The following is a 65,455-nucleotide window of genomic DNA, read 5'->3' as shown; positions in this document are numbered from 1 at the left end:
CTTTCTTTGTTACTGTTTGTTTATACTGGAGCACTTTAACCAAAAATAATTTCCCCTAGAGATCAATAAAGTATTCTGATTAACCATTCTAACAAAATCCACAAAAATGTTTTTGCTGTATGTATATTTTTGTTTTTGTTTCTTTTATTTTTGTATTGCACTTGATACATTGGGCATTTTTGGCACGTTTTGTTAACAATAATGTTAATTCTAGACAAAAAAGGAGTTTTTGAAATTATGGCAAGTATTTATCATGTTGATGAGATAGCGGTCTCAGAAACTCATGCATCAAAAATAGGATACAAAGGGCATTGTAGGATTAAGGAAATAGAAGCGATGTAGCAGTATAAGCCAAGAGAAGGCAGTAGTACAACTGTATTGAATGCAAGCTGCCATTAAAAACGAAAGAAGAAGACGACACCGGAAACTACCCAATCTGCAGTAACCAGACCTTCATGTGTTGCTAGGTTTTTCCTCTGGATTAAAATGGCGTGGATTGGTGTCTGTAAAGGCTCTCGTTTTACACATATTTAATTTCCCAATAAAGATGTTTGATTTTAGTTATTACACATTTTAAATCCTATTTGTTACGGTGAAGCGTTTTAATTTGAAGGAGGTCACCGGAACACCGCCTCATTGTAAGAAGTCTCCAGTAACGATCACCGGTTTCATCCTTCGTTCTCTCAGCTCTTCTTCTACTTCCGTCATGGCGCCCACTTTGGGCTTTTTTCCTGTTGTCACGTTGGTGGTGCTGTCTGGTTTTCCCGCCGCTGTGTCCTCGCGAAGGGACGTGCTCGAGCTCGGGGACGCGGACTTCGATTACCTGGCAACAGAGCACGAGACCATGCTGGTGAAATTCTACGCTCCTTGGTAAAGAATCGGCGTTAGTTTAGCGCGGCCTGCGGCGGGAGATTTTTCCTGAGTTTTTTTTTATTTTTTAAATGAAATCATTCCATCTTTATTGGTTTTCTGCTGTTTTTAAATCGTGTCTCTGCTGTTAGGGAGGCACTAACAACCTGCTTGTCCTCTTCCATCTCTCGTTCCATTCCTCCACCTCTTTCCTACGTCATTTCCCTTGATTTAATTATTTTGTATTTATTATACTGTGGCTCTTATTTCCTTCATTCCTTGCCTTCCCTCCCCTTCCGTCTTTTCCGCATTACTTCTTTGCGTTCCAACTTCCTTCCTTCCTTCCCTGTTTCTTTACACCCTTCCTTTGTTTATTTCTCCTTCCTTTCCTTCATCCCTTTATTTTTCCCTTCCTTCAGGTGTGGTCATTGTAAGAAATTGGCCCCAGAGTTTGAGAAAGCTGCTAGTCGACTGAAAGGAAGTGTTCAATTAGCAAAGGTAATGTGTCCATCGTGTTCATTACTGTTGTGAACACCTGTTTCACAACAGTCTTATCTGTTTGTCTCACCTGTGCGGCAGGTGGACTGTACGACAAACTCTGAGACGTGCAGTCGTTTTGGGGTCTCAGGTTATCCCACCTTGAGAATTTTTAGGTACGGCAAAGATTCCGCCCCCTATGATGGTCCTCGCACTGCAGGTAGGAAACACTATGAGCATCCCAATCCTGCTCTGTTACTTGACTCTGTGATGTAACCTCTGTCTGTGTGTGTGTTTGTGTTCAGAGGGGATCTACGAGACTATGAGGAGGCAGACTGGTCCAGACTCGATGCACCTGAAGACCAAAGACGATCTGAAGGCCTTTGTCAATAACCATGACGCCAGCATTGTAGGTACGAGGTCACGTGTTGCCAGTGGCGGTCCTAGCCTATTTGGCGCCCTGGGTGAACACTCCCTCTGCACCCCCCCCCCACACACACACACACACACACACACACACACACACACAAAACATATTAAGGATTGTACATTAACATAAAACTGTTGTACACACACACACACACACACACAGAGTATGCATTGTATGCAAACAGCTACCAAACAGCCACCATAATTCGTCATACAATGAGAACAGGACAAATCAACAATTGACGATGACTAATTAATATTAAAATCTGTAACATAATGTATTGTTTGGAGTTTAGTCTGTTACTGCTACTATTTCTTCTTGGAGCAACTGTAACACACATAATTTCCTTAGGGATTAATAAAGTATTCTGATTGTTTCAGGATGACCTGCCATTATCCAATGACACATCTGCTTACCTGTATCTTTTGCTCGTTTCTCCTCCTCTTTTCTCTTTTTTCTAAACTGAGGAGCTGATGGCTTTGAACTTTTCTTGTCCATCTTCCATTGGTTTTAATTTTGCACTCCAGTATGAACACAAATCCTCGAGGACTCAAGGATCACCACAACATAACCTAACAGACCTACACCTTAGTTCACAGATTCACTTTGTCTAAGGTTTATTTCTGAGATTTCACACAACCCAGGATTCAAATCATGAATACATAAGGGGCTTGGATTTACAACATTCTAAATGAAATGTGCTCTATTTGGAAGCAGCAGGCCCCCCTCCCCTTTCGACGGCTTGTGTGTGAGACTTTAAATCATCAAACTGTAAATTTTGCTCCAGCCGGTCAGAAAACCTGCCTCCGCCCCGCCCTCTCCTCTCTGCGCCGCAAGCAGCAGGCGCACCTCACAAACGAAGGGCGCCCTTACTCCCAGCAAATGAGCGATAGAAAACCGATCGGTGCTTATGCCATTCCCAATATGCGCTGGCTGATGTCGGGGCAGCACGAGTACGAGCTTCTTTTTTTTTTTTTGCCGATGCCCGTGATGCCGCCCCGAGCAACTGCCCGTGTCGCCTGTATCTAAAACCTCTACTGCGTGTTGCTGTATGCTGCATCATGCTTTAGGCTGAGTGCTTCTTATTTGTCAAAGTCAAGTTATACAGACATTAAAGAATAAAATCAGTATAAACAAAACAGCAGAAGACGAAACAAACGATGAGGAAATGTAGCTGTTGCTTGGTCACAGGTGAAAGTTCCAGGCTCTTGTTGCCTAGGTAACCCTCAGTTCAGCTTAATTCAGTTTTATTTATATATTGCTAAATCACAACAACAGTTGCTTCAAGGTGTTCAAGTTGCTTTATATTGTAAAGATCCTACAATAATACAAAGAAAACAGAAAACCCCAACAATCCGATGACCCCTATGAGCAAGTGCTTTAGCGACAGTAGGAAGGACAACCTCCCTTTTAACAGATAGAAACCTCCAGCTGAACCAGGCTCCTGGAGGGGTGGCTAGAAAAAAGAGGGATGTAGTCTTAATCTAATCTTTAAGTATTTATTCACCTTAAACAGTTCAAACAAAACATGTACTCCTTCAATCAGAAAACCATAGTCTGCAAGCAGCTAGCTGTAGCCAATTTCCTGAAACAGAATAAGCCTAACTTAGCATTACACAGGATTATATATTGAGTTGTGCTTCTATCTGTTTGGTTAAAACTGTGGGGGAGAGGCCGTGGTTTAGACTTGGCATTCCCTCGTTGGTGGACAGGATGATCACAACCTCTTGGCAGTCCTCTTCCCCTCCGGAGGCCATAGCACTCGTCTTTCCACTGTACAGACGAGGTCACATCTAGGTTAGCAACCTGCCTCTCCTATTTTTTATGTAATGACTTTTACCCTGGTTACGTGTCTCTGTGCTGGCTTACGCTCTGGTTTGCACAGACGACTTCTAAATGTACTCGGGCATAGTGCAGCCTTTACACTCCTAACCTAGACAGAATCATAAGATGCATGATCCTCAGTTAGATTTCACACATAGGTACATCTGCAGGTACATCTCTATGTGTACCTGCAGAATTAAACTGAGAGCAATGGTAACAATGGCCTGCACGCCCACTCCGGGCTTCATCACTGCTCACCAAGCTGCATGCAAAATCTGAAGGATGTGCATAAAACAAAATGTATAAAAATGCTCGACCTCACATACCAGGACATATCCTGGTTAAAGACTCCACGATTCCTCAGTGTTACTGGAGGCCAAGGTAATGCTATCCAGAGTAAGCATCTGGTTAGATGCAGTGTTTCTAAGAATTTTAGGGCCAAGTACAATTACCTCAGTTTTATCTTTATGTCTCTTTAGGTCTTTGTCTTTAAAACATTCACGCAGTTCAAATAGTTGTTGTGTGTTATCTGGCTTGATGGATAGGTAAAGTTGGGTGTCATCTGCTATGCCTTTTAAGGGAAGCAGGTATAATGCAAACAGAATTGGTCCTTCCACAAAATCCCGTGGTACTCCATAATTAACCTTAGTGTATGAATTTTTTGTATTTTTTTTTTTGTATTTGTAACCTTCACTAAAGCCATTTCTGTATTGTGATGAGCTCTGAAACCTAACTGAAACTCTTCAAATAAACCATTTTTGTTGAATTTGTTCGCACTGTTGCAGTCTGGATACCTGTACACCTTTGAGGTTTTATTGCTTGCATGGCATGATCACCTTATAGTAACCTTAAAGTAAACATGGCCATGCTAACTTCAGGGTCAGGCAAACACTTGGTGTCTGTGATCCTCTGACTCCCCTTTAGCTCCCTTACCAGTGCATGTGTCTGCATCAGGTGTGTTCTCAGGTACGGACAGCCCCCGTCTGGCTGAGTTCCTGAAGGCAGCCACTCTACTCAGAGAACAGTTCCGTTTCGCTCACAGCACCAACCTGCAGCTCGCCGAAGAGCATGGGGCCAACTCAGAGTGAGTTCACACCTAAGTGATATCACCGTAGTGATGTCACAGTTTAAAGGTGTTATTCTCACTTCTGTGCGTGTGTGTGTGTGTCTCTCTCTCCAGATGTGTGCTGCTGTTCAGACCTCCCAGACTCGCCAATGCTTTTGAGGACAGCATTGTCATCTTCAGAGACTACCTGACCATCGGCTCACTGCGGCGCTTCATCAGAGATCACATGTGAGTCTTTAAGAGATAACTCTTTATTGTCATTGCACAGTCATATATAGTACAATGAAATTGGAAAACTGTCCTACGTCATTAGAGGAACCGCAGCCTCATTCTGTGTGTCCATCTATGTGCAGCTACGGTCTGTGTCCTCACATGACAATAGAGAATAGAGACCGTCTGAGAGTCCGGGACCTGCTGACGGCGTACTACGATCTTGACTACCATCACAACATCCCCGGCTCCAACTACTGGAGGAACAGGTAACGCGAGCACACAGAGGGGATGTGTTCCAGATGTACAGCTTGATTGACTAAAGTGTTTGTGTGTAATCCTCTCCCCTGTGTGTTTTCTTCTCAGGGTAATGAAGGTGGCGTCTAAGTATGTCGGGCGGGGTCTAACCTTCTCTATAGCCAATAAGAAGGACTTCCTGTTGGAGCTGGAGGAAGACTTTGGAATGGGGACGTCAGATGGAGGGGAGCTGCCCTTTATCACCATCCGGACCCGACTGGGTCACAAGTACACCATGAGGGAGGAGTTCACGTGCGTAGCCAAGTCATACCACTATGTCACCTGTTCTGCAGGTGAGGGGGTGGGGTCACAATAAACCAGAACTATCTGATCCAAGTCTGTTTCAAACTTTTGGGGGAGCTGACCCGCATTTCTCAGCTTTCTGACCTCATTCACAATGAAAGCACCAACAAGTAACTGTGTGTGTTTGTTTGTTTGTCTTAGGAGGGATGGTGCGTCTCTGCAGAGGTTCCTGGAAGATTACTTTGCAGGTCGACTCAAACGTTACATCAAATCAGAACCGATACCTGAAAAGAACTCTGGGGCTGTCAAAGTGAGTAAAACAAACACGCCAAAGCCTCTTGTGTGAGTATCAATGACGTTGTAGACCTCTTTGTAACCTCTGACCTGTGTGCATCAGGTGGTGGTAGCAGAGTCCTTTGATCAGGTGGTGAATGACCCGGATAAAAATGTTCTGATCCAGTTTTTTTCTCCGTTGTGTCCTCACTGTAAGAAGTTGGAGCCGGTCTATGGAGAGCTTGCTGAAACGGTACGCTCACTCATATACTGAGAATATAATGTCCACTCTCACACTCTGTCGCTTTAGCAGTAACTGGGTGTTCGCTGTTTGGCTAGCTTCACTCAAACAGGAAAATCCAACTGTAGCCGTAATGTGCGGATTTGTAAAGCACTTTATAAATAAGCACTGTGTGGTGAAGACCCTGTTTTAGTCACCAGACCAACAAGCTTGAGTCCACACTCTAACTTCTCTGCACCAGGTGTACCATCCTGTGCAATCAGCTGGCAAAGCAGATGTTTGCAAGGTGTGATCAATGCTATTTTACACAATAAAATATTCTTTCGCCAAACACAACCAAACAGATTACTACAACACAGGTTACTTACTGCATGCGTATCACACCAAAAACATAACTGTTTCCTATCGAAGATAATTGCAAATCCCATCATCCATCAGCATTTCTGCAGGAAAAAAAACCTAATCTCCACGTTACAGTCTCCTTCACTCACATTTGGGCTCATTCCTCACTTCTAATATGAAATAATCCGGTCAGTGAGATGATGTAAGGAAAAAAGAAAACATCTCCAAAAAGTATGACATCTCTTTCTCAGAGCGTCTGCTTTTTTTTCTTTTCTTTTTTTCCTTTGTACACTTGAACCTACTTGCCCTGCAGACTTGCCGATGGTATTCCCAATTGTGCTTCAGTAAGAAACTGCATTCTGTTTGTGGTGTGGTGTGCATTAGGGCTGCCACGATTAGTCGAATAGTCATGATTACGTCGACTATCAAAATTGTCGACAACTAATTTAATAGTCGACGCATCGTTTGAAGTTTTGTAAGATCCCAAAAGACGCGGGAATAAGTAGTAGGATTTAAGAGTGTAATAACAGACTGAAACAGAACATGGCAGCACTGCATGTACAAGGATGCCAGCTGCCGTTAATAGTTTTTACACAGCAGAATAAACGTCAATCAGACAACTGATTATCAGAAGTGTGAGATGCTCGATAATATACTCCGGTGTCCTGTTATATTTTAGATAGCAAGGAGCAGACGGCTGAGTTTATTAAATTTAAATGAAATTTGCAGATTGTTTCAGTGGAGTTTAATAAACTATCATCTTGTCTTTATTTTTAGCTAGCACATACCTTAAACACTTAAAGCTCTAAGCTAATGATAGTTATATAAGAGCAGATGCTGCTGGCGCAATAAGCTGTACGTTTTATGTCCAATGGATACATAATCTGATTAGTCGACTAATCGCAAAAATAATCGGTGACTAGTAAAATAATCGTTTGTGGCAGCCCTAGTGTGCATGTACTGGGCTGTTATGTTCTAAATTATTAAATTAAATAATAATAATTAAAATGCTAACTAATTGAAAAAGAAGTGTACCGTAATTGTCGGGCTATAAGCCGCTACTTTTTGCACAAGCTTTGAACCCTGCGGCTTTTAGTCAGGTGCGGCTTTTCTATGGATTGTCCATGATTTTTGTCATATCGTAAGACGATTTGTTTTGTTTGTTCCGCTGTTGTACGGCACTACGTTGCCTGGCGGAAGGATCGGGGTTCAAGAGTGGTATGTTGGTCACATGTCCATCCGCCAGGCAACATAGTGCCTTACAAGTAGCGTGAAAAGCGGCTTGAAGACTTTTCGCCTCTCATCCGAGAAGCTTCTTCAGTTTTAGGGTAAAGTGGTGGAGTGTCCCAGATTTTTCTTTTCAAGCTCCTTAGAAATCTGAGATGATGGTGTTTTAGATTTATCAGAATCAGAATATTTGAATAATCCCTGAGGAAATTATGTAAATTATTTAACAGAGTTACAGTTGACATTTAAAATGAACCCCTTGGCGGTTTTACTATTAACTATACATTTAATTTTCAGTATAAGAAAAGTGCAGTTTGAACAGTTTCTCTACACAATAAGGAAATGGTGCTAGAATAAGAATAGGCTGGGTCTTATATATTTGTGTGACATGGCCTTCCTGCTCTCAACAACAGCTGAGCACCGCAAATAAGCAGGTGCACAACAAACCACACAAAGCTGCCAGCTCATGCTTCTGTAGCATCGTGTGTGCTATTATGAACTACTCTCACACTGCAGCTGCACTTAGGCTCTGCCCCTTCCTGAGTGTGTAAAACATCTGCAAAAGGTCACATGACATCTTAGAAACTCTGAAACATCTTCCGTCTTCCTCAAATGGGGACTTGTCTCAGACCTGGTGCTGGTTCCTGTTTGCCTATGAGGTCTTGTGTGCTGTAGCTCCACCCACTAAAATGACCTGTTGTACTGAAGGAGATATTACTGGTTTATTTCTGTGTGAAATCATTGTCAAACCTTTGTGTTCTTCAGCTGCGCTCTGACCCCAAAATCGTCATTGCCAAGATGAATGCCCTGGCCAATGACGTCCCTCTGGGTTACGATGTCCAAGGGTGAGATTCAGGTTTCCCGTGACATGCTTCAGTCATTGCCAGGTGTGAGTCTGATGTCGCTGTGTCTGCCTGCAGGTTTCCCACCATCTACTTTGCTCCAGTAGGCAGGAAGGACGAACCCGTCAGATACCAGGTAAGACACCTGAGTGCATACCCAAGACCTGAGGCTAGATGGACCTCAGCTACAGTTTTAGACGAAGTTGCTTCCTCTCAGTTTATCTAAGGTCAATGTTATCTGCAGCAGCCCACTCGCCTGTGCTGTAGTTTTCCCTCACAGCTGTTTGAGCTGCCTTGTCTCAGGGTTTTATGGGTAGTTAATTATGCTCTGTGCTCACCTATGTGCACCAGCTCAGGTCCACACCTGCAGTCTGCGGCTTCTCTCAGCATATGTCAGTGGGATTTAAAAATTCCATTTTCTCATTTACATACATCCTGTTTGTCAACACAGAGTCTGCCCATTCATACTTCACATTTAAATAATTTTCTAACCCCCCGGGTCAGTGTGAGCACTGCAAAGTACAGACACTCATTTTTCTCCACAGCCACTCATGGTCAGCTCAGAAGAAACACAGGACATAATTTGGTCCATTAAACTGCACCTGCTTCCACTTGTACAGGCTCTTGACTGATATGGTACAGGTACAACCACATCTGTGCACAGATCAGAAGAGGCGTTTTCTCAAAGTGCAGAAGTGAGTCATTCAACGATTCAGTGCAGAGAGGTCTATTAACACATAGTGAGTGAGAAAGGTGAAGAAGACTCAGTGCATCATGGGAATCCCCCAGCAGCCTACACTTATTGCAGCATAACTAAGGGAGGATTCAGGGTCACCTGATCCAGCCTAATGATATGCTTTAGCAAAAAGGAAAGTTTTAAGCCTAATCTTAAAAGTTGAGCAGCCAATAACACTAGGGGTGCAACGATGTTCGTATCGATATTGAACCGTTCGATACAGTGCTTTCGGTTCGGTACGCATATGTATCGAACAATACAACATTTGTAATTTATTTTATCAATTTTCCTTCTGTCGATGCTGTCTGTGTGGAGCGCTCAGTGAATCTGCGTTCGACTACTCCGCCTAGGCTGCACTGTCGAGCGCAGATCCACTGAGCGCTCAACACAGACAGCATAGTCAGAAGGAAGAGCGCAGGGCAAGCTAGCGAGACAGAAGTTAAGCTCTCCTTACAACATGGACCTCCCCCACCCTCATTCAGATCTGGCGTTTGGAATTATTTTGGTTTTCATGTGACGTATGACCCTGAAGGTAAGCGAGTCATGGACTAAAGTAAAACAGTATGTTGGATGTGCCACGTAATGCTCAATTACATGGGTGGGAACTAGTGTGTTAGCGCAGTTAGCTCGTTAACGTGTTGGCCGTCTAGCCCCATGCACGGGGCGATCCGCGGTAGCTCGTTAACGGAGATTTGCCGTGTTGTGGCGCTAAGGTCATTTCAACGAGATTAACCTGAAAGCACTAGCGGGAACACAACGAATATGACTGCACATTTACGCCGACATCATCCTAGTGCAAAGACAAAAACAACAAGCATGCTACTAACTTTAGCCGAGTCATTTAGACAGCTGTTAGCACATGATTCTCCTTATGCTGCTGAGAATATAGCCCAGAAGAAGCGGATAGTATAGCTTTTATTTTGGAAAGAGACATTTCTCTGTAATAAACTCTCTTTTCCAAAGATGAGTGATTCCTCAATCAGATACAGGGCTTGCAATATCGCTAGCCCGACGTCCCGGAGCTAGCGATTTTTTCAGTCGGGCTACCAAAATCTATCTCTGCCCTGCCCGTCGGGCTATTGTAGGAAGGAAAAATATATGTCAATGCTTTTGCATTCTTTCGGAAATGTAGCTGGGTAATTATGTCATTGGCATCGGTGAGCCACTGTCAATATGTGACATATTGAAGTCGCGTTTGAATTTGCGCTTGTTTTTTTGCTTTCACTTTGCAATCGTGCGAACTGTGTATAGAGAGCGACAGCACTGATCTGTGAGTGACGATAATTTGTGCACCAATTCCTCTGACATCGTCTTATTAATCGTTAGCTTACTATGCAAACATGACAAGTGAAATCTCCCGCAGCTTAAACATGTGAGAGGTTGATCGCGCAGAGAATCGCTGAGCTTATGTGAGTGAGCGTGTAAAAGCATTTCAGTTCTGCTGAGCCAAATAAGACAGGTCAGGGTGAAGAAGTGACAGCCAAAGAAAAGCTTACCACAAAACGGAGAAGTTATGACAAATCAGACTATAAGGCAAAAAGAAAGTGCAGCTTTATGGTTTCATGGACAAAAGAATTTCTGTGGCTGCAATATGACGAGCTAAATAACCAGGGCTGCACATAAGTGGTCCGCAGGTGCGCATTCGCTGTCAAAATAAAAAACACGCACAAGGGTTAGGGTTAAATTTAAAAACTGTACTTTTGAGTTAAAATATATATTTATAATTTTAATAAATGACAAATTAAAAAGGCATGAACATTTTTTTTGTATCGAAAAAATATCGAACCGTGACACCAAAGTATCGAACCGAACCGTGAATTTTGTGTATCGTTGCACCCCTAAATAACACCAGTGTGCTTTTTACTGCTCTCATTTATCATCCACAGGGCATACGGACGCAGTACCCTCAGGGTCTGCCGACTGCTGCTAAAGTCCTGATTTTATACTAATTAATTAAATCCTCGTCTTATTCCTCAGCTGGTCTATATAAATAAAAGTGTGTGTGTATATATAATAATAACTAATGTGAGCCTGTAAAGGGCTGGATGTTAAAAATCCTTCCTGGTGACAAATATTTGCTTTGATTACACTGTAACTTCAGGCTGTGGTCTTTCCTGGAAAACCCAACGTGTTTATACTGTTTGACTCAACATTTATTGTTCAGAAACAGCACTACAGCTGTTTCTGAACAATAGGCTCATACACCACCAAAGAAGAGCCTACAGGGATTATAAATGAAGAATTTTACTTTGAAAGTCTGTTGTCATTTACGTACACACACAGCCACATTTCCTGCTCGGACCAGTCTGTTTTTTTTAATACACCCTCATTCATCCAGAGCTGCAAGTGGAGGAAGTGAAGCTAAAGTTCAGTGTTTAATAGTTGGTAGTTTGCTGAAGCTTACACAGACACTGTGGACACTGTGCAGTTTGTGAAGGCAAGGCTTCACAGTAAGGGTGGAGCTTGAGCCACTGACAGGTTTTCAAGATAAAGTCTTTATGTTAACTTCCTTCTGGGGTCACATGACATCTCCCATGTGCTTTCAGGGCACCCGCGAGCTCAAAGACTTCCTCCGGTTCCTCAAGCGAGAGGCGAGTCACCACTTGGTGTTGAGTGGCTTCAAAGATGAACTCTGACACCCCCAACAGCAAGGAGGAGAGCCTGAATCTGGAGCGCCAATACCGGACATTACATCAGGACACTCGTTGCATCAAATCAAATCGCTCACTCATCCCTGAAACACACCGCTATTAATCATGCCATTGTCAGCCTCATTATTTATTTATTTATTTATTTATTTGTTTGTTTGTTTGTTTGTTTGTTTGTTTGTTTGTTTGTTTGTTAACTTCAGTCGACCTCCTTTCGTGCACAAACAGGTTGCAGGTGTTTTTCTTCTGTTTTTTGGGACAATAAAGTTTTGTATGAATTTCAGAGACTTGGACAGGTTTGTGCTCGTTCAGGCCCACAGCTGCTTATCGACCTGTCGTCCCAATATGCTTTAGGCACATGTGATGTCACTGGACACAGGTAAACACACTCATGGGAATATCCACGTGTGTTTTCAGAATGCAAATCAGTCAAAATTGATTCTCAGCTTGGTGTACAAATAAGTCACAAGAAATGCAGAAAGTGCTACATGAGCACCAGCCCTGAGTCTCCTCAATGAAGGAGACATTCACAATCAGCCTGTTAGATATAAGCATAATTAAATTCACATATGACTGCTCACATTATTTGCCACATTTTCATGACGGTAATCCCACTTTTATTGTATTTATGGCTGGTTGGTTCTTGGAACCAACTCTCTGATGCATTCATGAGTCTAAATGTTACATAGAGTAGAAAAGCACTGTAGTCCATTTTCTGCTTTGAGAAGTACTTAATAAAAATGTTTTGGGAGCCCTGGTCAAAAACACCCCCTCCTCCCATGCAGTTTCAATAAATGAAACTATTTATTCACCTCATGCTTGCCATGGATCCTAAACTAAGGTATCACACAATATCAAAGGTGGTGGGGCATTCTGTCAGTCATTTTAAAGAAGAAAGGCTTCATTGGTTCATGAATCACCTGATCCAGTCTAGAAATTACCAGAACACTGGAGATGTTACTGCATTAACCTGAGACAGCTGGGTCGGTTCCTGGTCATGAAAGGGAGACGTGATGCTGCTACAACCCTGCTGGGAGTGAGGAAGACTTCTGATGTGACTGCCCAGTGGGAAAACGAGCTGGAAAAAAGTGTAACCTTTGCTCCTTAACAGACAGGAAGGGAGAAAGTGGTAGCGCCTGATGCTTTTGCTTGTTTCCGGTCCTGTAGAAAGATTGGTTTGCATTACCAGGAGTAAGTCTATTTAATAATAATGAATTTTATTTATTTTATTTATAAAGATCCTCAAAATTACATTAGTACAACAAAATAAATGATAAAAATAAGAAGACCAAGTGATATTATTTCTATGTGCCGTGAAGGAAAGAGTGCTGTCAATGATGACACCAACACTGTTAACCTGAGGGGAAGGTATGACAATAGTTATCAATGAATAATGAAAGATTTATGGTCCCAACTTTAGTCAGTATAGATTTGGTGCATATTTGAATAAATTCTGTTTTATTACCATTAAGTTTAAGAAAGTTCTGAAACCTTGATTTCACTTTAACGATAAGAAATGTGGGTATGAGAGTAACTATAGGTTTGGAAGTAGATTTGGGTGTCATCTGCGTAGCAGTGGAATTGAATGTTATATTTCTTGAAAATATTACCTAGATGTAGGAGATAATAAAAAGCAAAGATCCCAGGACAGAGCCTTGGGGTACACAGGACTTAACTGGAGTAGATGGTGATCTGTGAATAAGTAATTGAAAAAAACTGTGCACGGCCAGAAAGATATGAGGTAAACCAGGCGAGTGCTATATTTTTGATGCCAATAGATGTTAATCTATGAAGAAGGATGCCGTGGGAGATTGTATCAAAAGTTGCCATAAGGTCAAGGAGAATGAGGATAGTGATGAGTCCAGAATTCGCTGCAAACAAAAGATCATTTGTGATTTTTCCTAGAGCTGTTTCTGTACTATGGAATGAACGGAAGCCAGATTAAAATGGTTCAATTTTTTCAGTTTTATTTATACAGCACCAAATCACAACAACAGTCAATTTTAAGGTAGACCCTACAATAATACATACAGGAAAAACAACAATTAAATGAACCCCTATGAGCAAGTACTTTGGCAACAGTGGGAACACGTGAACACGTAAACATTCGGCCCATTTCTCATGGGGCGCTGCTAGCTTGAGTGACACACATGTCTAAGATGGACTTTATACAGTTTATTCCTCTGCACGACAGACTGCTCTATACAGGTTACAGGGCACGCCTCTGAGCGCATCTATCATTAATGCTACTGTGCATAAAGCTCCGACAATGGTACAGACCAGCGGTTCATTACACTCCCACCAATCATGCTATGATTTACAAACTAGCTAAATCATACATGATTCTGAACAACAACAAAAATGAAACCACTTCAGCCAATATAAAGGTGTACAGACCATGATAGAGCAGTTGCCACTTGGAATGGTACATTGTTTATGTCAATATGTCAGTTCATCTCAGACAATAACATGTTTGTTATTATTCTCTTTCAACAAGAACCACCAATTTTTGGATAGGCTGCTCGATAATGGGGGGCTTGAAAGCACGGTCCTGTTTTTTGGTCCGACTTTGGTCTCCTACTTGAACCTTGACCCGACGGACTAAACCATCATCCCCTTCAATAGTTTCAACTATACGTCCCAGTTGCCACTGACACCTTGGTAACATACCTTCTTTGATGATAACAATGTCATTCACTTTTAGATTGCGGAGGGTTTTGTGCCACTTCTGTCTTGTGGAGGCATTCATGAGGTATTCTCTTTTCTGCTCAGTTAAGTATTCTACTCTATGCCACCTCTTCACTGCATACATTTCAATTCAATTCAATTTTATTTATATAGCGCCAAATCACAACAAAAGTCGCCTCAAGGCGCTTCATAGATACAGAGAAAAACCCAACAATCATATGACCCCCTATGAGCAAGCACTTTGGCGACAGTGGGAAGGAAAAACTCCCTTTTAACAGGAAGAAACCTCCGGCAGAACCAGACTCAGGGAGGGGCGGGGCCATCTGCTGCGACCGGTTGGGGTGAGAGAAGGAAGACAGGATAAAAGACATGCTGTGGAAGAGAGACAGAGGTTAATAACAGATATGATTCAATGCAGAGAGGTCTGTTAATACATAGTGAGTGAGAAAGGTGACTGGAAAGGAAAAACTCAATGCATCATGGGAATCCCCCGGCAGCCTACGTCTATTGCAGCATAACTAAGGGAGGATTCAGGGTCACCTGGTCCAGCCCTAACTATATGCTTTAGCAAAAAGGAAAGTTTTAAGCCTAATCTTGAAAGTAGAGATAGTGTCTGTCTCCCGAATCCAAACTGGAAGCTGGTTCCACAGAAGAGGGGCCTGAAAACTGAAGGCTCTCCCTCCTATTCTATTTTTAAATACTCTAGGAACAACAAGTAGGCCTGCAGAGCGAGAGCGAAGTGCTCTAATAGGGTGATATGGTACTACAAGGTCATTAAGATAAGATGGCAACTGATTATTTAAGACCTTGTATGTGAGGAGCAGGATTTTGAATTCAATTCTGGATTTAACAGGAAGCCAATGAAGGGAAGCCACAACAGGAGAAATCTGCTCTCTCTTTCTAGTCCCTGTCAGCACTCTTGCTGCAGCATTTTGGATTAGCTGAAGGCTTTTCAGTGAGTTTTTTGGACATCCTGATAATAATGAATTACAGTAGTCCAGCCTGGAAGTAATAAATGCGTGAACTAGTTTTTCAGCATCACTCTGAGACAGGATATTTCTAATTTTAGAGATGTTGCGCAAATGGAAGAACGCAGTCTTACATATTTGTTTAATATGTGCGTTGAAGGACATGTCCTGGCCAAAAATGACTCCAAGGTTCCTCACAGCGTTACTGGAGGCCAAGGTAATGCCATCCAGAGTAAGAATCTGGTTAGATATCATATTTCTAGGCTTTTCAGGGCCGAGTACAATAACCTCAGTTTTATCTGAATTAAGAAGCATGTCTTCTTTCACAAATTTTCCAGGTGGTGGTAGGGCAACCTTGGACTTCATCAGTATAAGATGGTTTGGAGTAAGGGGTTCAGGTGCTTTTGGGTCGCTGATACTGTCCACAGTCAATGGGTGGCTATTTACAATAGCCATGGCTTCATAAAACAAAGTTCTAAGAGAGGCATCGTCTAGTCTTCCTGCACACTGAGCAGTAGTGGCATTTAGCACATTACGAATGCTCCTAATGGCCACCTGCATGACTTGCAGAAGGAGCACTGAAAACAAACTCACACTGTTTGTCTACCAGGAAAGCTTCCAGTGCCTGCATGTCACACGCCTCTGCCTTTCTAAATGGAGGGACAGTAACTGCGTGTGTATATGTAAGCATGTAAAACCTGAAGATAGTCAGATTAACAGTATTTTGTCTCTATCTGCCATTCTGCAATTCATCTCATGTAAAAAATAACATGCGCACAGCGTGACGTGAAAAAGGCACATACCTTTGACGTTTGGTGACGAACTCTGTATTCCTCGTCCACACGTAAACGCAAAAAAGGAGTTTTAAAAAATCTCAGTTTTCGGTGATTTGAAACACCGTTTATGTGTGGATGAAGCAGCTGTGTTTTCAAAAATACCCATTTAGGTGTGGACGTAGCGTAAAAGAGTTAGTAGTTTACTTTCTTACTACCTGTAATTTATTGCAGATTACTTGTATTTGCTTAATTGCTTACTAAATGTTTGAGGTGTGAAATGGATTGGAATGGATTGCATTTATATAGCGCTTTTCTAGGCACCCAAAGCGCTTTACAATTCCACTATTCATTCACTCTCACATTTACAATGTGAAATAAACCACAATGGAGCAAAATATGGGTGTGTGCCCCCCCCCCACCCCCCACGAACATTTTTCTTGTAAAACAAAGGGGGGGCCAGCAAAAAAAACTTTGGGAACCACTCCTGGAGAGTGTTGTTACACTTGGTTGACTGTTGTGATGGGTTCTCTCTTCACCATTGAAATGATTCTGCAATCATCCACCACTGTTGTCTTCCTTGGACACCCAGGTCTTTCGGGGTTGCTGAGTTCACCTGTCCTTTTTTTCCTTTCTCAGGATTTACCAAACTGTAAATTTTGCCACTTCTAATATTGTAGCAATTTCTCGGATGGGTTTTTCTGTTCTCTTTGACCGCGTGGTGTCTGTTCATAATAAAATTTTCCAAATGCAAGCACAACACCTCAAATCCACCCTCTTTTTGAAGGGACCAAACGTAAATGGACAAGTGACTCAACAGCTATTCATAGGCAGGTATGGATAATTTCTTCGCCATGTCATTATCAACTAATTAATTGATAATGACATGGCGAAGAAATTATCCATACCTGCCTATGAATAGCTGTTGAGTCACTTGTCCATTAACGTTTGGTCCCTTCAAAAAGAGGGTGCCACATATTAAGAAGAAGAAACTCCTAAACACTTCATCCACATTGAATATGGATACCCTAAATTAAATGTCATTTCTATAATATGACTATAATTAGAATATATTTCAGTAAACAGGTAACAAAACAAAAGTTGTCAGTGTCCAAATAGATATGGACCTAACTGAAGGCTACTCTGAGTGCTCAAAGCACTTTATACAGCAGATCACATTAGGTCTGTTGCATTTTCTAAGTCTAGGATACCAAGCGATTCCACTTAATAAATAGATGCATAAATCCAGCTGCGGTTGTTGTTTAAGTCTCGGTTGAAAAGCTCAATCCTCTGGTTGTGCACAGAACTTCCCATTAAGCCAGAGCCTTCACCCCTGCTTGTTCTCATGTCCTCCCAAATGTGAGACTTCTCACGTAACCCCAGATATGCAGGGGTCTGCCAAATTGTCCAACAGCTGCAGTAAAGAGCGCTTTTACAGTCTCAGCTCTGATATCAAACATCAACACCCCGCTCCATGAAAAACAAACTTCCAACGAATCAGCTTGTGATTTGCATCTATATGTCATATGAAATTTGGATGAGGCACGGCATATACTCGCCAAGCAATTGCAGCTCTTCTGGATAGAACACCAGCCGAGTCCACTCCCCCTAGTGACTCTCTTAGACGCCATCTTTGAACCACTATATTTTTGGAATGCAGGTGTCCCATCAGCATCATTTCTCCAACAGTTGGATGTTCCGTTTTTATCTGAGAAACTATCTGATGATTTAAATATAATATTTAGATGTAAAATTTGTATTTTATATAGTATTTAGATTAAATATATTTTGAAATACAAAAAGTTTGAAATATAAAACGTTACAAATATTTTCGTAAATGTTGTAAAAAGTGACTCGAAAAATGTTTTCATAAGGTTTGGAGCTAAATGTGTAAAACTGTTGCCGCTAATTTCAGCATTTTCAGTTTACAAACGGCGCACCATAGGTAGGTAGGATGAGGGTAAGAAAAAGCTCTGAGACGCCCATGCTCCTGAGCATAAATTGTTTCTTTAAAAAAAGCAAAAAATGTCATTTTAGAAGTTCAGTCCAAAACTCTGAATTCTGATGGTGCTTATTGTAGAAGCTGCTCTATTTTTAGCGGAAACAGTTTTTAATACACGGAAATAATATGAAACTAAAGGCTGATTTTAGTCTCCATATGAAAGGGCGACCCTTTTCCCTCATTCAGTTTATTGGTGGATCTGCCTATCTGTCACGTAATGTTCTCTCTAATTAGTCGGACCCGGGCTGTTTGCCCGCCCCTGTAGGTGGAGCCTTCCTCTCTCCTCGTGCCACCCAGAAGCTTCCAGGCTGTTGTCCGGCACGCGCTGTGAAAATGATCGGCCAGCAGGTTTTAGTGCTCAGTGAGTATTCTTATTTTCCTCTAAAGCTTTTACAAAACCACCGACAACCGTACGCAGGCCGTTCGGAACTGCCTTCGATCCGCTAACAACCCAGAGACGCACAAAGCGGGGCGCGGCCGGCGTTAGCATGTTAGCCCGGTTAGCAGATGGATGATAGGCTAACTTAAGCTAACCCGTTACTCAGCATGAACACGGAGCTAGCAGGCTAACGGTTCCTTTGAGGCTAAAATCAGGCGTTCATGTGATGGAGTGAAGGTGGAATCCTCCACCTGTGTTAGTGTGAACTCACTTATTGATTATGTCATTAGGAACATGTCATTGTGTTTCTGATCATTGTGATTGATCCAGAGAGAAGAGTCATCATCAGTACTGATCGTTTTCTTTTTCAGGCGGAACCTCTGCCTATTGAAAACGGATCATCACTGTACGAATAAGAATAAAGAGTAACAGCACTGCGTGTATGCGGGCAGTAACTTCTGTGTGTGTTTGTGTCTCTGCAGACCAGAACGTGAAGAGGGAGTCTGGACGTAAAGTCCAGACCGGGAACATCAATGCAGCAAAGGTGCGTTTGTTCTACAAGGCTCTGCTCACTTCCTTCTGTGCCCTTTAGGTCACAAACTGAATAACCTGCTTTGTGATCCAGACGATGTGTTGGTGCTGTGCACAGCGGTCCCCGCACCACTGCTGACATATATCTTGCCTATCAAATTTGTTACCGTGGTAACTGACATGTCCAATCTGGCAGGTGCTCCAGCTGTTGGTTGTAGTCAGTCTTGGCCTGCTCCTCTTCTTGTAGGAGCTGGGCTGGGTAAAAAAAATAGAATCATGACCGGATTGGTCTCATAGCACAATGAGCTTCTTGATGAGCTTCACACTGTCCTTAAAGTTATTGGTTAGTTACTTAATAAGCAGCTGTGTCCAAGTGCACTCACAGAAGGCAAACAAACATTATGTTCTGTGTCTGAGCAAAAAACCTCAGGTCTGGCTAATTGAGGAAATCCACCAGTGACAGTAGCCTGGGTTAGCCAGGGCCTCCTCTGCTCCTCTACTCATGCTTTTAGCTTGGTTCTATGTAGAACCCATAGTACCTATGCAGTGTGTCCCCATCCTTTCACCCTGTCATAGCTTGGATAGAGTTTTTTGTTGGTTTTTTTTTAACTAAAATAAAAGCATTGTGTTTGGACAGCTGTTTAAACTGATTGTATACATTTCTAAGATTTAATCTCCTGAATATTTAATATTAGTAATTAATAGGATGAACGTGTTTATTTGTCACTGAGCAATTAATAGAATACTCAGTTACTAAAATAATGAATAGCTTTACCCAAGTGTTTATGATTATTTAGTCATTGAATTTATACATATATTTGCTCATAAATGAAGAAGAGTAAAATTTGAAGAAGATAAAAAAGGTGTTTAAATTTGTGTGCTTTGTTAGCTTTCTGTTTAGAAGCTGTAGAAAACATCTGCCAAAGGATGTGTAGTGCATTCACATGCGGTATTAAATTGTTTTTATATAAAACATTGTCCTAAATGCAAAAACAAATTGGTTAAAAATGCACTTATCAGTAAGGTAAATGTTACTGTCTGATGAAGATTTCTGACAGTCCTACACTATATCGTGGGGCGATCGTGGCTCAAGAGTTGGGAGTTCGCCTTGTAATCGGAAGGTTGCCGGTTCGAGCCCCGGCTTGGACAGCCTTGGTTGTTGTGTCCTTGGGCAAGACACTTCACCCGTTGCCTACTGGTGGTGGTCAGAGGGCCCGGTGGCGCCAGTGTCCGGCAGCCTCGCCTCTGTCAGTGCGCCCCAGGGTGGCTGTGGCTACAATGTAGCTTGCCATCACCAGTGTGTGAATGTGTGTGTGAATGGGTGGATGACTGGATATGTAAAGCGCTTTGGGGTCCTTAGGGACTAGTAAAGCGCTATATAAATACAGGCCATTTACCATATATGAATGTGTTAGTTGTGTGCGTGTGTGCGTACATAACAACCCTACAGACCAGCAGATAGGGCTGCTCAATTAATCGAATTTTAATCACGATTACAGCTTTCAGCCATGCCAAGCTCCTTCTGAAATGACTTGGGCTGTTCCAGGACCAGACACCAGATGCAAAGTGAGAGAAGGGCATTAGAATAATAAAATATATCCCCGCCATGTCTGAAATATCTTTCAACGATCATTAAAAATGACTGAGCCGATTATTAGCCCCTCCCTCGTTTATCCGCGACACCTTAAAGGCCGGTCCGTGAAAATATTGTCGGGCATAAACCGTCCGTGGCGCAAAAAAGGTTGGAGACCGCTGATCGAAAGCTCGGAAAGCTAAGCAGAAGTTATTTGGAGAGGAGAGTGACTGCCGTTGGCTGAAAAGAGAGGTAAAAAAAACTTCAGTGGTGTTGCACACTATTTTATATTATTTTTTAAAGTCATTGGTAACCTTTTAAAGCCGGTCAGAGCAGCACGCTCCGTTTTGTGTAACTATTTTTAAATCCCTGTAGAACCGGAACCGTGTAAGCTAGTGCAATAAACCGGAGGAGTTGTACTTACATCTGATGCCATCAGCTTGTCCTCGGTCACGGTTTCCTTCCACATAAAACTTTGCAAAAATTGCATAAAAAGCACTTGCAGCAACAAAAACATAATATTCCAGAAACACGCTTTGCCGATCCGATCAGCTGTTCGTAACACTTCCCACAGTGAAACAGATGTCAGCGGAACTGTCGCATGTCCGCTATTTCCTGCTCGAAACCGGAAGTGATGTCATTTTCGCGGAAATTGTAGTTTTTTACTTGTAGGCCTTAAAAGCCTATACTGGTCATGTTTGACTTTTCTGAATCGTTTCTGTGATGCTTAGAACTCGAATTGCACTGCTGGAAATAGTTTATTTTGATGCACCTGCTGTTTTCTTTGCAAATTTGCATCATAGGATTGTTTTTTCGTTTTTCCTGCAGTGTATATAAAAATTGCTGTATCTCCAAAATAAAACTATGAAGACACTCAAAATAAATTTCCTGTTGTTGTAAACTATTTTTTGCAACTTTTTTGTATTTAAAGTTTTGAGGGATAAACCTCTTAAATTTCTCCAAGTAGAAATATATGTAAAAAAAACAAAAACGATTTTCAATTTTTTTTTGTAGTTTATTGCACTTTTTTGCAATTAATGTAGTTACTATGGACTTAATGCATACATATTATTAAAATATGGGCTATAACAGTTGCATAGCAAATTAAAATGCTCCCACAAATGACACTACAACATGTAAAAAAATAATATGAGCTCTGGCGGATTTGGTTCTATAGTAGGTCTTAAAGGGTTAAATAAATATCGTCAAATAATCGAGATCTCAATTTCAGTGAAAATAATCGTGATTATCATTTTTGCCATAATCGAGCAGCCCTACCAGCAGAGAGTTTGTGCAGAACGGGTCAAACTCAGATTTAGATTTTAGTGTGTTACACACAGCCTGTGCACACTGATGGCTTACCTAAGAAACACCTGCAGAGAGCAGTTTACAGTGCTGACAGTGACATAATCATGTTCACTGATTGGCTGATAGTTCAGTCTGAAACAATGTGTACACGGGTTTCATTCTGCTAACAGCGTCAGACACTAACGGGGAGCTGTGTGTTTCCTCTGAATGCCGGACTGGCTGTGGCACAGAAAGCAAAAAGGTGATGCTCAGAGACTGAGTCGGCACATAACTAGACCGGTTCAGGCTGGTCCAGGTGCTGCTCAAGGACCAGGAGTACCATCACAAACATCTCAGCAAAGAGCCAGCTCCTGTGTGCTCCATTATTGACCATTGTCACACGCACACAACCTGCTGAAGCTCCAGCTTTTATTGACTTTTAGTTATCCTGGCAGAATATTGGCATTCTGGTCTCTCAGTGCTCTACATAGATTCACTGCAGGAGGATAAATGAACTCAAATTGTGTGTGACAGATAAAATCTGATCATATTAACACAGACCAGTGTGATCAGCATGACTAAATAATAATCAATAAGCAGTTGTACACCTGGCTCTTTGAAACATGTTACAGATGACATGCTAACTCTGAGATCCCCAGTGGGTCGTGAGCACAGACTCACCATAACCTTACAGGTGATAGGAACTATTGATCTGACCCGCTGGGATTGATTGAGTGATCGATTGACCCCTTGATCTCTTTGTGCGTTTCAGACCATCGCTGATGTCATCAGGACCTGCCTTGGCCCAAGGGCCATGATGAAGGTCAGACCCTCTGCACATGCACAGCAAGAGAAGTGTTGTCGGCATGCTAATATGCTAACATGTGCCCCTGTGTGTGTGTATATGTAGATGCTGCTTGATCCCACTGGAGGAATCGTGATGACCAATGATGGAAATGCCATCCTCAGAGAGGTCAGTCACTCACACGCTCACACTCATTCAACATCTAATCAGGCGTGTGATTCCTCACCTGCTGCATTTCCTTGGCAACAGATCCAGGTACAGCACCCAGCAGCGAAGTCGATGATTGAAATCAGCCGTACACAGGATGAGGAGGTGGGAGATGGAACCACCTCGGTCATCATACTGGGTGAGGAAGAGGACGAGAAACGTGGCACACAATCACACGATCTCTCAGTTGATCTAAAACCTGTCTTTGTCTCTCTCTCCCCCCCTCTCTCACTCTCTCTCTCTCCCTGTCACCTGTGTGACCTTCAGCCGGTGAGATGCTGGCAGTGGCTGAGCAGTTTCTGGAGCAGCAGATGCATCCGACTGTGATCATCAGTGCTTACCGCCGGGCGCTGGAGGACATGTTGGACACCCTGAAGGAGATCAGGTAACAGCTGTTCCAGCTGCGATGAAGTTGCCATGTCCTATGCTATGTGTAACTTTGCCCCCTCCCCTCCTAGCACCCCTGTGGACACGTCAGACCGCTCCATGATGCTGAAGATTGTCCACTCAGCCATTAACACCAAAGCTCTGAGCCGCTGGTCTGAGCTGGCCTGTAACATTGCGCTGGACGCCGTGCGCACTGTGGAACTGGAGGAGAGCGGTCGCAAAGAGATTGACATCAAGAAGTACGCCAAGGTGGAGAAGGTACGAATCACTGTGGGCCAGTCGCTTTAAACTAGGGTTGGCTCGCCTGCCTTCAGGTTGTTTGTTAATAAAGTTTTATCTGTCCCGTTTCCAATGATGGTGTGCTGCATACAGGTTCCTGGTGGAATCATCGAGGACTCATGCGTGCTGAGAGGAGTCATGATCAACAAAGATGTGACGCACCCAAGGATGAAGAGGATGATCAAGAACCCACGAATTGTCTTGCTCGATTGCTCGCTTGAGTACAAGAAAGGAGAGAGTCAGGTGATACACACACACACACACACACACACACAGACAGACAGAGGTAGTTACACTTGTTTGCGTGTGTGTGTTACTTGTGTTAATGTTTGTCTGTGGCTCGGCCCCCTGCAGACAGATATCGAGATCAGTAAGGAGGAAGACTTTGCCCGGATCCTGCAGATGGAGGAAGAGTACATCCAGCAAATCTGTGAGGACATCATCCGCCTCAAACCAGACTTGCTCTTCACCGAGAAGGGGATCTCAGGTACATGTCAGCTGCAGCTCAGCAGAGAGAGTGGAGCTGGTGCAGAGCACCAAGATGGTGAACAAACGTGAAGGGAAAGTCCTCTGAGGTCAATGCCTGAAACAAAATAACAGCGTAGCATTTACTTCCCGTTTCCTGTCAGATCTCGCTCAACATTACCTGGTGAAAGCTAACATCACCGCCATCCGTCGCGTCAGGAAGACTGACAATAACCGCATTGCGAGGTACGCAGCAGCCAATCAGCGTTCTGCTCCTCAGACAGGAAGTTTTAGCGAGCTGTAAATAACTGTTTCTCTCTCAGGGCGTGCGGCGCCCGGATTGTGAGTCGGACGGACGAGCTGCGTGAGGAGGACATGGGCGTTGGAGCTGGGCTGTTTGAGGTGAAGAAGATCGGAGATGAGTACTTTACCTTCATCACTGAGTGCAAAGACCCCAAAGCCTGCACCATCTTGCTGAGGGGGGCAAGCAAGGAGATCTTGGCGGTGAGCGGTGGTCGATCAATCAATCAGTCAGTGAGGTGATTGGTAAATCCAAGGATTGGTTAACACTGTCTCTGTCCACAGGAAGTGGAGAGGAACCTGCAGGACGCCATGCAGGTGTGCCGTAATGTGTTGCTCGACCCCTTCCTGTTGCCAGGCGGTGGCGCAGTGGAGATGGCGGTGTCGAAGCACCTGACGGAGCGTTCCCGTGCTCTCACTGGTGTCGAACAGTGGCCATACCGTGCTGTAGCTCAGGCGCTCGAGGTTATCCCCCGAACATTGATCCAGAACTGTGGTGCCTCCACCATCCGCGTTCTGACATCACTGAGGGTAAGCAAATGAGGTAACAGCAATAAAACTTTATTTAATGTGTGTGTTGTTGAGAAGTCAGTTGTTTGTATTTGTGTGTGTGTGTTCAGGCCAAACACACTCAGGATAACAGTGTGTGTTGGGGTGTGGACGGTGAGAGTGGCTGTCTGTCCGACATGTCAGCTCTTGGGATCTGGGAGCCATTCGCTGTCAAAGCTCAGACCTACAAGACCGCCGTCGAGGTCAGAACTTCCCACACAGCAGTACATCCTGATGTGTGATTGATATCAATGATTACTGATCAGTAGTGTGATTGATACTGATGATACTGCTGTGTTTGTAGACGGCCATCTTGTTGCTGCGTATTGATGACATCGTCTCTGGTCACAAGAAGAAGAACAAAGAGGAGCAGATGGGAGGACAGGGAGCTGAGTAGACCCACATCTGTCCGCATCACTCTAGATCCACGTCAGTCTCTCTTCCTCTGTGTGTGTGCGTGTGTGTGTTTGTGTGTATGGATGGGGACTAGTTGACTCAGTGAACTGTAACAACAGTTAATAAAGTTACCTTTGAAACCTGCGTGATGTACTTTTAGGTTTTTTATGAGATTGTAAACCTGGTTTAGGTTTATTTTTCATTCTGCCAACAAAGAAGCTTACAATTATCTCTGTCTTTACATGCTTAGCTGTAAAAGAATTTTCCTCATACTCAGGGGCTTGGGTTTTCACACTTTAACACCATCCCCACCTGATGTTTCGATAAACAGTTGAACCTAGGTGCAACATCTTTAGCTTGCTACTGAAAAGCTGAAGGTAATGTTTTTATTTGAATCAGCTTTTTAAGAAGTGTCCATTTAAAAAAAAAAAAAAAAAGATTGTGAGCTTTAAATTTTAATATTTAATAATTTCATTATCACTTGCCTGAGTTTATAAACTTTGTAACGTTTAAGTTTTTTATGCCATTTTGTTCCTACCTATTGTTTAGAGTGGGATTGTTTATGGTGTGTAACATGCTCTGTGCCATGTGTGTTGAGGAATCGAAAAAATGAAAAGTTGACTGCACACTGTCGAATCGGTATTTATTATACAAGAGAACTTTTAACATAAGCTAGCCTGCCATACATCCAGGGACTGAGAAACACAAAAAGGCACCGTGGCTGAGATTTGACGAGGCTAGGAAGGAAAGCTTAATTACATGGAAGGCAATAAGGAATAGGAATGAATAAAGTTAATTCAGATATGGGCTGATAGTTGAAGTTGAAACAAACACACAGAAGACTTCTGCATCAAACTTTTTTACTCCCATCTCCATTAACTTTTTCAAAGACTGTTTTGTAATGCGTTCTGTCTTTCAGTTAAAAACTTATATTTCATTTATTTCTTTTAAAACAAGAGGACGTAAGGACTCCATTAAGTGGAAGGCTGTTTTTCTGTTTGTTAAGGACCAACAAAAAAAGCTTGTGTGTGACAAGGCAGATAAAGATGGACATTTGGTTCCCTGTGTTTTGAATATTTTTAACATCCATTCTAATTAACATTTATTTATGGGTACAACAATGAACAAAAACAGATTTTTTTGCATCAGACATCAATTGTAATAAGGGAACTGTAGACAGAATTCACCACTGACTATGCGATGATACGAGGTGATTTTTAATTAGCTTGTGATGAGATTTTATTAACAACAAACATATCTAAAAGGTGCAGAATGGGGTTTAAATGGTTTGCCTGGCATAAATCTAAACCTAGTTGGATGAATCTACTCTCTGTTCTCAAATCTATAGTTCTTGGATAGGTGACTAAGGTGCTGCCACGTCCATTTCTAAATTGACTGAAGTTGTCGCCGCACTCTGAGTGAAATGCCTTCATCCAACATCAATCTCGTGGTCACATCAACTCCTTCAATGCATGGCATGCATTTCTCCAGCTGTGTTGTCTTTCAGAGCTGAAATCCAAGCTGAAGCTCCTCCTGTCAAAGGTGGGAGTTTGGCAATTAGTCCTTTCGTGTTGCAGTGGCTAAAAGGATTATACACAAGCTGGCCAGTGGGTGCAGTTCCCAATGGCATCTGTATTTTGGGAAGAAAGCTCCAAGCTTGTTGTTCAATCTGTGTCTGAGATCTTGTATAATATTTTCATGGTAAGGCAGCTCCCTCCTCTTCATCCTCTTCTGATGATAGAGATTCAGAATAACAGTACTCTCTTTCAGAGTCCTCTCTCAATCAGCAGTTTTGTCCTCGTTTAGAAGTTTTCCTTTCAAGGTTCCAGGAAATCTCCCATTCACTTACATTCCCACAGACCTAAGGTGGTTCTTCTTCTTGCTTCTTCTATCTTTTCTGGTTTGTTTTGAAATCTCATGTTGCTTTAGCCAGTTGTACATTTTTTTCTTTTTCTGGGATTCTTTGTTGCCTCAATGTAGTTGCTCAAAAGTTGTACCTTGATATGGTGGAGGTGAGTTTGCCGACAAAGATGGATATAAAAGTGGAGTCATAGGTGCAGCCTCTGCAGCTGCTGGTCTAGTCTCAGTTGCTTTGAGATTCTGGCTTTGTGTTGCAAAATTCTGCCTCTTCCCTTTAATGTTTCCATTGTCTGTACACAGTTTGATTCTTAAACAAAATAAAGAATAAAGAAAGCACTCTGCACCCAGATTGGACTTTCTTATGTATGATTGTGCTCTATGTTCAAATAAAGAAAGTTTGAAAAGAGGGGGGGTTAGCAAACATGTTCATTAAATTATGAAACAGCAAAATGGCGTAAGTTACAATGATCTGATGCAGAAGTATAATTCATATATAAAAAGTGAACCACGGTCGTAGTGCAGAAAACCCGGGGTTAACTCTGCAGTATAAGCCTTTGGTCAGTTTCACAGAGCTGAAACAAAAAAGCCGGAGTTTCGACTCAGGATCGACAAACTTAAAGCTGTGAGATAAACCTGCTGCCTGCGCAGTTCAGCCCATGACTGGGTTAGTCTGAGCTCAGCTCTGGTTGGCTGATCTCTTTCTGACACTACGAGCAGCCAGGTCAGCTGACTTCAGGGAACCAGCGGATCATGTGATCAAAGACCGAGCAGAGACGATGGCAGCGGGGAGCGCGTGGAGTGGCGGACTGTACGTGGTTCTCGTGCTGTGGATCGTCACTGTAACGTGCTCCGCGGAGCCCGGACGCAGACAGGTGAGTTCACAGGTGAAGCCGGAACCGGCTCCGAACCGGCTGAGAGCGTGAGGGCCAGAAGGGGAAGCCGGAAGTGACGGAGGCTTGTTTGGTAGCTGCTCAGCTCAGCTGAGGGCTATAGACCCGGGATTAAGGTTGTATCGTGTGATCGATTAGCTGTTTCCCGATTGTTTTGAATAGAGTCGTAAAGAGGCGCAGCGGGTAGAACCGCCTGTGGTCCTCCAATCAGAGAACAGTTGGAATCCTTTCAGTAACTGAGACATCTATCAGTCTTGATGCATGCTCAATCATCAAGGTAAATAAATCTCAGAAAGTTTGATTTTGTTCATCTGGACGTTTTCAGTGGGAGAAACGTTTCGTCACTCATCCAAGTGACTTCTTCAGTCTCAGCTGTCTGCAGGTTTCCCCAACCTTAAACAGTACATTTGCATAATGACTGAAACTAGCACCAGTGGCAAGTCATGGGCTGTGAGGTCAGTTCCTTGGTTTTTAATCTCATGACCATTGATCAACAACAACTGCTCAAAGCCCACTGATCAAAAGCCATTGATAAATGGGATCAAGCTAGGAAGGCACCTAAAGAAAGCTCCAGCGGATCCAGTAGAGAAGGACAACCATTGCCTAAGTGAAATCCCATAGTGATCCTGTATGTGTCAGGAGTATTAAACAGTTGAGGCGCACTTGTTTCTTAAGGCTGTGTCTTTGTGTAGTTTATGTGAAAAGGGAAAGGCCATCTCTGAATCCAAGAGGGGGGCTAAGGGTACATCTTTTGCCATCTTACAATGCAGTGATTGCAGCCATTCCCCAACTCTTTGTGAGTGGTACTCATGGTCCCTTTGATAAGTGTCCACTGATCAGTGGTTGCTGATTAATGGTCATGAGAATTTACATATTAATGATCAGGGAACTGACCTCCCAGCCCATTGTTCTTTCAGTGGGCTAGTTTCAGTCATTATGCAAATGTACTGTTTGTAAGATTGGCGAAACCTGCAGACAGCTGAGACTGAAGAAGTCACTTGGATGAGTGACGAAACGTTTCTCCCACTGAAATGCCACGTCCAGATAAACAGAATCAACTTTTGGGGAGACACCTATCAGGTTTTTCTTTTCTTAATGAAACTTCCTTAACTGCTTGTCCTACAGTTAAAATAATTTTAAATGTACTCATAATCATCTCACGGACGTAACACGTACAGCTACTTTCACTGCCACTGATATTTATTCTTTTTTTCCTTTTTCTGAGTTAACTTCAGTAATTACTTTTTCCAAACCACCAACATGTCTTTTAGACCCCATTCCTACATGATTGCTTCTATCATTAATTAATGTTTCAATTTTAAATATAATCAGCAAACCACAGGCCTTCAAGCTGGCAGTAGGTGCACCATTACTTAAAAAGCCATCTTTCGACCCGCTGTGTTAGCTAATTACAGGCCATTTTCCAACCTTCCTTTTATCTCCAAAATGTTTTAAACAGTAGTTGTAGTTTCAGTCAGATTTCAGGGCTTATCACAGTAAAGAAGCGGCAAAGGTTACAATCTTTGTGTCTTATTGCCTCTGACAGTGGACTCATTCTGTGCCTTTCCTGCTAGGCCTCAGTCCTTTATTCAATATTGTTGACAATAATATTTTATTACAGTGATTAGCGCATGCTGTAGGTGTTAATATACATTTTTAACATTATGCAGATGACACCCAACTTTATCTATCCATGAAGGCAGATAACCAATTAATTATACTGCAGGAATATCTAAAAGACATAGAGACCTGGATGATCTCTAATTTACGTTACTGTACAGTAACGCCACTGTTTTGCACGTCTCACTCTGTATATTTTATTTTATATATTTTATTTATTGTTTACTCTATTTAATTTGTAAAATATGTACACACACACACACACACACACACACACACACACACACACACACACACACACGTAGAAAAATATTTAGTATACACATCCAGAAATGCATGTACTATTATATATTGTACATATATTTATTAGTTTCAGATGTAGCCATTCTTGTATTGTGCTTGTTTACATTATTGTATTTTGCACAACTCTGTTGCTTGTGAAGCTCGCACACAAGAATTTCACTCACATGTGCTGTACCAATGTACCTGCACATGTGATGTGACAATAAAAGTGATTTGATTTGATTTGATTTTCTGCTTGTAAATTCAGATAAAACTGAGGTTATTGCACTTGGCCCTGAAAATCTGAAAACATGGTATCTAACCAGATGACTACTCTGGATGCCATTACCTTGGCCTCCAGTAACGCTGTGAGGAACCTTGGAGTCATTTTTGGCCAGGACATGTTCTTTAATGCACATATTAAACAAATATGTATAAATACTTTCTGATTTGTGCAATATCTCTAAAATCAGAAATACCATGTCTCAGAGATGCTGAAAAACTTGTTCATGCATTTATTACTTCTGGGCTAGACTACTGTAATTCGTTATTCTCAAGATGTCCTAAAAACTCCCAGAAAAACCTTCAGTTGATCCAAAATGCTGCAGTAAGAGTGCTGACCGAGACTAGAAAGAGAGCATATTTCTTCTATATTGGCTTCCCTTCACTGGCTCCCTGTTAAATCCAGAATTGAATTGAAAATCCTGCTCCTCACATGCTACACGGTCTTGAATAATAAGGACTCTTCTTAATGACCTTATAGTACCATGTCATCCTACAGACTGTGGCTTACTTGTGCTTCCTAGATTATTTACAAGTAGAATGGGAGGCGGAGCTTTCAGCCATTAATGCGTGGATCTACCTACTATTAACATTGAATATAAATTCTAAAACTGAATATATTGCATAGTGTAACCCCCCTCCACCATTAAAAAATGGTTCAGTCCATAGCGCGGACTGGCTTTATTTCTTGTTTTCAGTAGCAACCGATGGCCATAATTGTGCTAGATCACATTTTGAATCAACACCATGGGCATTTTTAGATTTTAACACAGGTGGTTTGACTGTTACACTCTGGAAATGGAACTAAGGTGAGTGGTCTTAACCCTCTGGGGTCAACGGACATGCAAATCCAAATCACATGACCGATTTCAGATGACATGGCAGCAAAGAATGATGAGTATCCATTTCAACTTGTGTTGAAACTTCGGACTTCAAACTATATAGCAGTAATTACAATATACAATTTCTTTTTTACACTTAAATGAAATAATCAAAAACAAAATAAATTGGGCCTTCCATGGTTTTATCCCATAGTGATTTTTTTTTTAATATCTTTTGCTGTTTGCATAATTTAATGAACATTTTTGCTAAAAAAAAATGCCCTTTTTTGTACTCAGTACTATTCAATAAAGGGAAAAAAATATTCAGCAAGATGAGACCAATGGCTGTAGAAAAGATGAAATGCTCTGAGTAGGTTTGCTTCTTCTGTCTTGCAGATTTCAATGCAGTTATACCCCAGCTCACATTCAACCCCTCAAGCTGGTGACCTGCTGCATGTGAGAGCCGTGGGAGACAATGACACGCTGCATTTCCTGTTCTGTAGCCAGGGGGCGCCAACGCTGCTGCTCATCCACACCAACTCAACTTCTTCTGAAGTGCAGGTATGGACAGGAAGTCGGTAAACTCAGTGTGATGTCATCGGACAGAGAAAAGTTTCAGAAAGGGCGTAAACAATCAAGTGAAACCGAGTGCGAACGGCCAGCTTTGTGAGAATAAAAAATATACTTCTGATAAAATGAAAAAATGGATGAAAAGCCTCAGCCTACTGAGAGGGTGATTTTTATTTATTTATTTTATTTATTTATTTTAATCTTAAGAGCTGCATTGATTTTAATAAATCTGTCCCTGACAAACACTGTTCACTTAATAATAATGATTAAAAGATGATGGAAGATCTGCTCTACCTCCTGAGCTAGAGGATCTACTGATTGGAAGGTTGGTTGTTCGATCCCTGGCTGCTCCAGTCTAATTGCTAAATATCCTTGGGAAAGACCCCAAGTTGGTTCTGATGTGTTCATTGGAGTGTGAATAATAGGTAGAAAGCACTTACGCATGTATGAATAGGTATTTACCAAATAATAATTAGGCCCAAATTCCAAATTATAGACGAACTGAGATCCACATCGTGGGTGGGGCTCATAGTCAGAGCATACAAACTGTACAGGTAATCAGTTCTGAACCTGGGAACATGAGCCTGTCCTGCATTATCCAGTGTGCTTCAGACTCAGTGTCCTTTTTGGTCCTGCTGCCCACACACTGAGCCACAGTTAACAAGCCGATAACATCAGTGTGCCTTTTATTCCTCTCACTTATCAGGCATTTGTACGTTTCATTAGCAGACCCTAGGATTTCCTTTTTACTGAGACTTTTTACTTTTTAATGTGAAAGTATATCAGGAGAACTCAGCTGAGAGGGCACAGAGACTTCTTGGGAACCCCAGGGTCTGTCCATAAGCCTGTCATTGGCGGGGCTGTGGGGCTATGGGCTCACAGCTGGAGGATAAATGTTGCCGAAAGAAGGGGCTAAACACTTGAGCCCAACCTTTTAAAATAAAATAAAAGTAATTAAATTAAAAATTAAAATAAATAAATAGTTTAAGTAATTTCTGTTGTTTGTAACATTCTTGACACCCTAATGTTGATATATGTGTGACAGTCACATGACTGTTCATAATATTCTGACCTTGGGTGTGCTTTGTGTCCCAGGTGAACTGGCCTGAGTTTGTGGCTCGCAACACCAGCGGCAGCCTGAAAGTGGAGCCAGAGAGCAGCTTGATGTACAGCAGTGCTGTCGTCTTCAGCCGGGTCAGAACAAGCTCAGTCCACCTTAAATCTTTAGGGTATGTCTGGATACATCTAACCTTAAACTTTTTTTTTCTCTCAGCTGTTGGAGTATGACGATGTGAACGACACGGCTGAGCCGACCTCTGACCTCTTCCCTCCATACAACCTGCAGAACTTCACCTGGAACCCCATCAACCTGTCCGAACCCATGGCGCTTCTCTGTGGCACCGATGCCTCCTTCACCAATGGCTCGCTCTGCCTTCAGGTCTGTTGCCGAGCACAGTGAAAACAGTATTCAAAAATGATCGATACGCTGACAGTCATTATTTTTATTTCAGCTGTCGGTTTTTGACTCTGAGGGGCGGGGAGAGGCATGGCCGCACCTCCTGCACTCTGTTAACTCTTCCCAGTTGGAGGTGTGGTTGGATGGCATACCGGCCCGAGCCACTCAGTCCAGGTTCCTGTTGGAGATGCATGCAGTAGGGGAAGCTTATCCTTTAAGCACAGTCGACGTTTACCAATCAATCGACGATGAGTATACGCCATCGATATTCAAGGTAGCTTTGTGCTGTGCGTTATGTTCTTCTTCTTGTTCTGACATCATTTTATTTTCTTCTTGGAGGAAATCATCCTCATCAAAAGACTTATCCCTAAACCAATGAATGATAAGGACCCTTTAAATATCATGTTAAATTCAATAAATGTACCACCCAAAATGAGAAATCTGGCCCATCATTAACTACATTTATTTTTTATTATGAATTAATGTGGTCTGAATTGAGTATGGTGTGCTGTTTGACGACAGACCCAGTCAGTGATTAGACATAAACTCAGCGGGACATCCAGTGTGACGACCTACTCGACCAATAACCTGCCACAACCCTGGATGTGTGCACACAACCCTGCGCACACATCCAGGGTTGTGTGCGCAGATGGACTCCTTTAGTCTCGGGGGCTGGTTTGGAGGTTTGCTCCACCTTGTTTTAAGCTTCCCTGCAGAAGAAAAGAGTGCTCTATCCTGCTGAAATGCTGCTGAAAATGGGTTTTCTCTTGTTGGCCAAACACAGATTGGATCTTTGAATATTTTCTCACATCAAATGAGGTTTTGATGTTGAGTCACAGAAATATATTTCGATAGATTTTTTTTTACTGTAGACAGTGGCCCTGTTGGTGTGGGCGGGAGTATGACTTTGATTTTTCTTCCATATGTTTCTGGTCCTGCTCATTCTGTCTACAATGTAGTTTGAGTAAAGTTTGACTGAATGTCCTGTATTGACCTCTGACCCCTCAGGTTTCTCAATGGGTGTCATCAGTGAATGGCAGTCCTGATGTTCTGGGTTATGCACTGTGGAAGCCAGTGGCGTACCGTCAGGCACGGCCGGCTCTGGAAGATGCCACGCCATGCCGTCACTCGGTGCCGCGGGCTCAGAGTGGGTCGATGGTGACGGCTTCGTCCGGTCTGATCCGAGGCTTCTTCTCAGATCCAAAGAGCATGGCACTGAATGTGAGCTTTGGCCTGGCGGGGGGACCATTCTACAACGTCACACGCTTCCTCAGCTGGTAGGCTTGTTGTTATTTCTTTGTTGTTTTATCTCTTACTCTCAGCCGATCAGCTCTCATCTCCTCCTTACTCCTCCAGGACACTGCTGGTGGGTGTTGGGTCACCGCCTGTTGACTCCTTCTCTCCTCTGGTTGTTGCCATCATGGCAGTTGGTCTGGGAATTCCCATGATCATCCTGCTGGTTGGTGGAATCTGGCTCTGCATCCGTAAAAGCAAGGGAGCATCCTCAGCCTCCTACGAGCCAATCAACTAATCATTTCACTGCGTTGCCAGAGACAGTTTTAATGTTTTAGAAACAGATGACGTCACAGTGACATTCCAGCCAGTCAGCACACAGCAGAATCCGTGTACCCATTTGTGTTTTTAAAGACAGTCAATGTGTTTGATTGGTGATTGGATAAGATCTTACTCTGTCCTCATCGATTTCTTCCTGAATCAAACCTCCAGGCTCACCACTTGGCAGCCATCTTGAAAAACCTGTGGGCTCTTATGCTCATGGTTATTCTGAAGCTTTCTTTTACTTTTTCAGTAGGTCATATAAAATACAATGTTTATAAATAAAATATATCCTTTTTCTGAACCCTCAGTCATTGTTACTGAACCCTGACAGGTTCGTGTCCCTTTCTGATGATGTCATATTCTTACTCTAAAGGGTTCATTTAAAGCAGCTGCTCACAGATGAAGAGTCTGCCACCTTGGGGCCAGTCTTTGACTTTCAGATTAAAAGATGTACGATTAAAATTTTTACTTTGAAACTAAGAAGCAAAGTTAAGTTGATTGTTAATAAAATATATCAGAATTGCCTGATTCAGTTTCTTTCTTCATCAGATGTCAGCTGACATGTCACTGGTGTTTTTTAATAATTAAAAAAAAAAAACTTTCATATTACAGGATGTCTCACCTGGATTTGTTTGACACCTAGTTGTAATAAGAAGTAAGTTTTTTTTTCAGATGGTTTCTCTAATCTAACATCATCAGTCAGGACAGGAGGTCACATGAAATTGGTTATCAGCTTAATAAATCAACCCAGGATTTATTAGTCTGGCTACAGCACATTCATATGAATGGGCTGGTGTTGGCAGCACATTGTAGAGACATGCACAGGTGTGCTGAGAACAGAGCAGCTGATTTTACTCAGAAACATAATTATAACAGTCCCCTCAAGGTGCTTCATATTGTAAGGTAAAGACCCTTTGATAAAATAGAGAAAACCTAAACAATCAGATGATCCTTGAGCAAGCACTTGGTGTGGCGGTGGAAAGGAAAAACTCTTTTAACAGGAAGAAATTTTCAGCAGAAACCGGCTCAGGGAGGAGCGGCCATCTGCTGGATTCTTCCACAGAAGAAGCTGAACTATGGACACGCACACACATACACTTACACTGATAAGCACTCACTCATCCCCCCTCCCTTTCCAACGCCTTCGATGCTTGTTGCCCCCTGGGAACACGAGGCGGGTCTGGGCCCGCGCTGGAAACGGCGCCGTTGCAGGATGGCTGCTGTGTTGCCTGGGGTTACTCCTCATCCCCTACCCATCCCTGTGGCTTGTCATGTCTTCCACAATGTTGTGCTGTGGACATTCATGTGCTTTTTTGTGCAGAGGAGGGGGGGTTCCCATTTCACTGCAGGGCAACCTGCTTGTGACAAATAAAGCTTTCATTCATTCATTCATTCATTCAAAGCTTTGTTTCCCATTCTACTTTTTAAATGTCCATTTGCGGTGGCTGTAGCTCAGGTGGTGGAAGGTTGGTGGTTTGATTACAATCTGCATGCCAAATATCTTCAAATTCAAATTTTATTTGTCACACACACACAACCATACACAGTATGACATGAGGTGAAATGCTTGTAGCTGTGCAATGCAATGCCCGACCATTAAATGACAGTGGTTTTACAGTATTTACAATACACAGGTTATACAAAATTTACAGATTTAACTTAGAAATTTACAGTAAAAAAATGTGCAAATAGCAGAAAGAGATTATAAATTATAGGAAGTGTGCATGAAGAAAAACCAGAGTGCGTGTGGTGATGTGTGTGAGAGTCTAGTCTTATAGTGATGTAATGTGTGTGGGGAGAGTCCAGTCCTACACCTGGTTCAGGGCCCGAATCGAATAGCCTGGGGGAAGAAGCTCCTCCTCATTCTCTCTGTTTTGGCCTTAAAGGAGCGGAAGCGCTTCCCAGACCTCAACAGTGAGAAGAGTCCATTGTTGGGATGGGAGATCTTGATGAGAGGATCTTGTTGCTCCCTGAAGCATCCATCTGAGGATGAATGAGTGAACATTTGAAAGCACTTAAAAACAGCATTAAAAAGTGCTTGGGTGAATGAGGCAAGTTGGGTAAAGCACTTGGTGTGCTCAGGTACAGTAGACAAGTCCCATATAAGAACCTGTACATTAACCATTATGATAAGGTGGAGCCTGATTATTTTAGACCTTTGTATGTAAGGAACAATTTTAAATTTGATTCTGGATTTAACATGGAGCCAACGAAGAGAAGCTGGTATGGGAGACATATGGCTCTCTTTCTCAGTGCAAATATTTTTTATTTAATGTGCACACTGAAGGACATAGCCTGGTCAAAAACAACTCCAAAATTCCTCACAGTGTTACTGGAGGCCAATTTAATGCCATCCAGTGTAGAACAAATGGTCAAATAATGCTTATGGAACAATAAAAATGGTTTACAGTGCAAAGAAACACAGAGCTGTGTCTAAGTGTCGTCAAATCAACACAAAGACTTCATCGTTCCTGTCTACATCGCCTTCAACTGGTGCAGAACGCTGCCGCTCGCCTGTTGACCGGTTCAAAAAAAAGAGACCACATCACTCCGGTTCTCTGCTCTCTCCACTGGCTCCCAGTTGCTTTTAGGATTGATTTTAAAATCTTACTGCTGGCTTTTAAGGTTTTAAATGGCACTGCACCTTCTTACCTGTCAGAACTCCTTAGCACTTATCGCCCCAGGAGATCTTTGAGGTCAGCTGATCTGATGCTTTTAGATGTTCCCAGGTATAAATTAAAGACAAAGGGAGAGAGGGCGTTTGCTGTGGCTGCACCCAGACTGTGGAACAGTTTACCTCCTCACGTCAGATTCTCCAAAAGCCTAGAAACTTTTAAAACTGCTCTTAAAACTCACCTCTTTTCATTGGCTTTTAGAAAGGTTTAATTTATTTGTTTATTTATTTTTTATTTGATCAGCGAGGTGTTTTACGAAATTGTGTTCTATTGTATTTTTATCTGTATTTACTGTACAGCACTTTGGTCAGCCTTGGTTGTTTTTAAATGTGCTCTATAAATAAACTTGACTTGACTTCAGATGGTTTGGAAAAATTTCAGACTTTCCTACAGCTCACAAATAGCCTGGATCTTCCTGGAATGGATGTCGTTTTTAGGAGCAGTGATTTGAACACTATCAGGGCTGCATCATCTTGATGCATACTCAATCATCCAGGTAAGTAAATCTCTCAAATTGATTCAGTTCATCTGGACGTAGCGTTTTGTGGGAGAAACGTTTCGTCAATCATCCAAGTGACTTCTTCAGCCTCAGCTGACTGCAGGTTTCCCCAATCCTATAAACATAAGTGCCAGGATTTATACATCGGGGAAACCAAACAACCTCTGGCAAAGCGGATGGCACAACACAGAAGAGCTACCTCGTCAGGCCAGGACTCTGCAGTCTATTTACACCTACAGGCCAGTGGACACTCTTTCAAGGATGAGGATGTACACATCCTGGACAGGGAGGAACGCTGGTTTGAGCGCAGAGTAAAGGAGGCCATTTACGTGAAAAGGGAAAGTCCATCTCTGAATTGAGGAGGGGGTCTAAGGGTACATCTTTCGCCATCTTACAATGCTGTGATTGCAGCCATTCCCCAACTCTCTGTGAATGGTACTCGTGGCCGTTGATCAGTCGTCTTTGATCAGTGGTTGTTGATCAATGGTCATGAGAATTTGCATAATTATGATGAAGGTGACCTCCCAGCCCATTGTACCTTCAGTGGGCTGGTTTCAGTCATTATGCAAATGTACTGTTTATAAGATTGGGGAAACCTGCAGTCAGCTGAGACTGAAGAAGTCACTTGGATGAGTGACGAAACGTTTCTCCCACAAACCGCTACGTCCAGATGAACAGAATCAACTTTTGGAGATATCAGGGCTGCAGCTTAAAGAGTAAAGCGTGTCACAAACTATATACATTTTTTTCTTATTAATTTAACGGAGCTTAACTACAGTCAGAGACTTCCGTGTCCAAATGATGGTGGCTTAACAGATGACTGGGTAAGTACAGATAAAGTGCTGGGGGAAACTGCTATGAAGGTGTTTGTAGTATCCTTTGGACAGAAGAAAGAGGGCAAGGAGAACTGGTGGAGGAATAAGGAAGTACAGGGAACTATTCAAAGGAAAAAAGTGGCATCATTAGGGAGATGAAAAAAGGAAATGGCAATGGCCTGTATTTGTATAGCGCTTTACTAGTCCTTAAGGACCCCAAAGTGCTTTACACATCCAGTCATCCATCCATTCACACACAGGTGATGGCAAGCTACATTGTAGCCACAGCCACCCTGGAGCGCACTGACAGAGGCGAGGCTGCCGGACACTGACGCCACCGGGCGGCAAATTGCTGAACATTTTCTTTGATTTTGAAAAAAACTTTCTGTTTGGCTTTACAGAAAACTGTACAGATCTACAAAAGTAGCCTGATAAGGCCTATATAATTGACCTGATTATTATTATGGCTAAGTTCTATATACATAAGTGTAGTGTGTGTGGCGCTTAAACAATCCAGCCCTTTAAACTGCTCTTTGCATAGATTTTAAGAAGTTACAAATTTTATTCATTTTTGTTTGACTTGTTTTTACTAAGCAGATTGCAACATTCTTGAGTATTACCAAAAATTGCAATTTACAAGAGCGTTGTACCAGCACATGCAAAGCAGACACTTTCCATGCGCGATGGTTTCTTTGTGCGCTCGTTGGATTTAAGTGAGAGGAAATTAATCGCACCGCAAAATGAAATTATTTTCGGATAAAAGATTTTTGCGCATTTATTAAGGCATAACTATAACTCCATACATTTTGTAGAGGTCATAGGAGAAGCTGTGACAGTTTGTCCTGAAACAACAACAGCGATCTCCACGCTTTGAGTTTAATCTCGAAATTTCGACTTTATTCTCAAAATGATCAATAATATTTTTGTCTTAATGTGACCCAAATACTCATTCACACATCAGGTATATGCATTCATGTAATGTTTAACAAACACTTTCAATTTAAAAAAACAAAACAAAAAACAAAACCCACCGACTCTCTGGTGTGACGCAAATATGACGTGCACAAACCCGGAAGCGGCTGAAAGCGCACGCGTCTTTCTCGCGGAGCACAGTGAGTTATTTTTCTCTAAAACTTTGGTCGTTAATTCAAGTTAGTCTCGGTGTTATCCATTAGATTAGTATCGACTGGAATATCACATTCAGCCACTGTGCTAGCTGTTTCCGGTTCATCTCTGAACACACACCGACATCTGTTAGCTCTTAGCAGCCGCGGCTAACGGTCAGTTTACAGTCAGTAGCAGCTTCTGGTCACTGATGGAAGGTGAGAGTGAGCAGCTTTGGGTCGTATCCGATTTTAACCTGGTCACATCCAGATTTAACCCGTTTTATCCACGGAGTAAAAAGAGTCAAATAGCGCCTTAAAGTTTCAGAAGGAAACGCATCCTCGACCCCTTTAGTCTCATTGCTTCTGTAAACACTCGAGTCCTGTTTGTGACTCTGCAATATTAAATCCTGTGACGGCACACTGCACAAATACTCGTCTTTTTTTGCACAGAGGCCGGGGGGTGGAAGGAAGGAAAACCGCAAAGGAGGTTCATAGATGTAGTGAAGGAGGACATGCAGAGGGAGATTAAGGCAGATGAGCCGCTGTAGAGTCCCCTGGGGAGCAGCGAAAACAAGAAGGCGGCAGGCTTACTGCATCCTACAGTTTTCCAAACCAAATTAGTACAAAGGTGGAAGTAAGCACACACCACCAAAGAACATCACCCATCAATTTAACTTAGGTCAGGCCCAGGGTAGCATCAATATGTGACCCAGTGGCCATACAACAGTCTGCCCTGAAACAGTCCTGCATCCATCACTGTAAACTGCATTACAACATGGTGACAACCCAGTTTAACCTGCACTTACAGTTCTATGTAACCTTTGAAATTCCATCCATCCATTCGCTTCCGCTTATCCTTTTCAGGGTCGCGGGGGGCGCTGGAGCCTATCCCAGCTGTCATAGGGCGAGAGGCGGGGTACACCCTGGACAGGTCGCCAGTCTGTCGCAGGGCTAACACACAGGGACAGACAACCATTCGCACTCACATTCATTCGCACATTCACACCTAGTGACAATTTGGATTTTCCAATTAACCTATCCCCACAAGCTGCATGTCTTTGGACGGTGGGAGGAAGCCGGAGTACCCGGAGGGAACCCATGCAAACACGGGGAGAACATGCAAACTCCACACAGAAAGACCCCGGCCTGATGGTGGAATTGAACTCAGGACCTTCTTGCTGTGCGGCAACAGTGCTAACCACCGTGCCACCTTTGAAATTTTTGTTTTTAATTAGTTTGATTGACCCAACATGTAGGCTTTAAATTTCCAACTTCTGAAAGGTCACTGAGCAGTTTTATCATTAAAAAGGTTAAATCAAGTTCCAAATGATATCAGATTGTTAAGACAGATACCTCTATTTGGTGATCTGAAAATGCAATATTTTAGTCAATTGATGTTTTTTTTTTTAACAAAACTTAAAACTTTCTTTAACATATCTCTAATATTTATTATGTGTAGTTATTTATGAGAAATTTCATTATAGAAAACTCCGATACCACTCAGGACCATCAGACTGTAGCGCATAAGCAGTGATTAATACATTGTAGTTTTTGACATCATAATGTATTACTCTCCCTTTCGGATATAACGGGTTATTAAAAAAGGTAAATGGATCACGTTCGGCATTGTTCAGTCAAGCTGACATCACTAATTCTCAATAAACTCAACATAAAGCTTCATCAGCTCAAACTGATATTGTTTTTCTCTCTCCTCCTCTTCCTCCTCTTTTTTTTCTTAGATGGAGCTTCAGTCTCGTCAGACAGAAACGATGGAGGAGGCAACACAGACCAGAGGAGCTCAGCAAGAAGAGAACTCGGGGATGAAGAGGAAGCATGTTGAAGATGAAGAAGAGAAGATGTCACCTAGCAAGAAGCAGGTTGTCAAGTTCATTTTTTTTTATATTTCTTTAAAGCAGTTGTCTGAAGGCTCTTCATGTTGTGAGATGAAGTCTCGGTTTGATGTGAGAGGATCAGACAGCACTTTTAAAACTATTTGCTAAAAATATATATAGTTTAGAAGTTTAGGATAATTTGGAAAACATTTGTAAACTCAGCAAACAACCTAACATATTTAAAAACTCAAATGTCTTCAGTGTTTTACGGTCTGTACTTTACAATATAAAGCACCTTGAAGCAACTTTTGCTCTGATTTGGCGCATGAAAATAAAATTGGACTGAACTTGCTATGCTATTCTGTGAGACTGCCTGAGGGAAAACATGCATAATGTTAAGAGTATCAGTTAACCTTAGTGTGTGAAGAGGACTCTGTTAGATTGAATTGATTCAAACCACTACAGCGCAGTACCTTTAACACCTACAGCATGCTCTAATCGCTGTAATAAAATATTATTGTTAACAATATTCAGTGTTGGGGAGTAACGGAATACATGTACCGCCGTTACGTATTTAAAATACAAAATATGAGTAACTGTATTCCGTTACAGTTACCGTTTAAAAGGGTGGTATTCAGAATACAGTTACTTTGTTGAAATAAATGGATTACACTGCGGTACTTTCCTGTTTCATTTTGTCGCGGGTCAGGACTGTTTGGGTTTTGTTTGACAGCTACGTTCTGTTGTTCCAGGCGGCAGCGTTACGGTTGCCATGGTTACAGGGCGACGCTCTCTCTCTCTCTGCGACTGTGTGTTTCCTGGGTGAGAGAGCGCCTTTTCGTTGTTGTGCTAAGCTAACAGGCAGAATGCTACAAGCAAAGCTCTAAAGAATGTAGCATCATGGCCAGTGTAGTCCGTGTTGCAGAGAGAATGGACTGCCATACACATTATGGGTCTGTGAGCGCGAGGAGGGAGAGAGAAAAAGGGGAGTGGAAAGGTACGAGTTGTCATCGAGGAAAAACGGGAGCTGGAAGCATGTAAATATAATAATAACCACTGCAGCCAAGAAGAGTGCCTGACGAGCCCAGTTGTAAGTAAGCTATTAAGACTCGACTGTACACCGTGTTCGTGTTTTCCTCCGAAAACAATAAGTTCCGTTGGAGCAGTCTTTCAACGCCTCTCTCTGTCTGTCGCAAGAAAAGTTGACCCACACAACAAAGTAAAGCTAGTTTTCGGCTACGAGCCGACAGGGACCCCGCCGTATTAGTCAGAGGTCCCTTTACTACAGTTCGGAGTCGCGGACCTTCAGTAATAGTAATAAATCACACAGCAATAGTACATTCATGTAGTTGTAAAAAGCATGATAATATATTAAGTAATCCAAATTATTCAGAATACGTTACTGTCATTGAGTAACGTAACGGAATACGTTACAGAATACATTTTGGGGCATGTATTCTGTATTCTGTAACGGAATACATTTTAAAAGTAACCTTCCCAACACTGACAATATTGAATAAAGGACTGAGGCCTAGCAGGAAAGGCACAGAATGAGTCCACCCTCAGAGGCCATAAGACACAAAGTTTGTAACTTTCACTAAAGCTGTTTCTGTACTGTGATGATCTCTGAAACCTGACTGAAACTTTTAGTTAAACCATCCCTCTGCAGATGATCAGTTAGCTGTTTTACATCTACTCTTTCAAGAATGTTTGAGATAAAAGGTCAAGTGGCGGCTTTAAGTAACAGTTTAACTACTGCCAGCTTGAAGAGATGGGTTGATCATATTTAAGATTTATAATTTTTGGACTTCTTTGAGCAGTCTTGTAGGAACGAGGTTTGATTGACACGTTGTTGATTTGGAGGAAGTTATTATTCAAGTTAATTCAGAAAGATCAGGCAGACAAAAACAATCTAAATATTTATCAGCAGGTATTAAAGCTGCTGTGAGGCTGTCTTCCTTATTAGTGATCCCTATAATTGATCTCTCAGGTGCTTGATCACGGTGTGAAGGTGGCAAGTCACTACAACCAGCTGCAGGAAGTTGGCCGGGCAGCTCGTAGCAGAAGCCGAATCTTCTTCATGAGGAACTTCAACAACTGGCTGAAGAGTGTTCTAATTGGTAACTGGCTTCTGATCAACACACCACACTTCCTCAGTTTTAACATATCCATAGTGATCTGTAAGCAATTAACACCCATCCGGCAATCGCATGCATAATAACATGAGAGCGTAGTTTTGTTTTTGTTTATTTTTTGCTATAAGTTGTCTCTAGGGCCAAACATCAGATCCAACATTTAGAAAGCTGATTATCAGAACAAAATGACAATGCAGTGATATTTATCCAGCGAGTATAATACCAGTCACTAATACAGATTATTGGCCTTTTATGTTTTATTTGGCAGCCTGTTGTCGTCATGCTGATTAATGACCTTCATCCTTTAAAAAAAGTGTTTTATAAATGATCAGAAACTTTTAAAAAACAGATTTAATAGATTTAACTAAAATAAATGGTTAAACCTTGCAAAGGGGCTGGTGTAAACTTTTTACAGGAAGCCAGTTTATTGTTTTTATTTTCACATGGACCAGAGAACTCGTCCATTTTCTACAGTTTTATCGAACAGAGAAAGGGACTGATTATTTTATTTAAAAAGGTTTGCCTTTATGTTTCACCTGTGCCTTGTATGAACATAGAGGTGACTGTAGTTTAGGAGGTCATCTACTAATCATAAGGCTGTTGATTCCAAAACTGGCTGCTCCAGTTTGTGTGCCAAGATGTCCTTGGGCAAGATGCTGAACCATGACTTTCATGGGAGTGTGACGCTGTGTATGAATGTTAGATTAAATGCACTTACAAGCACTTTTTTCTATGTCTATGATTGGTGTGAATGGATGAGACATGTTATATGAAACACTTTGAGTGCTCGAGTAGAAAAAGACTATAAAAGGACGCTTTTCTATTTGCCATCCTGTAACACAAAGGACCGACGCAGACAGCATTGTAAGTTGAGTGATTGTTGTATCTTTAGTAGTCTTTTTTTGCTTTTGGTATGACTCTTCTATTACTCCCATTTTCAGTATTTCAGCCAATTCCTTCTGAGCAATTTGTCTTGTGTGTTCAAGTATCTGGTAGTGAATGCACCATCACACTAGAGTGTGCTACAAAACGGTGCTCTGTGAGACTGGTACAACCAGACAAAACGATGTTGCACTGCAGCACCATCCACTCTCTGGGCCTGTGCAAGATGGTCATCACAACGGAAGGAGGTGGAAATGATAGAATTTGATACCGCTGGTCCCAACTCATCTCTTTCCTTCACCAGGCTCACCAGAGAAGCAATTTCAGCCTATCTTTGAGCAGGTTGAGGTGATAAATCTTAGATTTAGGCACTGCTGACGTGCCTGGAGCAAATTCTCATGATAACCTTCTCCTTATCCTCGTGAATTAACTTACGAATCATGGATTCTGTCTTACTTAGCAGTTCCACCAGCCTGTCAGTCTGAAGGTCATAGATGCTGGCCAAACAAAACTTAATACCCAGTAATTAGTACAGTTCTTTTAGTGTGTGAGTCATGAACAAGGTGGTTAGTCAGGAAATTGCATTGTATAATCCTCCAGAATAATACAAAGGTTGACACTCAGAGCAGGGCATGCACTATTTGGACACCCCCCACCCCCCCCACACACTATTTGAACCTGCTGCTCCACCCCTCCATTGCAGCTGAGCCACAAACCACCCTCTCAGTAAAGGTGTAGCCTAGTTGTTGTTTTTTTTAAGGTAAATAATAAAAGTCATCCTTTGTGATGATAATAAATAATTATTACCTTCACCTCCTCTGAGTCTCTCCTCCATGGTGTGCTGGAGCTGGTCATTCTGGTTCTGCTCATGAACCAGATCTCTGAGTGATCCTCTTGAACTGAACTAGGACTACCATCACCAGCTACAGTCCAACACTGGGGGAAGAATAATTTTTATTCCGAGTCTACTGGACTGTATTTTAACCATTTTTATAAACTTTTTACTTTTTATTCTTTCGCCATTTAATAATTATTTATATTTTTTTCTGATTTTACCTATTTTCTTTCTGCAGCACCTTGTGTGGAAGCAACTTTAAAAATAAAATATTTACATCCTCTTACAGTTTAGTGTCTTTTTCTATTGACAGGTGAGATCTTGGAGCAGGTAAGAGGGGCGGGATCTCAGCAGGTGTCTGTGTTGGACCTTGGTTGTGGAAAAGGAGGAGACCTACTGAAGTGGAGAAGAGGAGGAATCGATCACCTGGTCTGTGCAGGTATTGATTCATTGATTTTTATGGTTTATGAAACTTGACATCACATTTCTACAGACTCTTTTCATGCCTATACAGCTTTAAGGACTGTAAAGGACCAGCAGTGAAATCTTCCTCTACAGACGCACCTCATCCTGCTGTTTAACCTGAAACAGTCAATGTTAACTTTGTGTAAAATCAAACCTGCCTGCCAACCATCCATCCATCCATCCATCTGTCCATCCATCCATCCATCTGTCCATCCATCCATCCATCCATCCTCCCTCTTCTGTTTGACTGGGTCGTTCTTCACATGAGCACAGACGACAGTCAGGACCCTTTCCCCAATCTGAAGGCGTAGGGAAACAACACTCTCGCTCACAAAAACCCCCGGGGGACAGGAGCAAACTGAGGGCATACAAAAATACCCACCGCCTGCCTGCCTCTTTCTCAGTAAGAGAAAGAGGCAGGTGCCGTCCCTCACTGACTGGGACAGAGTCCAGATTCTCTCCAGGACACTGGTTCCAGTTCCCAAACTGTGCAATGACGTGACCCCAACTATATCTAGTCAGTGTCCCTAAACCTCACACTCTAGCTCAGGCTCCTTCCAAAGCAGAGAGGACAGGTTCCACATCTCTGTAGCCAGCTTTGATAGCTGGGTATCGGGCTATCAGGGCCCTCGCCCTTGACTGCCACCTGACACACAATATACCCGGACCCCGACGGTATCTGCTACAGGTAGTGGGCCCAAGGCGTGGCCACCAGCTGCTCTTTGTCAAGCTCCCTACCAAGCCTGGCTTCAGGGTGAGGAGAAATAACCCTGGAGTAACCCAATCTTGCACAGGTTACTCAGGTGTCTTGCTCTTTTTTTTCTCATGGGGGTCCAATGAATTGCTTTCATCCAGGACCAATTTGCCTTGGGAGAGACCTACCAGGGGACAAAGAAAAGGATAGCTGCTGGGACTACTGGGGCACACAAACCTCTCCATAGCAGTAAAGTGGTGGCATTGAATTGAAATGAATTATGTCAAACATCACAGAGATCAAATGAGAGCACCTGCCACAAAATCTCACCTATGTATGAGCTAATACTTGTGCTTCACTTTTGACTTAAGTAACTGGCACTCGGTCCTCTATAACTGGTCATCACGTCAATTCAGTTCAGTGTTATTTACATTGGATTAAAAAAAATGCGTTTTATATTTACTTAGAATTTTTTCTAAGTAAATATATTTCTACAGATGCCATTGACATGAAATGTCACATGAAATGGACCACTCAATGATTCCAAGAAAGCTGTGTACCAGGTTTTAGATGTGTCCTTGATAAACACAGCTAGGCCTGATAATGAACTAATCATTTGATTCAGATGTGTTGACCCAGGTTGAGATCTTAAACCTGAAGGACACCAGCCCCTGAGGCCTGGAGATGGACACCCCTGCTGTATACTCTAAGCTTATGTACTGTTATTCAGTTCATAAGCACAAACGACAGTCAGAACCTTCTCATCCACCACCGAAAACATACTGGAAACAAACTGAGGGGATACAAAAATACCCACCCCTGCACCCAGCTGCAACCGTACCTCCTGGGGGCGGTGGATCGACTGGAGGGTGGCCCATATCATCTCTTGCCTCTATAACTGCCCCTCAGCTCAAAAGGCATTACAGTTGAGATTAATTGTTGCATGTTGCTGGAGATTTTTGATGATTAAACATAGATGTTTATTTTCAGATATTGCAGGGGTTTCTGTGGAACAATGTCAGATTCGTTATGACGAGATGAAAAAAAAGAGTCACCGTAACGAGAAAATCTTCACTGCTGAATTCATCACAGCAGACTGTTCAAAGGTAGACCTGCAGCACACAAAAAATAAGTCGAGTATTCTGTGATAAAAGTGAATATATAAAATCAGAATTAAGAAGAAAATAAAAGTGAGGTTTTTCTCAGTCTGGATTGTTTGATTTGTTACTGACCTTTTATCTCTACCTACAGGAGTTGTTGTCAGAGAAACTGGATGATGCTGAGCTTATGTTCGACATCTGCAGCTGTCAGTTTGTGTATCATTACTCATTTGAGAGTGAGCAGAAGGCTAATATGATGCTGAGAAATGCCTGTGAGCGTCTTAAACCTGGAGGGTACTTCATCGGTACAACGCCAGATGCCTTTGAACTTGTGTAAGATAAACAATTAAGTGTAATGAAAGGCGCTTTTTTATGGTAAATTGTTTATAGTCACATCTGTCCACATGTCAGGTGGACAACCTTCTTCACCTAAGCCACATGATCCTATTAGGTGAAGCAGGTTGTCCACCTGGTGTTGGAGCTATGAAAACTCCAAGTATTAAGATAAGCTTAATACTTGGAGTTTTTATAGCCTTTTTCCATTAGTACCGTCTCTGTGTAGCTTGGCTCAACCGGACTTTGTCACTTTTCATTATAAACGAGTACCATGTAATGTGCGTGGGGTCATTACAGCAAGGATCTGAGGCTGGATCGCCTCAGATCGCCCTGAACCTCAGCCAAATAGGTACTAAAAAAGTACCCGGTGCCAGGTACGACCACCTAATGAAAAACCTTAAAACTGAGTCAAGCTGCGCTAAGCCGACCCTATTAGAGACATTTTGAAATGTTCAGATGTAAAGGCTGAATCACTGAGTCAGTATCTGCTTCATCTTCACTCTTTTCCTTGCCCCCCCCCCCCCCCCCCCCCCCCCCCCCCCAACAGTAAACGTTTGGAGGCATCTGATTCGCTGTCATTTGGTAATGAGGTTTTCAAAGTGACCTTTCAGTCCAAAGGTTCCTACCCTCTGTTCGGATGTCAGTATCACTTTAACCTCGAGGAAGTCGTCAACGTTCCAGAGTTCCTCGTCTACTTTCCTCTCTTTGAACAGTAAGAGTACTCACAGTAACATCTGCTTGTGTACTCTGAATTTCCTATAAAAATATTTCATGATACTCTGTTTCCACTTCTTATGTCCCAGCATGGCGAAGCAGTACAATATGCAGCTGGTGCTGAAACAAAGATTTGCGGATTTCTTTGAGGAGAAGGTGAAGAAGGAGAATCATCGCAGCCTCATGATGAAGATGATGGCTCTGGAGGTAGAATATTAATTAAAACTGACATACTGACTATGATTTCTCAGTTCATTTTTCTTATTTTTACAATAATGATGTGACCAGAAGACAAACTAGATATGGACTTAACACAACATTTAAGCATGTTATTTTTGGACACAGATCCAAATGGTGACAAATTAAAGGAAAGGACCCACTTATCCTTTCAGTGAGGCATTTCATCTTCTCAAGCCTTAAGAATAGCTTCACTCCTCTGCACACAGTGGATGAACTGTTTTTTTTTTCTTTTTTGTTTGCTGTGTTAAAAAAAAAGTTCACTGCTTTACTGTTTTGCTAGATGTGTGGCGATATTTTGCTCCAATAAATCCACACAAACATTAGTGTGGTCCTGTGTCTTGTGGATAAATAGAACAATTCATCTCATAGTAGTGTTTGATCAGAGGATAAAGAAAACACATCAGAACCAGCAGAATCTGTCACTGTAGCTCAGAGGTCCAGGTTTTGCTTTTAACCTGTCACTACTTACTATCTTTTTAAGAGTTTGTTTTGCTTTCAGCCATTTCCCAGTGAGGATGGTCTTCAAGCCTCAGACAGTGCAGAGGAATACTGTCATGCTAAAGAGCACTGTGACCGAGCCGACGTCAGAACTCCCCTGGTAAGTGTGCTCAGATGGTAAATGTTAAATGGACCGGTTTTTATAGCGCTTTTCTACTCTACTTGAGCACTCAAGTGCTTTATGCCACATGTCTCATTCACACATTCACACACATGCATTCAAGCACTTTTTAACATTAACACATGGATGCATCAGGAGCAGCTTCGGTTTCAGTATCTCGCCCAAGTGTATATATAGCATGCGATTGAAGAACCAACCTCTCCATTAGTAGATGAGCGACCACGTCTACCCCCACAGCTCAGTTTAAAAAAAAACAAACCTAAAACAGTTTCAGGTGTTCGGCCCAGTTTTACAACATTTGTCTGTATTTCCATGTGTGCAGGGAACGCTGAGCAGATCTGAGTGGGAAGCTACCAGTAAGTCTGATCATCTCCATCAGCTGTTTACATGACACATTTAAACTGATGCTTGTAAAAACATTTCAGTATTGTTGTCTTTGATCTACTTTTAAAATATGTATTCATATGTGGGCCCATTGATCTACAAACTGTTGATCACTAAAACCCTCATCTGTCTTTGCTCTGCAGGTATCTACCTGGTGTTTGTGTTCCAGAAGATGTCCTGATGCTGCGCTCATCTGCTGCTGTTTGTCTCACTGTTCTTCAGCTCATATTTGTGTTTCTGTTGCTTTAAGTCATTTTTGATAAGAAATGATTGTTTTGTTTGTAAATTAAACAAAACTTCTGTCAAACTTTTTTGTGTATTGTTCTTCTGAATTATGGAAAAAAGCGTGTATTTTTCTGGATTACAGGATAGTTACAATAAACAGAATTTACAGCCATTTAATGCAAACAGATTATTATACTGTAGCTCTACTTATGTTGATGGGTAAATTGGTTATTTTTGATTTGTTAATCTTTTAGTTTGGCTTAAAATTTAATTTTTTTTTCATTGTCTAATGTAACTCTGAAATTTGTTCTGTTGCATTTCCAAAGTGCAAAATGTAACTGGCAGATTAAACCCCGTTTCCCTCCCCTTTGTGATTCCTCTGGTATTCATTGAACCTCTGTTAAGTTTATGACAGGCACAGATTTGAGTATTGTGGATGAAACAAACTGTTAAGGATCAGTTTATTCTCACCTAAAAACCTGGACCTGAACCTATAACATATGAACGAAAGTACTGGGCCATTTACAGCTACACTTATTCATAAAGCACTTTATAACAGCCACAGCGACACAGTACTGCACACTGAAGCTGAATAATAAAAATGCATAACATACAAATAGCCAGTTAAAAAGGTAAGATAACTAAGAGAAAAACGGAGTCTTGCTGGGGTAGAAAGCCGAAGAATAAAAGTGGGTTGTAAGACATGTTATAAAATTTGGCAGTGAAGGGGTTTCTCTAATGTACAAGGGCAAGTTATTCCATAATTTAGGAGCAACAACAGAGAACTCCCTGCTCTCTCTGAGCTTCTTCTTGGATCTCAATACTTCCAGAAGCAGCTGGTCAGCTGACCTCTGCTCTCTTTTGCAAGTTCCTTCTAAGAGTTGTGCAGCAGCATTCTGAATCAGTTGCAGATGTGAGAGTAATGACGGACTGACTCCCACATAAAATGAATTATAATAATCCAAATGCAATGAAATAACTTCAGTAATAATAGGTTTAAAATATACTTCGGGGGTGCAAAGTTTTTGTGCTGTTGTTAAGAAAAGAGATTTGGAATGTTTGTGACTTTACACACTTGAGCCTCAGCATGCAGTGACCCACTTACGTGGTCTGAGACATCATGGCTTAGCTGCTGTGTCCTAAATGGTTCCACTTTGCAATAACAGCACTTACAGGTGTTCCCAGAACATTTAGGACGGACGAAACTGAACCGACTTGTTGCAACAGCAGCATCTTGTTATAGTGCTACACTTAAATTCAGTTAGCTCTTTGGAACAAGCTATTCTTTCACAAATGTCTGTAAAGGCAGACTGGAGGTGTTGGATTTTATGCACCTGTGATCATGGGACCGAGGCTGTGTTAACGTTTGAACACTTCTCTGCATATATGTGTATCCTGTATACGGTTATCCAGCAGTTATTTATGATAAGATAAGATAAGATAAGATAAGATAACCTTTATTAGTCCCACACGTGGGAAATTTGTTTTGTCACAGCAGGAAGTGGACAGTGCAAAAGTTATGACGCAAAAATTAGAATACAATAAGAATAAATACAGTACACAGCTGTACAGAATAGAATAAAATAATATACTATATACAGTAGAATAAAATAGAATAAAAATATACAATAAGATAAAAATAGAATACGAATGCTATATACAACTGAGTAAAAATACAACGATGCCAGAAAAGATTATTGCACTTAGTGTTATTGCACATGTGTGGATGTGTGTGTTTGTTCAGTTAAAGTCTTATACTTACATGGATTCTTAATCAAAGCTTAACCAGCTGTACAATGATGTCACGAGGTGTTTACGCAAAAGAAAATGAAACTATATATACTTTTTAAAAATTTGAAATGTACAGTGAAGCATAGAAAGTGCTTAATCATGGACATCGGGTCAGTTGGAGGCGCAGTCGAAAGATTGCAGCGGTCCCAGATCAGATGTACACACTGGAACTCTTTCCCATGTTGCTTGTCTGTGTTTATTGTGTTATGGTGTGTTGATATCTGTGCATTCCTGTATTATCCTTTTGTGTTACACATTTCGATGTTTTTTTCCTCGCTACCTAGCCTGACCTGTCTCCCCAATGTGATGTTTGTGTATTGTATGTACGGTCGGCAAGGTCTCGGTTGTGGGCAAAAGACCTGCAACTGACAAATAAAGGCCATCTCATCTCATCTCATCTCATCTCATATGCTGAAAGGGCCTGATTCTCCTCATTTTCACCGACATATTCTCTTGAGCAGCTTTTGATTATTCACAGATCAAAATAGTCCTAGTTTATCTCACATTGGGCATAGCTGTGTCCACTCAGTTAAAAGCAATTTTAGCACCTCTGCTTTTAAGACAGTTGGTTGCTCCTTACATAGAGGTTTAAAAAACAGGTGGATCTTCTGTGTCCTCTGTACGACATCATACAGGTCCAAGAGTAGAAAAAAATGATAAAATTAGGGTTTAGAGCAGTCTGCAGCCTTATCATTTTGTGCTGGCCTCATTTTACTGCTGGAGTTGTTCCATATGGACATATTTACTCTGTAAAACTTAAAATTTAAACACTAAAGCTGATGTGACAATTTTTTGTGTATTTTTCAAACTCTGGTGTAGTGACTGCAAACCTCCAGTAGGTGGTGCAGTGAACCCTTCACAGCTGTTCAGAATCAATTGTCTGATCCTTCGGAGCTCCATTGAGTTAAAGAGTTAAAGCATCTTGTTATGTGATTAATTTAATTTGAATTTACTTAGAAAATGAAAGTATTAATTTAAATATCTGATAATGATCTGTTGGCTCTGAATGCTGCTCATGAAAGACCGATGAATAGAATAGAATGAAAACATTAAAGTTCCTTTAGAAGGAGAAAAAAAAATACAGTTTAAGAGGTGCCTACACAGGGAATGTTATGTAATAACACAGGTATGTACAAGTTATATACAAATTATATATGCCATATAAGGGAGCAGGTGCAATATAACGAGCAAGTGATCAGTGGTAGTGCACATTGCGTAAGAGGTATGACTAGAGGTAGGAAGGAAAATTTTTGGAGATATTTGCAAATTAGACACTGTGTGACGTCGAAGTTCAGAAGGGGACATGAAAATCTTGTTCTAAATTTTATAAATATGCCTCAGGAGCGCCACACAGCATCATGTTTTTATAGGTTGGTAAATGATAATAGATGGGGAATGTTCGAATATTAAAACTTTGTGGCAGAAAGATTTAAATGCACCAATTCCAAACAAAAAAATGGATGGAGATTTTGGCGGAAAATGGGATTTATGCTAAGGAGGCGAGGAGCAAATGCATACAATATAAAATTTTGCATAGATATTATCATACTCCAACAAGATTACACCGTATGAAGCTTATGCCTGACAATCTCTGTTGGAAATGCAAAAGTTGAGGCCAGGGACTTTCCTACATTGTTTTTGGGAATGTTCCCTTATAGCTCCTTTTTGGAAGGAAGTCATCACACTTTTAAAAGGTTGGTCAGGATTAGAAATGCCCTTAACTCCTGAATTGTGTTTGTTAGGAGACCGTTCTCATATTCCAAGAATTTATAATAATATTTTCACGGTTGTTATGGTTGGACTAGTAACCGCATCAAGGATTATCCTTCGGCACTGGAAGACTACAGTACGTCCTGAGCTAAAAGACTGGATCAGAGCAATGGCAGAGACTGCTTCCTATGAGTCCATGCTGAATAAACTTAAAAATGATACAGAAGACAAAGATAAACATTGGGACTACTTTTGGAGCTATCTGAAGCAAACAGAAAATCATGACCCTAATATCATAATCTCAATGATTATTAACTGTGACCACCGGTCCAAATACGTTGTTAATAATGTTACTTTACCATCATTTTAATTTGCCCGTTTCTGTGTTTCTTCTCTTGGAACCCGCTGTTAGTTTCTCTTTCCTTTCTCTTAGATTTTTAAGGGGACGGGGGACGGGTGCACACCAGCAGTTTTCTTGTGTTTTTTGTTTGTTTGTTTGTTTGTTGTTTTTTCTTTCTTTCCCTATTACACAGGTTTAAGTATACGTTTCCAAAAAAACTACAAAATCAATAAAAACTTTAATGTCAAAAAAAAGAAGAAGTACCTGACTCCGTGGTATAATTCTCAAACACGTAGCCTAGAGCAGATGACTCGTAATCTGGAGAGGAAATGGCGTGTCACAAATTTAGAGGATCATCATTTAGCCTGGAGAAATAGTTTGCTGCTTTATAAGAAAGCCCTCCGCAAAGCCAGAACATCTTACTATTCATCACTGATTGAAGAAAATAAGAACAACCCCAGGTTTCTCTTCAGCACTGTAGCCAGGCTGACAAAAAGTCAGAGCTCTTTTGAGCCAACAATCCCTTTAACGTTAACTAGTAATGACTTCATGAACTTCTTCACAAATAAAATTTTAATCATTAGAGAAAAAAATTACCAATAATCATTCCACAGATGTAATATTATCTACAGCTACTCTTAGTACCACTGATATTCACTTAGAGTCTTTTTCTCCAATCGATCTTTCTGAGTTAACTTCAGTAATTACTTCCTCCAAACCATCAACGTGTCTTTTAGACCCCATTCCTACAAAACTGCTCAAAGAAGTCCTGCCATTAATTAATGCTTCAATCTTAAATATGATCAACCTATCTCTAATAATTGGCTATGTACCACAGGCCTTCAAGCTGGCTGTAGTTAAACCTTTACTCAAAAAGCATCTCTAGACCCAGCAGTCTTAGCTACAGTGGGGCAAAAAAGTATTTAGTCAGCCACCGATTGTGCAAGTTCCCCCACTTAAAATGATGACAGAGGTCAGTAATTTGCACCAGAGGTACACTTCAACTGTGAGAGACAGAATGTGAAAAAAAAAATCCATGAATCCACATGGTAGGATTTGTAAAGAATTTATTCGTAAATCAGGGTGGAAAATAAGTATTTGGTCAATAACAAAAATACAACTCAATACTTTGTAACATAACCTTTGTTGGCAATAACAGAGGTCAAACGTTTACTATAGGTCTTTACCAGGTTTGCACACACAGTAGCTGGTATTTTGGCCCATTCCTCCATGCAGATCTTCTCGAGAGCAGTGATGTTTTGGGGCTGTCGCCGAGCAACACGGACTTTCAACTCCCGCCACAGATTTTCTATGGGGTTGAGGTCTGGAGACTGGCTAGGCCACTCCAGGACTTTCAAATGCTTCTTACGGAGCCACTCCTTTGTTGCCCGGGCGGTGTGTTTTGGATCATTGTCATGTTGGAAGACCCAGCCTCGTTTCATCTTCAAAGTTCTCACTGATGGAAGGAGGTTTTGGCTCAAAATCTCACGATACATGGCCCCATTCATTCTGTCCTTAACACGGATCAGTCGTCCTGTCCCCTTGGCAGAAAAACAGCCCCATAGCATGATGTTTCCACCCCCATGCTTCACAGTAGGTATGGTGTTCTTGGGATGCAACTCAGTATTCTTCTTCCTCCAAACACGACGAGTTGAGTTTATACCAAAAAGTTCTACTTTGGTTTCATCTGACCACATGACATTCTCCCAATCCTCTGCTGTATCATCCATGTGCTCTCTGGCAAACTTCAGACGGGCCTGGACATGCACTGGCTTCAGCAGCGGAACACGTCTGGCACTGCGGGATTTGATTCCCTGCCGTTGTAGTGTGTTACTGATGGTGACCTTTGTTACTTTGGTCCCAGCTCTCTGCAGGTCATTCACCAGGTCCCCCCGTGTGGTTCTGGGATCTTTGCTCACCGTTCTCATGATCATTTTGACCCCACGGGATGAGATCTTGCGTGGAGCCCCAGATCGAGGGAGATTATCAGTGGTCTTGTATGTCTTCCATTTTCTGATGATTGCTCCCACAGTTGATTTTTTCACACCAAGCTGCTTGCCTATTGTAGATTCACTCTTCCCAGTCTGGTGCAGGTCTACAATACTTTTCCTGGTGTCCTTCGAAAGCTCTTTGGTCTTGGCCATGGCGGAGTTTGGAGTCTGACTGTTTGAGGCTGTGGACAGGTGTCTTTTATACAGATGATGAGTTCAAACAGGTGCCATTCATACAGGTAACGAGTGGGGGACAGAAAAGCTTCTTACAGAAGACGTTACAGGTCTGTGAGAGCCAGAGATTTTCCTTGTTTGAGGTGACCAAATACTTATTTTCCACCCTGATTTACGAATAAATTCTTTACAAATCCTACCATGTGAATTCATGGATTTTTTTTTCACATTCTGTCTCTAACAGTTGAAGTGTACCTCTGGTGCAAATTACTGACCTCTGTCATCATTTTAAGTGGGGGAACTTGCACAATCGGTGGCTGACTAAATACTTTTTTGCCCCACTGTAATTATAGGCCAATCTCCAACCTTCCTTTCATATCAAAAATCCTTGAAAGAGTAGTTGTCAAACAGCTAACAGATCATATGCAGAGGAATGGTTTATTTGAAGAGTTTCAGTCAGGTTTCAGAGCTCATCACAGCACAGAAACAGCTTTAGTGAAGGTTACAAATGATCTTCTTATGGCCTCTGACAGTGGACTCATCTCTGTGCTTGTCCTGCTAGACCTCAGTGCAGCGTTCGATACTGTTGACTATGATATTCTATTAGAGCGATTAGAACATGCTGTAGGTATTACAGGTACTGCGCTGCCGTGGTTTGTATCATATCTATCTAACAGACTCCAGTTTGTGCATGTAAATGGAGAGTCCTCTTCACACACTGAGGTTAATTATGGAGTTCTACAGGGTTCGGTGCTAGGACCAATTCTGTTTACATTATACATGCTTCCCTTAGGCAGCATCATTAGAAGACATAGCATACATTTTCACTGCTATGCAGATGACACCCAGCTCTATCTGTCCATGAAGCCAGATAACACACACCAATTAGTTAAACTGCAGGAATGTCTTAAAGACATAAAGACCTGGATGGCCGCTAACTTTCTGCTTCTTAATTCAGATAAAACTGAGGTTATTGTACTCGGCCCTGAAAATCTTAGAAATGTGGTATCTAACCAGATTCTTACTCTGGATGGCATTACCTTTGCCTCCAGTAACACTGTGAGGAACATTGGAGTCACTTTTGACCAGGACATGTCCTTCAATGCACATATTAAACAAATATGTAAGACTGCGTTCTTACATTTGCGCAACATCTCTAAAATTAGAAATATCCTGTCTCAGAGTGACGCTGAAAAACTAGTTCATGCATTTATTACTTCCAGGCTGGACGACTGTAATTCATTATTATCAGGATGTCCAAAAAACTCCCTGAAAAGCCTTCAGCTAATCCAAAATGCTGCAGCAAGAGTACTGACAGGGACTAGAAAGAGAGAGCATATTTCTCCTGTTTTGGCTTCCCTTCATTGGCTTCCTGTTAAATCCAGAATTGAATTCAAAATCCTGCTCCTCACATACAAGGTCTTAAATAATCAGGTCCCATCTTATCTTAATGACCTTGTAGTACCATATCACCCTATTAGAGCACTTCGCTCTCGCTCTGCAGGCCTACTTGTTGTTCCTAGAGTATTTAAAAGTAGAATGGGAGGGAGAGCCTTCAGTTTTCAGGCCCCTCTTCTGTGGAACCAGCTTCCAGTTTGGATTTGGGAGACAGACACTATCTCTACTTTCAAGATTAGGCTAAAACTTTCCTTTTTGCTAAAGCATATAGTTAGGGCTGGACCAGGTGACCCTGAATCCTCTCTTAGTTATGCTGCAATAGACGTAGGCTGCTGGGGATTCCCATGATGCATTGAGTTTTTCCTTTCCAGTCACCTTTCTCACTCACTATGTGTTAATAGACCTCTCTGCACTGACTCATACCTCTTAATCTCTCTCTCTCTTCCACAGCATGTCTTTTATCCCGTCTTCCTTCTCTCACACCAACCAGTCGCAGCAGATGGCCCCGCCCCTCCCTGAGTCTGGTTCTGCTGGAGGTTTCTTCCTGTTCAAAGGGAGTTTTTCCTTTCCACTGTCACCAAAGTGCTTGCTCACAGGGGGTAATATGATTGTTGGTTTTTTCTCTGTATCTATTATTGTTGGATCTACTGTACAATATGAAGCGCCTTGAGGCGACTGTTGCTGTGATTTGGCGCCATATAAATAAAACTGAATTGAATTGAATGTGTGAAGGTTGTATGAAGAGCTGTTAGCTGTTATTATGAAGAGTTGTTATCATGGCATCCTCCGTCAACGATGTGATGTTTCGGACATTTGTATTTGTTGCAGCGTGAAAACACAAACTGCCTTAAAAAACTGTCATTGTGACATTTGAATCTTTTGTCTGCTTGTTTACAGAGAAACGTGTGCACAAAGACTGAATCAGAAAGATCAGATGTGTTTTAGAACAGAGGTCAGTTCAAATGTCCACACAAGCCTTTTTGGATCAAACCACACAAAATTACCCACAATCCAATATTAATGGATAATCACACAGCAAATTATATGACAATAGAGCTTTCTTTCTTGAATAAACTACCTCAGGAACATCCTCAGGGAATTTATTCAGATGTGGTGAAAGCGTCTTGGCCTCTCGGAGGATGCACTATTCAAAACTTATTTTCACACAAATGCTGCAGTGATGATGACACATGTAAAAGGTCAGAGGTCACCTTCACTGAGTAGCTCATATCAACCTGTGTCTATGCTAATGTGTGTTACTGATGCAGCTTGTGTTTTGAACATGACTTTCAGGTTGGATGAATTGACGCAGACAGACACAGTGTGCTTCGGGTTGATATCAGCTGATCTGGGATCAGTTTCATGTAGTGATCCTGTCTGGTATGCCTGTAATTCATCCTGCTGATGGCGATCTGAGAGGTGAGACTTATTGCTGTGCTGGCTCTCTGTCATCCACCTGAACTTTAAAGATCAGTTAGCAGTAATCCAGGAGACTAATAACAGTCTGAATTCTTCACCTTAATGAAAAGAACACACATCCTTATAAGGTCAGTCTGCTTTTGTCCTGTGACACACAAGTTAGCCCCAACATCTAGCTCCAGGAGTTGACATGTAACCTCACAATGAGACAGAAGAGGGACAGTTTTCTGAGAGAGAATGTGGAGAAAGGTCTGATACACAGGAAACATCTAATGAGGACTATTGAAAATACAGATAGCAGTAGAGTTTACCAAAGCTGAAATAGCCTCAATTCATAACAGCATTCGCTTCAATGTGTTTCATATTATAAGGTAAAGACCCTACGATATAAGAAAAATAACAAAATTTAAAAGCAAAACAAAACACCTTGTCATAGTGGCAGAGTTTGTGTGCTCCTGTGACTCCAGGAGGCTTCCGAATATTATGTTTTTGGTACAAGATATGCAGCAAAGGACTTTAGGTCAGACTCAAACCCAGGCTGCTGAATTCTGACTATGTGGCATGTGGCTGCCTGCTCACCCACTAAGCTTTCTCCTGTGAGGGAATCAGAAACAGAATCAGAATACTTTATTAATCCTAATGAAATTATGTGGGTTGCAGTTGCTCCAATACAGTAACAGAAACAGACTAAACTATTTAAACATACAATATGTTACAGATTTACAAATTTAAGAAATAGCACAATATAAACAAATCACTCAATAATAAATATCAAGGATTGACAGATAAAAAATACATATAATAAATATCAATAATATTGACCGGAATATTACTGAGTAGAAACAGCGTGTGCAAAAAGGGCGTAACTATTGCAGTGTTTACAGTGTATTAGATGGAGGAGTTGTACAGGGAGATGGCCACGGGCAGGAATGATTTCCTGTGTCGTTCAGTGGTGCTTTTTGGTAATCTTAGTCTCTCACTGAACGTGCTCCTGTGGCTAGCCAGCATGTCATGGAGTGGATGGCAGGTATTATCCTACATTGTCTTTATCTTGAATGACATCTGCCTCTCCGACATCAACCTAAGGCAGTCCAGCTCCATCCCCACAACATTACGGATCTGTTTATTTAGTCTGTTGGCATCTGCAACCATGAACCTCCTGCCCCAGCATGCAACAGCATAGAGGACAGCACTGGCCACAACAGACTCATAGAAAATCCGGAACATTGTCTGACAGATGTTGAAGGACCTCAGCTGCCTCAGAAAATAGAGACGACTCTGGCCCTTCCTGTAAAACGCAGTGGTGTTTTTAACCCAGTCCAGTTTATTATCTGTATACTCCAAAATATTTATAGTCCTTCACAATGTCCGCATTGACCCCGTGAATTGAAACAGGGGTCAAGGTTTTCCTGGTCTTCCTAAAGTCCACAATCAGTTCCTTGGTCTTTGCCACGTTGAGCTACAGATGATTCTGCTCGCACCACGTGACAAAGGAGTCGACCACAGCCCGGTACTCTTACTCATCACCATTGCTGATGCATCCAACCACCACAGAGTCATCGGAAAACCTCTGAAGATGGAATTTCTCTGTGCAGTGGCTTAAGTCTGTGGTGTAGAGAGTGAAGAGGAAGGGGGAGAGGACGGTCCCTTGTGGTGCCCCTGTGTTACTGATTACCTTGTCAGATCCACAATGTGGAAGACACACATGTTGTGGTCTTCCTGTCAGGTAATCCACAATCCAGGACACCAGAGAAGCATGTAATTTGTTTTTTTTTTAAGAATTTGTGGCTGATATCCTGCCTCTCTCCATTAAAATGTAATTACCAAAAAATTAGAGACTATGTATTACTTTGTGAGTGAACAAAATTTCAGCAGGAGACAAAATAATTATGTCCCCCACTAGAATATCCAAACCTGGTGGTGGATGCCAGAGGTAACTTCAAGGAAATCACAGTCTTTAAACCACATGTGTCATCAGTCCTCCAATCCTCCTGTGGTGTCTCCCCCTTCTATGTCTCCCCCTTTTGTTTGAAACGTATTACTTTTGGCCAAGCAACCAGACCCTCCTGATCTGTCCTCTTTATGTCTGTCCTTGTGCTCTCCTCATTAAAATTAAATTAAAAAGTTAAACCCAACCAAGCTTTAATGTCATCTAGATGTCAAGAGAGGTTTTATGGAGATGCTAAACTTTTGCTTTGGTGGAAAAATAAATTTAGCAGTCATCAGCATAACAATGAAAAGAGATCCCATGGATGGAACCAGAGGCAATAAATACAGTAAAAGCAGCAGTGGCCCTAAAATTGAGCCATGTGGGACGGCGCATGACAGAGAAGCAGAAGATGATTCGGAACTGAGAAGGCTGACAGAAAGTTTTATTTACCAAATAAGACCTAATCCAATACCCACTACATGCCACATAATTGCTATGTGCAGACAGGAAAAGACCCAAGTGCAGACTCACAGAAGCAGAACTAAACTCAAAAAAACTGCTTTATTGCAGACTTAACGGCGATACAAAATATTACACTAAACTGAGGAATGATAAACTGAGACACGAAGAAAAACAGCTTCCAGTTCCAGGGATGAGACACCGACGACCCGAAACTAAGCACAGAACACAGGGCTTAAATGCAAAAGGCCGTAACAAGGAAATCAAACCTGACGAGACTGAGGGAAACAAAACAGAATACATTAACCTGAGACACAGACTTTCAAAGTAAAACATTGAAATGCACAGAATGGACTTACAGACACAGACTAAGGGGGAAACACAGAGACATGGGACCAGGGCAGGCTTTGGTAAAAAACAGTGATATAATTCCAGATCACAAGTTTTGAGCGCACCATACAAGTGACAACCTTTGACCTTCATCAGGTTTTATTTAATTGTGTCAGAGAAAATCTCATGTGCTCTTCATGCGACTACATTCAGTGTTTAAAACAGAAGCTCTGCAGGTCTGAGATCAGGAGCTTTCTGAAACACTAAACTGAGGTACTGTTAATGCTGATATATAGTAACATAGTTACATTGATGATTAATCCCTTTGACTTTTTGTCTTTAACTTTATCAATGAAACAGCTGCAGCTTTCACTGACAGCATATCATGTGGTACTTTTGTGGTACTCAGTACATTTGTACTGTTTTCATCAGTTTGTTTTGGAGTTATTACAATGAGTGAAGATTTTGGATAGCTAGCTAGGTCTCATGACCTAGCTAAGGACCTTAGTTATGGATTAGCTTACAAACACATTTAACTTACTGAAAAAGTGCACACTTTTTGAAGAATAGGCTCTCAGTGGTTTTGTAACGTAAACCCTGAACCTCTCAGCATCCCCGCTCAATCTGCCATTCCCGAACAGAGATACACAAGTTTCTCCGTGACTGCAGCTGCCAGTCTGTCAAGTTATGAGGATGTTGCACCCCAATTTAACAGCATTATGGTAGTAAATAGAATTAAACTTAAAATCTTTGCAAAAGCATGAAAAGCTTGGAAGTACTGACATTACTTTTAGTTTGATTCCAAAAAAGTGACAAAACATTAGCGTCCACTGTACACTCTGCGTGGAAAGAAAACAGCAAAAAAGCAAAAAATGATCACATACATAAAGGGCCTAGCATTCAGAGGATGGTCCGCTTATCCAGCCTCACCTCTGGTGCTGGTGTCCACCTCTTAATTTTAAATACATCTAGACATTGAGGGTTCTCGGGAGTGGCCATTCAAAAGGGATAGAGCAGGAGAGAATTTTCAGCATCCTGACAGCCTGATGGTTGAAGTTGTCTCTCTGTCTGCTGGTTCTAGCCCGGAGGCTCTTTATTCTGTGAAGGGACTAGAGTTGTTGTTGTGCTTTACTGACCAGTGATGCCGTGTTCTTTGACCAGGAGAGATCTTCTGAGATGTGCACACCCAGGAAGTTGGTGCTGCTTACCCTCTCCAAAGCAGCACCATTAATGGTTAGTGGGGTGTGCAGAGTGTAAACTCTCCTGAAGTCTATGATGATCTCCTTAGTCTTCTCCACATCCAGGGAAAGGTTGTTGTCCCTGCACCACTCAGCCACCACATTTAAAAGACATTAAGTGTCGCCCAAAGCGCTGAACAGAGGGATAATATAATCAGATGAAAAAAGAATTAAAATAGATAAGATAAAAAAAAACATTGTAAAAATGTATGTGAGACATCCATATACACACACACGCAGAAGCAGACTCTTATATAAACTTGTTTGTAGAAATATATATGTACACGCACATACATATACAAAAGTGTACACATTCACACACAAGCACACATACGTGAACTTAAAGTATATGTATACGTATACACATGCATATATATAACACTGGAATAGCTAAAACTGAATAAAAGTGGTACAGAGATACAAAAGCCTTTGAAAATACGTAGGTCTTCAAATTTGTTTTGCAGATTTCCAAATAGGAAGAGGACTTTATAAAAGAGGGAAGACTGTTCCAGAGTCTCGGAGCGGCATTGGAGAAAGCCCTGTCACCTCTAGATTTTAACTGGGAGTGTGGAACTGTGTGCTGGAGGAACACAGAGTTATAGTGGGTAGGTGCAGGCTAAGGAGATCTGAAATGTAACCAGGAGCCAAGCCATGGAGCCATAGAGAGTATCGGAGTAATATTCTCTCTCTTTCTGGTCCCCGTCAGGATCCTCGCGGCTGCATTTTGAATGAGTTGCAAGCGGGACAGGCCTCACTTACAAATGCCTAAATAGAGAGAGTTACAGTAGCCAAGACTATGATATGAAGGCATGGATAACTGTTTCCAGGTCTTTAGATGACATTTTTGAGTTTAGCAATGCTCCTGAGTTGGAAAAAAACTGCAATGAACAACTGTTGTTGCTGATGTGACCTACCACAGTTGTTCATTGGCAAATTTGCGGTCTTCCTGTCAGGAAATCCAGCAGCCAGTACGGGTGGGCAGCAACACCTCCAGCATAAGAACACTGAATATGGGGGCTCCCCTAGGATGTGTGTATAAAGTGAGGTGCTGATCCCCACCAGATCCAGTTTGTGAATGAGTTGGTGGGGAATGATCGTGTTGAACGCTGAACTGAAGTCTATGAACAGCATTCTAACATATGAGTCTCTTGTGTCCCGATGTGTGAGGGCTGAGTGAAGGGCAGTTGAAAATTGCAATCACTGGAAATTAAAATGGTCCTGTAGTACTGCCTTTTCATCTCTCTGATGTCACGTGACAGGTTTGCCCTTGCTATTTTTAGGCTCACCTCATCCCTGACTCTGTAGGTCACATTTCTCACCCTCAGAAGCCTGTAGACCTCACCTGTGAGCCATGGTTTCTGGTTGGCCCAGACAGTGATAGTCTTGGTCGCTGTGACGTCATCAGTACACTTTGAGATATAGGCAGTGACAGTTTCTGTATATTCCTGCAGGTGGAAGGAATATAAGGAGCTAAGCTAATAGCTATGTTAAGCTAGCAAATCCTTAAAGACAAAACGAATGAATACCGTGAATATAATAGGCAGGTACTTCTGATTAAGCACATGTGGGTTACACATGATAAGTCGCTATGTGCAACTTGTATAGATAAATAACTGAGTGTGAATTGACATCTGTGAGGGTTTATTTGGGCTTTTAGTGACAGTTTCAATCAGTTTCTGTCTCTGCTGGTTTCTAGTGGTTCTGATGCCCACACTTTGGGTTAAAGTGGCTCAAACTAATTCCCAGATATATGCCTGTGTTTAGAGTACAATGTGCTTCCTACAGCTCCTTTCTATTTCAGGTCGTCCTCTCTCCTGTGGGATGCTGTTAGAAAGACAGAAGATGGAGAGATGAATAAAAGAAAGGATAGGTGGACTGATTAATGGATGGAGGCTCTATAAACATGTAAATCTGACCTTACAGTGTTTCAAAGCTGCAGCAGAGGCTGAAAGAAGCAGTGCTGCTTTAAAAAGCCTCTTCAGCCCTTCAGCCAAGTCTCCATTTACAAAGAAAGACATTTTCAGACAGAAGAACCTTTGATAGCCAAATACCACACACACACACACACACACACACACACACACACACACACACACACACACACACACACACACACACACACACACACACACACACACACACACACACACACACACACGTTTCTGTAGCTGTCCTTGTGAGGACACTTGAGGGGGTGGTGGATACATTAGAGGGTTATCCAGATGATTAAACTGCCGCATCCATGTAACCCTAATGGCTCACATGACCATCATGATCACAGGCCAACTTGAGGTGAAATAGTGAAGTGAGGTGAAATGGGACTTTACATCAACTGTTAGAACTGAAGAAGCTTCTCAGATAACTGAATTGAATTGAGGAGGTCTTGGACTGTAATGGGTTAAGTCTGAGGGGGTTCCTTGTCTATAGTTGGTTTGGTTTAAGAAGGTCCTGGTCTGTAATGAGTTACATTTAAGGGGGTTCTCATAT

The 65,455-nt window shown here is 41.9% G+C and overlaps 4 protein-coding genes across 6 annotated transcripts; all 4 read left to right on the top strand.

Moving 5' to 3' along the window:
* The first annotated feature begins 458 nt into the window (after positions 1–458).
* Positions 459–11,988, top strand: LOC101482565 (protein disulfide-isomerase A3). Its single transcript, XM_004564416.5, has 13 exons — positions 459–870; positions 1,269–1,347; positions 1,429–1,546; positions 1,632–1,739; positions 4,535–4,664; positions 4,761–4,874; positions 5,000–5,125; positions 5,223–5,405; positions 5,598–5,706; positions 5,794–5,922; positions 8,245–8,324; positions 8,400–8,457; positions 11,604–11,988. The coding sequence occupies exons 1-13, from the start codon at positions 707–709 to the stop codon at positions 11,691–11,693; spliced, it is 1,488 nt and encodes a 495-aa protein (XP_004564473.2). The 5' UTR covers positions 459–706; the 3' UTR covers positions 11,694–11,988.
* A 6,354-nt stretch (positions 11,989–18,342) lies between these two features.
* cct3 (chaperonin containing TCP1, subunit 3 (gamma)) lies at positions 18,343–25,438 on the top strand. The gene is made up of 14 exons (XM_004564417.5): positions 18,343–18,497; positions 18,998–19,059; positions 22,679–22,729; positions 22,817–22,879; positions 22,961–23,057; positions 23,186–23,303; positions 23,377–23,563; positions 23,678–23,827; positions 23,939–24,071; positions 24,214–24,295; positions 24,373–24,553; positions 24,635–24,880; positions 24,970–25,101; positions 25,203–25,438. The coding sequence occupies exons 1-14, from the start codon at positions 18,470–18,472 to the stop codon at positions 25,293–25,295; spliced, it is 1,623 nt and encodes a 540-aa protein (XP_004564474.1). The 5' UTR covers positions 18,343–18,469; the 3' UTR covers positions 25,296–25,438.
* Positions 25,439–27,854: 2,416 nt separating this feature from the next.
* Positions 27,855–35,155, top strand: glmp (glycosylated lysosomal membrane protein). 2 transcript variants are annotated; one of them, XM_004564418.6, is made up of 7 exons: positions 27,855–28,026; positions 31,446–31,610; positions 32,715–32,813; positions 32,893–33,057; positions 33,131–33,349; positions 34,084–34,352; positions 34,432–35,155. In XM_004564418.6, the coding sequence occupies exons 1-7, from the start codon at positions 27,931–27,933 to the stop codon at positions 34,604–34,606; spliced, it is 1,188 nt and encodes a 395-aa protein (XP_004564475.2). In that variant the 5' UTR covers positions 27,855–27,930; the 3' UTR covers positions 34,607–35,155. The 2 variants fall into 2 exon arrangements, with proteins under 2 accessions (XP_004564475.2, XP_076735373.1); XM_076879258.1 differs by lacking the exon at positions 27,855–28,026 and adding an exon at positions 28,179–28,321.
* A 4,513-nt stretch (positions 35,156–39,668) lies between these two features.
* On the top strand, positions 39,669–50,554 carry rnmt (RNA (guanine-7-) methyltransferase). Of its 2 annotated transcripts, none has more exons than XM_004564419.4 (11): positions 39,669–39,733; positions 41,467–41,604; positions 43,550–43,679; positions 45,725–45,850; positions 47,561–47,676; positions 47,822–48,003; positions 48,554–48,718; positions 48,810–48,927; positions 49,460–49,558; positions 49,902–49,935; positions 50,107–50,554. In XM_004564419.4, exons 2-11 carry the CDS (start codon positions 41,467–41,469, stop codon positions 50,142–50,144), a joined length of 1,146 nt encoding a protein of 381 aa, XP_004564476.1. In that variant the 5' UTR covers positions 39,669–39,733; the 3' UTR covers positions 50,145–50,554. The 2 variants fall into 2 exon arrangements, with proteins under 2 accessions (XP_004564476.1, XP_076735323.1); XM_076879208.1 differs by lacking the exon at positions 39,669–39,733 and adding an exon at positions 39,772–39,943.
* The last annotated feature ends 14,901 nt before the right edge of the window (positions 50,555–65,455 follow it).

This window comes from Maylandia zebra, linkage group LG22 (genome assembly GCF_041146795.1).
Source record: "Maylandia zebra isolate NMK-2024a linkage group LG22, Mzebra_GT3a, whole genome shotgun sequence".
In the NCBI taxonomy this organism is placed as follows: Eukaryota; Metazoa; Chordata; class Actinopteri; order Cichliformes; family Cichlidae; genus Maylandia; species Maylandia zebra.
This window is presented reverse-complemented; position numbering and strand designations above follow the sequence as displayed.

Bases quoted from the DNA above. Each gene is read 5' to 3' on its own strand.
- LOC101482565 (XM_004564416.5), top strand. From the start codon at position 707: ATGGCGCCCACTTTGGGCTTTTTTCCTGTTGTCACGTTGGTGGTGCTG. The intron at 4,665-4,760 runs GTGAGTTCACAC...CTCTCTCTCCAG, and splicing joins GAGCATGGGGCCAACTCAGA to ATGTGTGCTGCTGTTCAGAC. The intron at 5,406-5,597 runs GTGCGTAGCCAA...TGTTTGTCTTAG, and splicing joins ACCATGAGGGAGGAGTTCAC to GAGGGATGGTGCGTCTCTGC.
- cct3 (XM_004564417.5), top strand. From the start codon at position 18,470: ATGATCGGCCAGCAGGTTTTAGTGCTCA. The intron at 23,828-23,938 runs GTGATACACACA...GGCCCCCTGCAG, and splicing joins ACAAGAAAGGAGAGAGTCAG to ACAGATATCGAGATCAGTAA. The intron at 24,554-24,634 runs GTGAGCGGTGGT...CTCTGTCCACAG, and splicing joins CAAGCAAGGAGATCTTGGCG to GAAGTGGAGAGGAACCTGCA.
- glmp (XM_004564418.6), top strand. From the start codon at position 27,931: ATGGCAGCGGGGAGCGCGTGGAGTGGCGGACTGTACGTGGTTCTCGTG. The intron at 28,027-31,445 runs GTGAGTTCACAG...TCTGTCTTGCAG, and splicing joins CGGAGCCCGGACGCAGACAG to ATTTCAATGCAGTTATACCC. The intron at 33,350-34,083 runs GTAGCTTTGTGC...CTGACCCCTCAG, and splicing joins ATACGCCATCGATATTCAAG to GTTTCTCAATGGGTGTCATC.
- rnmt (XM_004564419.4), top strand. From the start codon at position 41,467: ATGGAGCTTCAGTCTCGTCAGACAGAAACGATGGAGGAGGCAACACAG. The intron at 43,680-45,724 runs GTAACTGGCTTC...TTCTATTGACAG, and splicing joins GCTGAAGAGTGTTCTAATTG to GTGAGATCTTGGAGCAGGTA. The intron at 48,719-48,809 runs GTAAGAGTACTC...CTTATGTCCCAG, and splicing joins TACTTTCCTCTCTTTGAACA to CATGGCGAAGCAGTACAATA.